Below are 71388 nucleotides of genomic sequence, written 5' to 3' on the forward strand. Positions count from 1 at the left end.
CCCATAAAAAAGGGAAATAGTATCTAGTCTCTGTTCGATGATTTTCATCATTCTCCAACTTCCTACTCAGAAATGTAGAATGTTGCTTTAAAATGTATTAAAAGTTTATTGCTGATTTTTACTTTGTTTTGAATGATTGTTTTTAACTGTTTTCACTGGTAATTTTGTTTTATTCTCTTTGTAAACCGTTTGAGGTTTTTGTTTTACAATCGAGCAGTGTATAAATTTTATTCAATAAATTCACAGCTAGCATCATTGCCCCACTTCTGGAAAAGACAGTCCTGGAGTCTGCCACATCCCTTCTCAATTACACCGCTGGGCCTTAAAAGTTCTACAGAGAATGCATTGCCTGGTAAAATCTCAGATATAAACTGAAATAAAAGACGGCTGAGTAAATTGAGGGCAGGACTTTTGTGCCCTTCAGAGTTCCTTGTGTCTCACTAAAGGACTTTATGGAAATGCTGGTGGTCAACAAAAGAGGTTTAAAGACTCTCAAGTCAAGGCAAATCTTTAAAAAATGTAGTATAAACACCAACAACTTGGAAACTCTGGCCTGCAAGCGCTCCAATTGGAGAACAGCCTTTACCATGGGCTTTGAAGACACTCGAACTCAGGACGAAAGGGAGAAACGTTCTAAGAGGAAGACACATTTGGCAAACCCTCACCGTGATCAACTCCTGCCCAGAAACCCATGTCCCCACTGTGGAAGGACGTGTGGATCCAGAATTGACCTCCACAGTCACTTACAGGCACTGTTAAGACTGTTCATGGAAGACAATCTTGCTCGGCTACGAGTGATCACCAAAGAAGAAAAGCAAAAGCAAAATTGATGTTAACCGGTTACCTTTATTGTATAGTTTGAGCCTTTCTGTACACTGCTTAGAGAATAGGGTGTTAAATGGTATACAGCGGTACCTCAGGTTACAGATGCTTTAGGTTACAGACTCCGCTAACCCAGAAATATTACCTCGGGTTAAGAACTTTGCTTCAGGATGAGAACAGAAATCGCGCAGCGGGAGGCCCCATTAGCTAAAGTGGTGCTTCAGGTTAAGAACAGTTTCAGGTTAAGAACGGAGTTCCGGAACGAATTAAGTACTTAACCTGAGGTACCACTGTATAGTTACAGGTAGGTAGCCATGTTGGTCTGCCATAGTCGAAACAAAATAAAAAAAAATCCTTCCAGTAGCACCTTAGAGACCAACTAAGTTTGTTATTGGTATGAGCTTTTGCGTACATGCACACTTCTTCAGATAAATGGTATATAAATTGTTGAAATAAATGAGTGAACGCTTGTGGGAACAGCAGGAGTGGATTCAGGACTTGGTTCTGGTACTGATCAGATTCCCAAGCTGAGCATCTGTTCAATGGCATCCTTTTTCTCAGCTCTTAGGATCCGGCCATCTGGCAGAGCCACCATTTTGTAACCAGCTCTGGCTAATGGACCTTAGGGGTCTAGTAAAAAATAAATTAAAAAATTCGCAAGATCTCTCAAGTATGAAGTTGTGGCAGAGACAATACGAATAGGCCTGACCCGGTATGAGGCAGCTATTTTCCTAGGTCTTGGCCTAGACTTTTTAGGCTTTGCCCTCGGGTGGGAAGAGCATTGCGCCCGGGACAGGGAAATGGGAGTCAAACAGACACTCAAGGAATAATTTCAGAGAAAGAGCTTTATTTCCACCATCCGGGCTGGTAGAAGGAGCAAGCGTGATAACTCACAAGCTTAGCACAAGTTCACAGCCATTTGCACAGAGCATATATTCCCCTCCAGTTCCCTCCCCTTTCTCCTCCTCCCCAGGAGCCCTGCCCCATGATGAGTTTCCTGAGCATGAACAGAAAGCTCCTGTCTTTGGGACTCTTGGCGCCCTTCCCAGGAAAGGGGGATGAGAAGCCAAGGGGGTGGACGAGCCTTGCGGTTGAGCGTGTCCAAGATGTGTTGCAACTGGATAAGACCCAGTTCCCAGGCTTGCTGGATAAGACCCAGTTCCCAGGCTGGCATTGACAGAGCCTATTCATTAGCCTTTTTGAAGCTCTCTCGTACTGATAAAAGTTACATTTTGCCTGTGCAAAAGAAAGCAGAGAAGAGCTGAAGCTGCTGTGGATTTTTAGAAGAGAGAAAGGGAATTTTGGACAGTTTTGAGGCCTGAGGTGATTTCGGGGTGACTTCACAGACAGGATTTTGGTATCCTGTCCCTTCACCACTACGGAAGATTAATTGCATTTTTAAGAAGGCATCTGGTGCAGTCCAAAACCATCAGAAGGGCAGCTCCGTTGACATCATCTGGCCCAGGAATCTTCTGGAAAGACTTCTCATCGAATGCTACCTGCAAAAAGAGTTAGGATGGAATTGCTCATGACTTGCTTACAAGCCTTTTCCTGGGAAAAGCAGAAATCCAACCGGACGAAAAATTCAGAGAAGAACATTTCTTTGCAACTGCCTCCTCGGGAAGAATTCCAAAAGCACGCAGAGAGAAGGAGACACTCTTATTTATTTTATTAACAAAAAGTCTTAGTAGAACAAAAGACCTCTAAGCAATTTAACAAGGCAGGCTAAAATATTCATTTAAAATGCCAACAGAAAAGGAATCATTAAAAAGAAGCAACATAAAAAACAAATACAAAATAAAATCAGTGATTAAAAGAAAACACCAATTATACCTACTAAAATGTCAAGCCTGGGTAGGCATCCTAGAATAGGCTTTTAGCAGACATTAAAAGCAGTACGGTGAAGGCACTTGCCTAATATCAATGGGCGGGGAGTTCCAAAGGGTAGGCTCTGCCACACCGAAGGACCGATTTCTTGCCTGCAAGAAACTAATCTTATGTAGCACTCATAGAAGTGGCAGTTCTGCAGATCTAAGCAGTCAAGCGGGCACATATTCTGCTGCAAGCTAGAATCGAGGCCCTGAATGACAGGGCCACGCCAGCGTCCCATATTTCAGTTTGGTATTGCGAGAGGTATTTTGTGTTTTTCATTTTGTGCTTTCGTGCTGCAAACCGCCCTGTGCTCTTTGGATGAAGGGCAATAAGTTTAATAAATAATAATTGTTAAGTTGTGGGTGAACATACCAGACGACACAGCTGTTCTTCAGACAGCTCTTGTTTATTCACAGGCCAGGCCAGAACCGAACTGAAGGGTTCAGCCAACCTGCTTATATAGAGCTCAACTACAAGCAACAGTAACAACTTTCTGTAACTATCCAATCACTGAACGTCATTTTCAATTCCTTATTTGCATATGTGGACCTGAGTGAAAACTATCTACAGTATCCCCCTGCTGGCCCAGGGTGAGAAGTTCAGTACATAATAATAATGGGACTCCCCTCGGCCCCAGAAGGCTTGATAAGATTTCCAGATCAGGATGGCCCCTCCATCTCAAACTGCACCCTTGCTTTCTTCAGTTCAGTAAATACTGAATTTCCCCAATTTGGACATATGCATCCTGGGGCCCTGTCCATTGCTGGTGGTGGTGGGCTGTGTGTGGAATGCATCAGTGCACCAAGATGGGGTCACGAAGCTGCCAAAAAAAGCTTTCAGCTAATTTTTGTTTTTTTAAATTACCATGAGCAAGTGGAACAAACAGCATTTAAACGAACAAGTGGGAGAGGGGGCCAGTAAGAGGAATGGTGGTGGTATCTGGCTGCCTTGGGAGACGACAGAAGAATGCTCCTTTAGCGGTGAAGTCAAACCGCAGGAGAGTTGCAGCGCCTGCGTTTGCTGCCGATATGGGAGAGGACAGATGAAGGCGTCCGGTTGTGCTGCTTCAGGTGCACCAGGGGGGATGGCGAGGCAGGATTTTTAAAAATGGTACAGTCATACCTCATGTTAAGTTTGCTTCATGTTACGTTTTTTCAGGTTGCGTCCCGCGGCCACCCGGAAGTACCAGAAAGGGTTATTTCCGGGTTTCGCCGCTCGCACAAAAGCACTAAATCGCACTCTGCGCATGTGCACAAGCGCCAAATCACGCTGTGCACCTGCACAGATACAGCGCTTCAGGTTGCGGGCTTTTCGTGTTGTGAACGGGCCTCCGGAACAGATCCCATTTGCAACCAGAGGTACCACTGTACAATCTATTTTTTCGTAGAAAAGAAAAAGGCAGGCCTGATAAATAAGAAAGAATAGGCCGTTTCTAGGAAGGGGGAAAGAGTGCAGTTGTGGCAACCATTTTGAAAAAAATATTCAAAGTGCTGCTGTTAGCTTACTTTGCCCAATTATGTGCCCACTGCTCCACTTTGATCTGTGGAACGGGAATTTTTATGAGTGCCACGGGTTCGTCCCATACTTTTAGCCTTTTAGTACGGCAGCACCTTCCTTCTGTACCTCCCTGCCTATTAATGTCGGCAGGTGCCTTCACTGTACACACACACAAACTGTATTATTTGTTACTATTATTGAATGCTTTATACCATTTTTTACAAACTGCTTTAGAGTAGGGCTGGGCGGTATCCGGTTTCCAACATCGTGATATATCATTAGCTAAAAGCTGTGATACACCAATATACCACAATGTCCGAAATAAGGATGGAGCTACGTAGAGGCATTGGCTGGTTTCACAGTCTCTCCCACATTGTGATTTTGGGATAGCAAACGTACAGCTAGACATCATGATTCGCAAAATATTGCCAGGTCAAAAATTATGAAACCACCAGAAGGCGGAAAATGTGAAAACAACGAGAAGAGGCAGGACTGAAGATTTGGAGATATGCTTCAGAGGTCCAGACTGTGGGGAGCCCGGAAAAATTAATAATTATAATTTGGGTTACAATTTGGTCTTTTTAAAATTTTAGTTTCTTGTTTTTAATTGGATTATGATGTGGATATGTTGATTGGTTGTTTTTATTGGAAAATCAATAAAAATGATTTTTTAAAAAATGAAACCAATAGCGTGGTATGGACTTGAAACCAGGTTTGGATGATATTATCAATGCATCGCCCAGTCCTACTTCAGAGGATTTTTTAATCAAGCGGTACATTAATTATTGCAAGATAAAAAATGCATTATGGCTGCCTCGCTTCTTCTCACTGATTTTGCTTGCTGCTCTGCAGAGTCAGAGCATAGCCACCCTGGCTAGTGGCCATCAATGGCCCTCTCCCCCTTCATGAATTTGCCAACTACTCTTGTAAGGTAAAGGGTAAAGGGAACCCTGACCATCAGGTCCAGTCGTGGCCAACTCTGCGGTTGTGGCTCTCATTTCGCTTTATTGGCCAAGGGAGCTGGCGTACAGCTTCCGGGTCATGTGGCCAGCATGACTAAGCCACTTTTGGCGAACCAGAGCACTGCACAGAAACGCCATTTACCTTCCCGCCAGAGTGGTACCTATTTATCTACTTGCACTTTGACGTGCTTTCGAACTGCTAGGTTGGCAGGAGCAGGGACCGAGCAACGGGAGCTCACCCCGTCGCAGGGATACGAACCACTGACCTTCTGATCGGCAAGTCCTAGGCTCTGTGGTTTAACCCACAGCGCCACCCAACTACTCTTGTAAAGCCACCCATATCAGGGGCCACCACTGGGAGAAGGTTACACGTGCTCCATCAAGAGAAGCCCTATTCTCTTAAGAGGTATGCCAGGGCAGAGCAGAGGAAGCGTGCAGGAAGGCAACTGGTGAACGGCGAATAATTGCCGTGAGCATCGCGCGACGCCCGTGGGGGAAGTAGATTCAAACAGAAGCAAAACTCTGCGTGGGAGTGTGTTTGCATAGAATGCAAGGGGAGGGGCGACCTGTCGGGGGTAGAACCATCCCCCAAATTGGGTCACACCTGTTGCTCTGTCTCTTGCCTTTGTACAGTAGGTAACAGAGCCACTCGCAAGGCGGAGATATCTATTCACACGCAGACCTTCCCCCATCAATTCTCGATCCAAAGGCATTATTATTCCAGTTCAAGGAGACATTCCAGACATGAAAGAGCATTCAACGAGGGTACAGAAGAGGGTCAACAGTCTTTATGGGTCACATAAAGAGGTCCTGGGGGTCGTATTTGGCCTAGGAGTCAACTCTTGATATAGAGGCACTGAGTGAGGAGGGATGACGATCTTAACGCTTGCCCGGGAACAAATCGATCTATTTGGATGGCCAGGAATTCTTCTACTTTTCTCGCCTCCCCCCCCCCCCGATTCCTATTTCTTCTTGTAAAGTGCAAAAACCACCACTGCCACTACCACGGCACACCCTGCGAGGAGCCACGGATAACTGCGTGAAGTCAATGGTGCATCGCCTCTTTCGCTGCGGGGGGAATCCCTCGCACTTTCGGAGCGGGGCCTGGTGCTTTTGACCGGCCGCTGCCTGTCCTCCGAGTCGGGCGAGGCACCCGGGGATCGTTCGCCAGGGCTGCCCGGCAAACCAGGGGCTCCTTCAAGATCCACGCTAGGGCTCTCCTCCATTTTGAAGGTGAAGGTTCGGATGGAACCATCGCCGTCCTGGTGGTTGCCGCGTGAAAGCAGACAGGAAGCGTCGCGGGCTCTATCACTGCCCGGAACAGCGACGTCGGCTGGACCAGAACGTCTGTCTTCGGATGAGCTGGGATTGCTGATCATCAAAGGGTCGCTGCCCTCAGAGGAATCGCTAATGCAAAGCCTGTCTGACCTCCCTGAATACGCAGGATTTGTCTCTTTTTCACTCAGCAGCTGATCAGGCGATCCTGCTGCATTTACACTCTGTACTGAATGCAGAACGCCCGGTTTGCAGGGTTCGTCGTCGTCGTGATTGGTAGAAAAGACATCGTGATCTCTGGGACGGTGAAAGACTTTGTTCGTACTCGGCCTTGAATCTCCACTCACAGCAGAGGGCTGGGTCACCTGCAGGAGAGCAGACAATAGGTAAGAAAAACCCACCTACGCACTTCTTTGCCTGCCTTCCTCCCTCCCTCCAACCCCCCTCCCCCAACAATTCACCCTTCAGTACTTATCCCACAAGAGTTTTGGGATTCCATAATTCCTGCATTGCAGGGGTTCGGAGTAGAGGGCTCCAGCCCAGGTCCCTTGCAACTCTCTGATTCCATGCATTCAGATGCGGAGCACAGGATTTGTAGCACATGGCTGGGACAGTTCAATCAGATTAATAATAATACAGTGGTACCTCGGGTTAAGAACTTAATTCATTCCGGAGGTCCGTTCTTAACCTGAAACTGTTCTTAACCTGAGGTACCAGAGGCCTCCCACTGCCGCTGCCGCCACGTGATTTGTGTTCTCACTCTGAAGCAAAGTTCTTAACCTGAGGTACTATTTCTGGGTTAGCAGAGTCTGAAGTGTCTATAACCCAAGGTACCACTGTAACAACAATAATAATAATGTGCAATCCCTGGCTTATTATTATTAGAGAACAACAACAACCAGACTTTTAGAAGACATCTGAAGGCAGCCCTCTTTAGGGAAGCTTTCAATGTTTGATGCATTACTGTATTTTAATATTCTGTTGGAAGCCGCCCAGAGTGGCTGGGGAAGCCCAGCCAGATGGGTGGGGTATAAATAATTTTGTTGTTGTTGTTGTTGTTCAGTGGAAGCATCTGAGATAGCAGGGCCTCTAGAGCAGCGGGAGTCAACAGGATGCCCTCCAGGTATTTTTTGAAGCTGCCACTAGTGCAGAACACCAGGGCCAGACGGCATGCGGGAGCAGATTACTGGCAACATGTTACTCTGCTGCTAGGAGAGCTGTACTGGTTGCAAATTTGCTAGTGGGCCAGGTTCAAGGCGAATCCACAAATTCACAAACAACCCAGGCCCCAAAGTGCCTTCAGGACTGTCCGATTCCTTATGCTCCACCTACCTACACCAGGGGTAGGCAACCTAAGGCCCGGGGGCCAGATGCGGCTCAATCGCCTTCTAAATCTGGCCTGCACACGGTCCAGCAATCAGCGTGTTTTTACATGAGTAGAATTTGTCCTTTTGTTTAAAACCCATCTCTGGGTTATATGTGGGGCATAGGATTCCGTTCATTTTTATTTTTATTTTTCAAAGTATAGTCTGGCCCACCACTTGGTCTGAGCGACGGTGGACCGGCCCCCTGCTGAAAAAGGTTGCTGACCCCTGACCTACACCACCGAGCTCCTCTGATGGGGTGTGATGGCCTGGGAGTCTGATTCAGAGGCTGAACCGGAGGAATCCCAGCCTGCACAGGAGTCCCCACTTCCAAGGCTGGCTGAGCTGGGGCAGGGGCTTGAGCCTGAAGGGTCCTCACCTGTGCTGGATCCTCAGGAGCAGACACCAGATGAATCCACTCTTGCTCCGGAGGTGATCAAGGACCCATTGCCTGCAGTGCTCATCTCCCAGCCCTGTCAGGGGAAGGTGAGGTTGCCTCTGGGTCCAGTAACCCTCCAGCCTCTCCTGAGCTGCAGAGGCTCAGGGCAGAGAGACGGAGGGAACTAAGTGCTCTCAGGAGGAGTGCTCACCTTAAGGCCAGGAGAGGAGAGTCGCCTGTGGGCCGGGACCGCCCTAGGCCTCAGAGGAGATAAAGGCCAGTCAGCCCAGCCCCAGGTTGCGGGAGCAACATCGTTGGTTACCTGTTCCTAGCGGCACCCTGTCCTGATTTCTGCCAGAGTTCCTGACCTCACTCCCTACCTTGGACCCCGCTTCAGCCTCGGACCACGCCGCACGGTAACCTCCCGGGACCAGCACATGGGGTGCTTTTGGTGGCTCCCTACGCCCCTGAGATCTGCTTGGCCTTCCCTAGGGGATCAGGTGCCCAGTGATGAGGACAGGTTGTTGACAGGTGAGCTGCTGTTGGTCAGAGCAGACTAGGTGCTCAAATGGGGCGATAGGCTCCTCATTTCCCAATTTCCTCAGCCTTTCCCTTTTTGTTCCCCGTGACCGGCTGCAACGCCGCCGCAAGCTCCGCACCCCCAGAAACGTGGACCAGCTTACCTCCTCTGGTGCCACCTTGTAGGCGGCTGTGTCAGTCAAACCCCCACTATGATTGGGAGTTTTAGACGCATCGCTTGGAGCGGCCGAACGCCAGGGAGGCGAGTTAGGTGGGATCACGTCGGTGAAGGAGGAACCGTCGAAGTTGGAAGGCGGAGGTCGACTTTGCCGTAAAGGTGTAGTGCTGGGCGTGGAGTGAGTCTGTCCTCTGTTTGAAGGGCTACTGAGGAACTGGGAGCTGCCAGACGGAGGGCTGTCAAGAAATTCTGCATTTGAAGGGAGGGCGGCAGCAACCTTCACAGGAATGCGGGGACCTGCATGGGAACAACGCATGCAATTATTCATCAGCACATGGGATGGTGCCCATCAGGGTGGATAAAAACCAATGATTTTTTTTAAAATAAAAAATTTAAAAAATCAGATTTTTGGGGTTTAAATTGGATTTTTAAAATAACATGCTTTGGGAGGAAAAATCTTTCTATAGATGGTTTTCTATTTAAATTACATTGCAGTTGGAAGGAAATAAGGATTTGTTTTATGTTTTTCATGTGTGCTAAAACTCAGTCTGTTTAAAACAAACAAAAAACACAAAAAACCCCTCCGTTTAACCAAGTCAGTTAACAAACATGGATACATATGCTATTGTTTTAGTTAAATTGTTTAAATTGTTATTAAGGAAATGATTATTTTCCTCCTTCCAATAAAGTACAGCAGAAAGTTGTCCAAATATAAAAAGTTAACTTATGAAACCTCACTATAATTTCATAATTATCAGTCTATGTATTTCTAATAGTATAACCAAATCAGTAATTTTTGATATAACTGTAAAAACTACTCTGAAAATTTATTATTCCAAAAATGAAACCTTCATCTGGTTGTAAATATTAAGATTATACCAGCAAGAATGAGTCTTTCAGTAAAAAAATAATGATGTAAATAAAATCTCACTGTCTAGTGATTTAAATCGATTTGATTGAAATCAAATCCACCATGGTGCACATGCTATGTTTTATATGCGCAGGAAGAGCAAGTAGCCATGTGGCTTTAGACACAGAATTTGGCTCCCGGGCACCTGTGCTTTCATTGAGGAGAAGCACGCACCAAACCTCCTGTCAAGTTTATAGTCCTCATGGTTGGGAAGACAGGACTGAGAGTGCGGCTGAAATCCTAGAATCGATGCTGATCGAGGTGGTTTCGAACAGTCAAGACAGCAGAGCTTAAGAACTTTAAAACACTGGTTCCCCCACCCAACAACTAGGGAAAAGAACAGAAAACCATGCAAAAAAGGAGGCTGTGTAAATTGTCCTGGACGCGGGTGGCGCTGTGGTGTAAATCCACCCCCATCGTCTAGCCCCGACACTGAGGTCCAGCGCCAAGGGCTTCTGGCAGTTCCCTCACTACGAGAAGCAAAGCTACAGGGAACCAGGCAGAGGGCCTTCTCAGTGGTGGCACCCGCCCTGTGGAACGCCCTTCCATCAGATGTCAAAGAAATAAACAACTATCTGACATTTAGAAAACATCTGAAGACAGCCCTGTTTAGGGAAGTTTTTAATGACTGATGTTTTAATGTATTTTTAATATTCGGTTGGAAGCTGCCCACAGTGGCTGGGGAAACCCAGCCAGATGGGCAGGGTATGTATGTATGTATGTATGTATGTATGTATAGATAATTATTATTATTATTATTATTGCCACATGGGACTCAGACCTGTTGAATGGTTTCTTTCAATTTTAGGTTTCATTATTGTTTCACAAGATGTGTATCTCTTTAAAGGGCCAGAGCAAATAACATGACCTAGTTTTACAGCTGTGAAGCAGTATAGTAGCTGCTGTTATGTTAATTAACCTGTTGGGTATAGTATATACCCAGAGCAGCATGTAGCTCTCTCAGTACCCTGGCGGATGGGTCACGCTTATTGATATATTGTAATTTAGTGTAAAAGGAGTTTTTGCTTTTGTTACTGAAATCTAGCAAAAGTTATTTTGCGTTCCTTGAACGTGGGGTCTCCCCAGCATGCTTTCTGCAGCGCAACTGATCTGCAAAATAACCAACAAAACCGGGCCACGTCCTTACCTCTTCCCGGGCCATTTCCAGGCAGGCGGTCTGTTGGGCTCGCTCCAAACCCCACTGGGGCAGAGGGGGCGCGTCCATCTCCTTTCTCCTGGCGCCCCAGGCCTACTCCCTGCTCTGCATCGAACTGCCTTTGCAGGAGGAGAGGGCTGCCTACGTCCTCTGGACCGTCCAGCACATCCTCGTTGTGATAGCCCCGCAAGGCCTGGATGTTCTGCTCCCGCAGGGATGCCTTGCCTTCATGCCCCGAAGCCAGCGGGGAGCTGCTGTCAGGAGAGGAGTAGTAATCTTCCACTGGCTGGTTCCCAGGTGTTCCGGGATCAGGAGAGGCAGCCAGCCCTGGCAAAACAGCACTGTCGATGGGATGGTTCCTGTTCCCAAAATAGCCGTTCTTCACGCAAACAGGGCGGGGCTGGCGGCCGTCCCACTTCTGCACCGAAGGACCCGCGTCTGGCCTTGAGGATGCTAGTGTGTTGCTTGGCAAAACCTCCCCAGGCGCCTCTCCAAGGCAGCCTCGGCTCGGAATGGCCTGGGCATCCTCAGCAGGAGCAGCTACAACATTGCCTCTGGTCTGAAAAGAACAAATCATAGACTCATGGAATTGTACAGTTAGAAGGGAACCCCAAAGGTCTTCTAGCCCGGCCCCTCGCAATGGAGGGATCTGTTGGGATACTGCCAGGAGACGGGGGCATTTGGCAGGCCCCCCAAGCTTGCTCCAGCCACTGGCCGGCAGCCGGACGATCTCCGGTACAGCATCAATCAGCGACTTGAGCCTCAGTAGCCTTCTGAAGCTACCGAGCACGCTAATTAGAATGAGTAAATCTCCACAACAGAAGTGGCGGACAGAGATGTGTGTAAGCATAAGCGTTTATTCAGCATAGTTCAGGAACAAAGGATAAAACACGTCTGCTTCCCTTCATGTCCAGCAAAACAGCAGGAACACAAAAGCTACCATAGTTTTCGCTCTATTAGACACACCGGACGATTGGACGCACCTAGTTTTTAGGGGAGGAAAACAAGAAATAAGAAAGGGAATAAGAGGGAGCACTCCTCCATCTTCGCTCACGAGGCTTTGCAGGGCTAACCCTGAAGCCAGAAGAGCAAGCAGGATCGGTGCAAGCCTACTGGCTTTCCTCCCGCAAGAGCCGCATGCTCTTCAAAGGGAGCATGGCTCCTGGGGGCTTTTCCCGCAAAAGCCAGGGATAGCCGCATGACGCCTCCGCAGGGGAGCGGGATGAAGGCTCCCCGCTCCCCTGCGGAGACTTCATCCCGTACAGCTTCCGAGTCATGTGGCCAGCATGAGTAAGGCGCTTCTGGTGAACCAGAGCCGTGCACAGAAATGCCGTTTACCTTCCCGCCGGAGTGGGTTAAACCAAAGAGCCTAGCACTTGCCGATCAGAAGGTCGGCGGTTCGAACCCCCGCAACGGGGTGAGCTCCCATTGCTCGGTCCCTGCTCCTGCCAACCTAGCAGTTTGAAAGCACGTCAAAGTACAAGTAGATAAATAGGTACCACTCCAGCAGGAAGGTAAACGGCATTTCCATGTGCTGCTCTGGTTTGCCAGAAGCGGCTTAGTCATGCTGGCCACATAACCTGTACGCTGTACACCGGCTCCCTCGGCCAATAAAGCAAGATGAGCGCCACAACGCCCAGAGTTGGTCATGACTGGACCTAATGGTCAGGGGTCCCTTTACCTTTACCTTTAAAGGACAGTTGTAAAAACTTAAAAACACTAGCAGGTCTGAAGTAACTCCTACAGTGTAGATAAGATGTGAGAAGATAAAATACGCGAGTGGGTTTAATAAAGGATACCATCTGAAGTCACAAGCTTGGCAGAGCAAAAAGATGTACCGTATTTTTCGCTCTATAAGACACACTTTTCCCTCCTAAAAGGAAGGGGAAATGTGTGTGCGTCTTACGGAGCGAATGCAGGCTGTGCAGCTATCCCAGAAGCCAGAACAACAAGAGGGATCGCTGCTTTCACTGCGCTGCGATCCCTCTTGCTGTTCTGGCTTCTGAGGTTCAGAATATTTTTTTTCTTGTTTTCCTCCTCCAGAAACTAGGTGTCTTATGGTCTGGTGCGTCTTATAGAGCGAAAAATACGGTGTATGTTGTTTAAAGTATGAGAAGAAAGAATATGTAAAGAAAATAATAAAAAATTATGGGGTGGGGAAGACAGTGGTGGTGGTCTCTCCTTCTTTGGAAGTTTTTGAGCAGAGGTTGGATGGCCATCTGCCAGGGATGCTATAGTTGAGATTCCTGCACTGCAGGGGTTGGACTAGATGACCTTTGGGTCCCTTCTAACTCTACGATTCTATGAAAGGCAAGGGAAGAGCAACCAATCTTAGGCTTTACCTCAGGGCTCCGAGGGAGACGTTCAGTTTCTTGAACAGGAGTGCTGTAATCAGGCATGTCTTCAGAGGCTGCATTAGTGGCGAAGTGGGATGGGTCTGAGACGCCTGTGGGCAACGGGGGCTGGACTCCACCACAGACTGGCAGGGGCACGTCAGAAGAGGGTGGGCTGGGCTTCACGGCTGGCACCTGGCAGCTATTCACCACAGCTGGTGAGGCAGCAACTGCCGGCACATTCCTTCGAGGGGCTGGAGAAGGAAGACACACCAGCAGCACAGAGGTTAATTTCTTTTTCCTTTCTTTCCAAATAGCGATTACTGAATTTTAATAGCAAACAGGATTTTAAAATAAAATAGAAAGAAAGAAAGAAGAGAAAAGTTGTCACAGTTGCCAATAAGGAATTACAGTGAAGAAGAAGAAGAAGAAGAAGAAGAAGAAGAAGAAGAGGAGGAGGAGTTTGGATTTGATATCCCGCCTTTCACTCCCCTTCAGGAGTCTCAAAGTGGCTAACAATCTCCTTTCCCTTCCTCCCCCACAACACTCTGTGAGGTGAGTGGGGCTGAGAGACTTCACAGAAGTGTGACTGGCCCAAGGTCACCCAGCAGCTGCATGTGGAGGAGCGGGGAAGCAAACCCAGTTCACCAGATTACGAGACTACCGCTCTTAACCACTACACCACACTGGCTCTCAGTGGTACCTCAGGTTAAGAACTTAATTCATTCCGGAGGTCCATTCTTAACCTGAGGTACCACTTTAGCTAATGGGGCCTCCCGCTGCCGCCACACGATTTCTGTTCTCATCCTGAAGCAAAGTTCTTAACCCAAGGTACTATTTCTGGGTTAGCGGAGTCTGTAACCTGAAGCGTCTGTAACCTGAAGCGTTTGTAACCCAAGGTACCACTGTATAGGGTACAGCTATGTGATTTACAGAGTCAATAATAAAACTGAAAACTGATTCATGCCCCCACCCAACTCATGTTTATGAGGAAAAGGATGTGTGGTTTATTATTACACGGGGTTCTATGGTCTAGACTCTAAATCAAAACAACTGCAATTTTTTTGCCCCCGAAAAAGAAGACCACTGGTTTACACATTCATTCATTTGGATTATATACTGCCCTTTTGCAAAGCTGACAACCTCCATTATTGCTCTTAAGAAGCAAAATAATAATAATAATAATAATAATAATAAATTAAATGCAAAAGGCGGAAGGGCAACTTACGGAGCCGCCAACGATCGTAAACTTCTCTGATTTCATTTGCCAGCTCGCTTTGGTTCTGGTCCTCGAGAGCGTTGATGAGGAGCGTCACCCAGCCCCTCCTCGTCCGGAGGTGCTGAAACAGTTCCCACACAGTCAGGTCATTCCCTCGCATTAAGCATTCACTTTTAATTTCTTGCTGCGGAAATGGGGACATGAAAATGCAAAGCTCAGGAATGAGGGGGTGGGGGGAGAAAGAGAGACAGAACAGCATCACCGAAGCCTTGGGAAGGTTTAAAATTGGGATTCCCATGGCAACATGCTAGCAAGTCCCCAGCTTGGTCTCCAGCCAGCATCTCCAGACCAGAGCTCTCAACGTGGAGTTGGATGGATGCATGTGAGAAGTGCTGTTCTGGATCCGGCCAAAGGCCCATACAGCCCAGTATCCTGTTCTCACAGTGGCCAGGCGGATGCCTTTGGAAAGCCCAAACGTCAGACCCGAGGGCGACAGCAACCGGTATCCAGGAGGCAAATTGCTTCCGACACAGTCGCTATTGCTAGCTTCCTCCTCCATGAATCTGTCTAAGCCTCTTTGAAAGCCGTCCAAGTTGTGGCCGTCGCTATGTCTCAGAAAGCCACAGGAATGGTTTAGACATGCCTGTCCCACGGTTAAGAAAAACCCTCCCACAATTAACTGTCAAATAGCTACGGTAATAATGAGAATCACGGGTTTGCAACGTAATTTGGGTGCCTGCATAAGCACAGACACACCTGCTACCTTGCAATACCTAGAACAACTTTCCAACTGCTTGGAAACAAGTCTGTGCTGCTGATGGGGAAGCCTGAGCTGAACAGAATGAAAAGGTAATGTATCAATACATCACACGGGACTGGTTTGAGGGCTAGAGCACGATGGCGCCTTCACCCAGTGGCATATCGCAAGTGGAGGGTGAAACCTCCACCACTCATGAGTTTCTCTGCCACCAGTGCCCAGCTGTGGAGACAGAGTGTTGCCGTCATGGGTTACAAGCCCAGGTATGTATTTTAGGGCACTGTCCTGTGAAGTATTCTCTACATTTCCCCCATGCTTTTTAAAACTCTTGTCTAGTGTGATCTCTAATTGCCTCTGTTAATCTAGCCAGTTCAATATACTCTAAAAGTTTATCTTGCCATTTCTTTTTGGTTGGCAGTTCCTTTTTTCCAGTTTTTAGCAATTAGGATCCTTGCTGCTCCTGTGGCATAGAGGAATATTTTCTGATCCTCTCTTGCTATACCTGTGCCCGTTTTTTTTAAATATTTTTTATTGCTTTTTAGAAATACAGAAATACAGAAAAAAGAATAAAGAGTGGTTATAAGAAGGTAAAGTAGAAAAATAACAAATTTCCATATTCTTTTCCCATCTAATCTATAGGACTTCCCCACATCCTCCGAACCCTGCGTTCTCTGTCTTATAAAGCATCAGCAATTTGTTAACTTATTTCAAAACTTATTGTAACTTCCATTTTATCATGTTCCCTATTTTCAATTTTACTGTAACTCAATTCTTATATGTTTTATATTAAACACAATAAAGTTGTTTCATTATTTTACCTCTGAATTCTTGTGTCTTAATTTTCATTTCATTAACTTACATTTGCTGAAGCTAGAATTTCCTGAAAGGTGCATTTTTTAACATTCATACAGCTTATAGTGTTTTTTCAAATAGTCCTTAAACTTTTCCCAGTCCTCCTCAATTGTTTCTTCTCCCGCGTCTCGGATTCTGCCAGTCATTTCAGCCAATTCCATATAGTCCATCAACTGCGATTGCCATTCCTCCAGCGTGGGTAAATCTTGTGTCTTCCAATATTTTGCAATCAGGATCCTTGCTGCTGTGGTAGCATACATGAAAAAGGTTCTGTCCTTCTTAAGCACTCTCTGGTCCACCATGCCCAGAAGGAAGGCCTCTGGTTTCTTAGGTAAGGTAAATCTCAGTACCTTTTTTAGTTCATTATGGATCATTTCCCAGAAGGCCTTCACTTTCGGGCAGGTCCACCAAAGATGAAAGAATGTCCCTTCCGCCTCTCTACATTTCCAACATTTATTGTCAGACAGATGGTATATCTTAGCTAGCTTGACTGGGGTCATGTACCACCGGTATACCATTTTCATAATATTTTCCTTCAGGGCAGTGCATGCCGTAAATTTCAAACCGGTGTTCCATAACCTTTCCCAGTCTACAAACATAATGTTGTGCCCCACATCCTGCGCCCATTTTATCATGGCGGATTTGACTGTCTCATCCTGTGTATTCCACTTAAGCAGCAAATTATACATTCTCGAAAGTAGTTTACTTTTTGGCTCTAACAATTCAGTCTCTAGTTTCGATTTTTCCACCTGGAATCCAACTTTTTTATCTATTTTAAATACCTCTTGAATTTGCGCATAGTGCAGCCAGTCTCGTACCTTAGTTTTCAATTTCTCCAAACTTAACAACCTCCAATTGTCTCCAATTTTTTCAATTATTTCCCAATATTTAGGCCAATGGGCCTCCATGTTAAGTCTCTTACGTGCCTTGGCCTCCACCGGTGAGAGCCACCTCGGAGTCTTACTCTCCAATAAGTCTTTGTATTTTATCCAGACCCTCCAAATTGCTCTTCTGACAATATGGTTTTTAAACAATTTGTGCACTTTAACCTTGTCATACCACAAATATGCATGCCACCCAAACGCATTGTCAAACCCTTCCAGATCTAGGACGTCAGTGTTCTCCAATAAAATCCAATCATTCAACCAGCAGAAGGCTGCAGATTCGTAATATAGCCTCAAGTCTGGCAGGGCAAATCCCCCTCTTTCTTTCGCATCAGTTAATATTTTAAACTTTATTCGGGGCTTTTTGCCCTGCCAAACAAACTTAGAAATATCCTTCTGCCACTTTCCAAAACATTCCACCTTGTCCACGATCTGTAGAGCCTGAAACAAAAATAACATTTTCGGCAATACATTCATCTTTACAGCGGCTATTCGGCCTAACAAGGAAAGTTTCAATCTTGACCATATTTCCAAGTCTCTTTTGATTTCTGACCAGCATTTCTCATAGTTATCTTTAAACAAATTCAAATTTTTGGAGGTCAAGTACACCCCTAGGTATTTTACTTTTTTAACCACATTCAGCTCCGTTTCTTTGGAGAACTCATCTGTTTCTGTAACTGTCAAATTTTTTGCTAAAACCTTGGTTTTTTGCTTGTTTAACTTAAACCCCGCCACCCGACCAAAATCAGAAATTAATTCTAACACTCTTTTAGTGCTGGAGACTGGTTCCTGAAGTGTTAATACCAAGTCATCTGCAAATGCTTTCAATTTGTATTGTTTCACTCCGACCTCGATTCCCTGAACCAACCGGTCCTTTCTAATCATATTTAGCAACACCTCCAGAACTGAGATGAACAATAGGGGGGATAGAGGGCACCCCTGACGTGTCCCTTTTTCAATTTTAAACTCCTCTGTCACCACATTGTTTACTATCAATTTAGCTTTTTGTTCTGTATAGATTGCTTCTATACCATTTTCGAACCCCCGCCCCACTCCCATCCCTTCCAAATTTTTCTTCATAAACATCCAAGAAATATTATCAAAGGCCTTCTCTGCATCAACAAAAATCAAAACCGCTCTGGTATTCAGATTTGTTTGTAGAAGTTCCAAAATGTCAATAATGTTTCTTGTGTTATCAAACAAATGCCTACCAGGGAGAAAGCCGGCCTGGTCCTTGTGAATCACTTCATTTAGTACTTTTTTAAGTCTATTTGCCAAAATATCAGCAAAAATTTTATAATCCACATTTAGGAGTGAAATGGGGCGGTAATTCTTAAGTTGGGTCTTTTCAGTCTCTAATTTAGGTATCAATGTGATGAAAGCTTCTTTCCACGTTTCCGGTGCCCTCCTTCCCTCCATTATCTGGTTGCAAACCTCCATCAAAGGTTGTATCAAATAGTCCTTTAAAACTTTATAGTATTTGGAGGTTAGGCCGTCCGGGCCTGGGGACTTGCCAAGTTGAAGATTTTGAATGGCACTTTCAATTTCTTGCTGTGTAATGTTACAGTTCAGGTTTGTTCTCATTTCCAGGGGTATTTTTTGTAATCCATTAGTTTTAAGAAATTGATCCACCTCTGAGGCTTTTTGCGGCCCTTGTGAATAAAGTTCTTTGAAGTACCTCTGGAAGCACTTTCTGATTTCCTCGGGTTTCTGAACCATTCTCCCTTCAATCTCTAGATTTGTAACCGTATTAAGCTTTTGTCTCTTTTTCAACTGCCAGGCTAGCAGTTTCCCACACTTATTCGCCGATTCGAAGGATCTTTGTTTCATTTGTTTAATTTTCCATTCCACCTCTTGATTTATCAATTTTGAATATTGCGCCTGGAAAAATTTCACTTCTCTTAACACATCCTTCGACTTAGGCCTAGATCTTAATTTTTTCTCTCCTTCTCTTATTTTCTCCAATATCTTCTCCTTCTTTTCATTCCAGAGCCTTTTCTTAATCGTGTTTTGTTGTATTAGAAACCCTCTCATGACTGCCTTACTTGCGTCCCAGATTGTTCTTTTTTCCACGGTAGTATTCAAATTTATCTCAAAATAGTCCTTTAAAGTTTTTTGGGCCTTCTTCACAATCTCCTGATCTCTTAATAAAGTGTCATTCATTTTCCATCTAAAGGAACCGGTTGTATTAAGTCTCAATTCCACTTTCAAAGCACTATGGTCGGAGCAGGTTTTTGGGCAGATTTCCACTTTTCTAGTCTTAGGTGCCAGTCCTCTAGTTGTCCAGATTTGGTCGATTCGTGTCCATGTCAGATGAGCTTCAGAAAAGAAAGTCCCTTCTTTCCCTAGAGGGTTCTTAACCCTCCAAATGTCAACTAAGTCCATATTGTCTGTCATTTCAAAAAAAGTTTTAGGTAGTCTGCCGTCTTTCGATATGTTGGCACTTTGTGACTTATCCATATTTACAGACACAACCCCATTCATATCACCCAGCATAATGATGTTACTATAGTCCAAATAATCCAGCATAGTCTCATGCAGCTTCCTGAAAAATTCCGACTTTCCCTCATTTGGAGCATATATTCCTAATATCAAAAAATTTTCTCCTTGTGTCTGTATTTCAATCGCCAAAATTCGGCCATATTCATCTTTGAATAAAAGTTTCGGTGACAGGCTCTCCTTTGCGTAAATCACCACTCCTCTCTTCTTGACTTTGTCCGAAGAAATAAATTCTTGGCCTAGTCTTTTGTTAATTAACACTTTTCTATGGAGCCTTGTCACATGTGTTTCCTGTAGGCAAATAACGTCCAGTTGTTCCTTTTTCAAAATGTGAAAGACTTTTCTTCTTTTTTCCGGGGAGTTTCCGCCATTTATGTTCCAACTAAGAAGCTGCAGAGACATCCTGAATCAATTGACGGGTTCTACAATGGGGTATCTAAGCTTCCGCCCGATCCCGGGGGAGGTAATGCTGGTCCTGATCCAGGTGGTATAACTCTTGGAGGTGGTCCCGGTGGTGGTGGAGGCCAAGAAGCTGCAGCTCCTTTTTGCAGGTCCTCCTCGTGGTCGTGTAGGAACTTCTGCTGGTCTTCAGGTGATTTAATCTTTATTTTCCTTCCTTTGTAAGTAAATGAAAGTCCTTGTGGAAACTCCCACCTATAAGGAATTCCGTTGTGTTTCAACAGTTTGGTCAAATCTATATAGGTAGTCCTAAGTTCCAAGAGATATTTGGGTATATCTCTGTAAATTTCGGCCCTTTTGCCTTCTATCTCCAAAGATTTCTTAAAATGTAGGCCTAATATCTTATCCCTTTCTTCTCTTGATCTCAGAGCAACCAAACAGTCTCTGGGCTTGTCTTTCTTTACTGATTTTCCCAGTCTAAAGGCTGTCACAATTTTAAAGTCCTTTTCTTCCTCAATTCCCCAGAATTTGGAGAACAAAAGTGTCAAAAATCCCTCTAAATTATTTTGCTCCAGTTCCGGGATAGCCCTTATCCTGAGATTGCTATCTTTACTTTTCAATTCGACCAATGCCAGGTAGGCTTGTTGTTCCCCTACCTGCCTTCTCAGAGGTCTTACCTCTCCTTTAACTTCATCAACCTTTAAATTCGCCTGTTCTGCTTTTTGGTTGGCTTCCACAGCTAATTTGTAGTTTTCTGCCGTAGCTCCTTGCAATTTCTCAATTGCCTGAGTGTGCTGCGAAACCTGTTCAGTTAATTTGCCAATAGAGGATGTAGCTTGGTCAATCTTTGATGTTTGATTGTCCACTTTTTGGTTTAAAACTGCCAATTGTTCCAAAATTTGTTTTAAAACTGTTTCAGATCCTCCAGTTGCCATATCTTCTGCAGCAGGCTGCACTAGTTCCACCTCCTGTGCTGTCAGCACAGTTGGGACAGATGATCTGCGGTGATGAGTTAAAGTTGTTTGCAAAAGTTGCCCAGATTTTTTCTCTTTTTCTTTATCTTTGGCTTTAGCTGCTCTTGTTCTCCCTGTGCCGCTCATTCCACACCTGCCTCTGTTCAAGGTCAGATGGTCTTTTGTCCCATGGGAAAAACAAGTCCCAAATATAAACAAATAAAACCACAAAAGGTTTCAATAAAGCTCAATTCCCATGCCACTATATTTCCACAGTCCTATAGGGGGAGTATTTCAAAGTTTCAAAGAAGAAAGGAACTATTTTCCGCCACTGAAGTTCCTCAATTCCCCATGTTGAGTTTTGTAATTCCCAAACACAAAAGGAAGGTTTCCAAAACTTCTGATCTCTTAAAATCCAGCCACAAGGTATCAATATAGGTCCATGCGACAATGTTTAATGTTAATATCTCAGTCTATGCAACAATTTCAATCTCTGCAACAATGTCGTCAGTTTGACAGCAGTTTGACAGTTCTTTTTCTATGCACTGGCAGCCCGATGACGGGGTTATCTCTTTCAACCCCGTTTAGCCCAGAAATAGGAGGATAGTTCCAAAGAATAAAAGTCTATAAATCACACAGTTCTTTCCTTTTTATCTTCAAAATACAGAGTCTATCAATGCACCCTTTCTTCCACTTTTACAATCCCTTTTTAGATACTTCAGCTCGTTTCCGAGCCCTTGCTTTGATCTAATTAGCAGAGTCGGGAGGCGGACTTCCTGTTACTCGCCTCCCGTTTTCAGCCGAATTTCTTCAATTTAAGTTAAAAAATTTAGGTCCCTTACTCACGGGTATGTTGCTCCAATTCCGATAATTTCAAGAAGAAAGGTCAGCGCTCATCAGCAGCAGCAGCGCGGCTTTGCTTCCACGAAAAGAGCGATGAACTCACAGCGCCGCTCCCCCTTTCACGTTCCGGAGCCTCTTACGAGGCTCCTTCCCCGCTTCTGGGGGGGCTCCAGGCGCCCGCCGAGTCCCACGGCCGCAGGCTCGCTCTGCCTGCGGTTTTTCTTAATGGGTCTCCGCTTTGCCGCAGCGGACGACCCTTTTTCGCGGAGCCCCTCTTCACAGCGCGAAGAGGACCGCCATTGCTGTTTCGCGCCGCCTCCGGAAGTGCCCGTTATCCCTAGTAGAAAAGCTTCTGTATTTTTCATAAAGTTATACGGAAAACATTTTTTTAATACACTCGTCATACACTGTGTTCCACTGTGTTTGGAAGTCCTCCCCGACAGTGAACACAGACGGGGAAGACTTCCTGTCATACCTGCTCTGGAGCATCTTACCACTGTGTGTGACCAGGTAGAAGGGCGTGACCCTAGCAGACCCTATAAAGGCTCTAGTCATGCACCCATCTGCCTCTCTTGCTCTTTTGGCCCTTTGGCTCTTGCACCTGCTCTTTTGCCATCTTCCTTCTGCTGGTTCTTAGCCAGCAGCACATGGCTCATCCTTACAGAGGATGGAAGCCATAAGGTGGAAAGTCTGAGGCCTAGCTCAGACTTCTTTTCTCTACACATGTACCTTTAACTACAAGATAAAGGCTGCCTTCAGGACAATACTGTGAACTGAATGTAAGTAAACGTCACCATTCCTTTTAAAAGAAGACTGTCGTGTCATTATTGTTTTTAAGAGGGAACTATCCAATCTGGACAAGCCAGACTGGATTGCTCAACTCAAATGATTCTAAAGAATCAATCAATCAACTTGTTTCCAGCAATGTGCAAAGGGAATGTGCTCTGCTACTAGCTCACAAGCATAAGTGAGGAAGGATACAGCTCGGCTTCTAATACCATCCTTCCAGACATTCTTATCAAAAAGCTGATGGAACTACCGTATTTTTCGCTCTATAGGACGCACTCCTTCCCCTCCAAAAATGAAGGGGAAATGTGGGTGCGTCCTATGGGGCAAATACAGGCTTTCGCTGAAGCCTGGAGAGCGAGAGGCTCTCACTCTCCAGGCTTCAGGAAGCTCTGCGCAACCCTCCCGAGCCCGGCACCAAGCCGCGCCGGCCTCCGGAGGGTTACGCAGAGCTGCCTGCATTAGGAAGCCTCAGCGCGCCCGGGCTTCACACAGCTGTCCGCAAGCCTGGGGAGACTGGCGTGGCTCCCACGGCTTGCTGATAGCAGCCTCTTCTGGGGGCTGGGGTCAGGGGAAGCTCGGGCTTCCCCCGCGCCAGGGGGGGGAAAATATTTTTTTTTTCTTTATTCCCCCCCCCAAAAAAAACTAGGTGCGTCCTATAGGGCGAAAAATACGGTAGACCTTTCTTCTACCATGTGTGACTGGATTAAAGACTTTCTGAGGGATCAGACACAAAAAGTGAGGATTGGGCCTGTTACATCTACCTCCCTGAAGCTCAGCACTGACACCCCACAGGGATGTGTGATGAGTCCCTACCTGTACTCATTGTATACATATGGCTGTATTTCATCTGCTCCATCTACTGCAATTATTAAGTTTGCAGATGATACTACCATAATGGGTCTAATTACAGGTGGAGATGAATCAGCGTACAGAGGGGAGGTTCAAAAAGTATCTACATGGTGCCTAGAGAATAACTTGCACCTAAATATTAGCAGGGACGCAGGTGGCGCTGTGGGTAAAACCTCAGTACCTAGGAATTGCTGATTGTAAGGTCGGCGGTTCGAATCCCTGCGGCGGGGTGAGCTCCCTTCGTTCGGTCCCAGCTCCTGCCCACCTAGCAGTTCGAAAGCACCCCTAAGTGCAAGTAGATAAATAGGTACCGCTGTATAGCGGGAAGGTAAACGGCGTTTCCGTGTGCGGTGCTGGCTCGCCAGAGCAGCTTCGTCACGCTGGCCACGTGACCCAGAAGTGTCTTCGGACGGTGACGGCACCTGGCTTCTTGAGCGAGATGAGCACGCAACCCTAGAGTCGGACACGACTGGCCCATACGGGCAGGGGTACCTTTACCTTTACCTTTAAATATTAGCAAGACAAATGAGATGGTGTTGGACTTGCAGAAGAAGAGAGGGGAACTAGCCCCATTGTATATCGGGGGGGGGGTGTGGAGAGCGTCTCTTCCTTTAAATTCCTGGGAGTTTACCTTAGTGAAGACCTCACTTGGAAAAACAATATAACTCAGGTGGTTAAGAAGGCCCAACATAGACTCCATTTACTCAGGGTCTTGCGAAAGAACAATGTTAAACAACAATTGATGACCTCCTTCTACCGGTCCACAACAGAAAGTGTCCTCTCATATTGTATCACAGTGTGGTACGTTGGCTTGACAGCCACGGACAGAAAGTCTTTACAGAGGGTGGTAAACAAGCACATGATATCATGGGCTGTCCCCTGAGCCCGCTAGATGACATCGCAAGGAATCGATGTCTTAGGAGAGCGAGAAAAATTCTCAGGGACAATTCACACCCCGGCCGGTACCTCTTTAATCTTCTACCCTCGGGCAGGAGATATAGAAGTATAAACAGTCATACCAGCAGGCTAAAACCAGTTTCTGTCCGTGAGCTGTTAGGCTGTTGAACAGAAAATAATATAGTGCAACTGACTTTCAGGGTTGGTGTGTTGTGCGACAAGCACACAGAGTGCAATGAGATTGAGTGTTTGTGAGGAGGGGAGGCTCGGTTCATTTCATTGTACTGTACATTGACAATAAATGTGTTATTATTATATATTTAATCAACATATCCTTGTCAGCATCGCCCTTGTGCCAGTGCCACCAACTGGACTCATACACTTCAGCCCCGACTGGGCTAGGTGAGCTGGGTAGCACTTCCAGAGACCACCTTCTGGACCAGGAACAGGTCAAAGTGCTGTGGACTCACAGCTTAGAGTTGTGAGCACCGGATTCACTTCCACAAGAAGACAGTCGTCGCACAGCAGAGTATAGCAGAGCATAAACGACTCGGAGAGCAGCTCTGTAGAATATCTTCTTTATTCTATCTACAACTATAATACACAACTATATACAGAGCTAAATGAGGTCTAAACAAAAAATGCTGAACTGCACTGAGTGTCTGCAGCTGCTCTTAGCAGCAACCTTATCTATACGCACGATCTCTCTCTAACACTCAGTCTCTCTCTCTCCCCCCGACACTTTGATATGAGGCTGGAGCGGAATAAGTAGAGAGCAGAAACCGCCCCATCCTCTCTGGAGAATCAGCAGAGAACATCAGCAGATTCTTGGATATGGGAGGGGTCAAATCTCCTCAATCCTCTCCTATTATCCACAACATTCCCACAGCCTAAAGACACTACCCTGGACATACTCTCAAGGGGCAGCTCCCCAGTCCAAACACTGGCACCAACAAGAGCAGGGAAATCAGGGGGAACGTTACCTTGTCTATTTCAGTGAGGCAGCTGAGATAGTCCAGCATCTGAAGGACACGGATGCATCGGAAGTTGCGCTGGTGGGCCCTGATATATTCCTCCACTTTATCCTCAGCAAACCCCATGTTCAGTCAGCACCTAGAACCAGGAGAATCACAGACAGAACTGTAGAGTTGGGAAAGGCCACAATACGATATGATAATGATACGATAATCTTTATTGTCATTGTCCCATACAGAACAACGAAATTGAAAAAAATCTACATCAGACATTCAAAAACCAACATGCCTGCCATGCCAGCCTGGTTAACCCCCTAAAAACTCTGATACCCTATAAGTAAATACAATATACTCCCATAGAAACTACCCTAAAAGGTAAAGGGACCCCTGACCATTAGGTCCAGTCGTGACCGACTCTGGGGTTGCAACGCTCATCTCGCTTTATTAGCCCAGGGAGCCGGCGTACAGCTTCTGGGTCATGTGGCCAGCATGACTCAGCCGCTTCTGGCAAACCAGAGCAGTGCACGGAAACGCCGTTTAACTTCCCGCCGGAGTGGTACCTATTTCTCTACTTGCACTTTGACGTGCTTTTGAACTGCTTAGAGATACTGCTTTGAGACTCTTACACCGCGTTTAATACCAAAATCGCATCTGGATAGAAACTGTTTCTCAGGCAGCTAGTCCTAGTCTTTATAACCCTGTACCTTCTTTCCAGAAGGCAGAAGCTGAAAGAGATCATTTCCGGGGTGTCATCTAGTCCAACCCCCCACTTTGTCCAATGTGAGATTCAAATCCAGAACTCTGGGATTGAGAGTCTTGTGCTCCACCAACTGAGCTATCTGTGAAAGAAGCTGCTCATATCTAACAAAGGGGCTCCGGATTGCAGTGGGAGATGGGCAGGGGCTGTCCAAAAGGCAGCATTAGAAACTCAGATATACAAGCTAGGTGCCAAATGGCTCCTTAAACCAAGGCTGCAGTCGCCAAAACGGAATGTCTAGTCGCCATTTTCGGACAAGACGGATCTCAAGTCTTCTTTTTAAAAATGATGGACCGGTTGTGATTTGCTTCTCAGTTAAACATCTGGCTAGTTCAAATGACAACCTTGAGCTAAGTTAAGAACTTTGATCTTCACTCCTGGGGCAAGTTCTGGGACCTCTGGAACTTCTCACCACTGGGTGGAGCAGGGGCACGTAACAGTTTATTTGCAATGCTAGAAAAGAAATCATCCGGAAAGCTTCACAAATTCTGCCCCCACCTCCAGGAAGTGGAAGGAAAGAGAAATGCAATTCCCAGCAGTTTGGGGGTTTGTTTGTTTTTTAAAGAACAGTTAGTTAGACCCAAAATAAGTACAGTTCAAGCAGACAGAGAAAATCGAGGTTTTTCTTATGCACTGACTTAAATTTGAGACATTCAGATGGAGCCTGTGCTTGCTGGCATTCTGGTTAGAACGTCCCAGTTACGGTACTGGGAATAACCACTTCCTGCACACGCAATCAGGAATACCTTTCTGCCCATTTATCTGCAAGCAATATATACACCCGCCGCTTTATGCAAGATAGGTAAAGGCACATCCCCGTTGCTTCCCAGTGCAGCGCGAACTTACTCAGAAGTAAGTCTACCGAGTCCTACGGCACTTGCTCCCAGGTTCGGGTTGCATCCTGAGCCACGCTTTGAGTTGAATGCGGGTGAGGTGAGAGGTAGAGGTCAGCCAGGACCCTGGGAGGGGTTAATGACCCGCGGTCGCCCGAACAGGCCTCTTATCTATTCCCACGCCCCCGTCTCTCTGGAAATCCCCGCTGGAAATTCCCAATGTCGAAAAACGCAAACAGCCTCCTTGCATTACCCCCCACTGCAGCGCACTGCATATCCACAGCGGGAAGTGGCGATGCATGACGGGGCAGGAAACCCCCGCTCTCTTGTCTTAGGCCCTGCCTGGCAAAGTGAGCCCGGAAGAGGGGAAAGCGGGAGTTTCTATATGGCGGGGCCAAAAAAATAAAAATAAATCCGAAAACTCTCCAAGTCGAGGAAAGAGTTGCATGCAGAGGAAGGCGGCTCGGCACGCCTCTTTTCTTACCTGGTCTCCACGCGCTTCCAGAGGAAGAATCCGGATTCAGAAGAAAGGAAGTGCAGGCGCTGGGAAGTAATCAGCAGGCGACTCAGCAAGAACAGCTGCCTTAGGCCGGCCCTCGGCGGCGCGCGCAGATTCCCGGGGATCGTTCTAAGCCCGCCCCGCGCCTGCCTCCGATTGGTCGCTCGGCTTCCGCTCTGCGCTGCTTGTCAAATCCGTTTGGAATGTTATTATTTAGTCGTTTAGTCGTGTCCAACTGTTCGTGACCCCCTGGACCAGAGCACGCCAGGCACTTCTGTCTTCCACTGCCTCCCGCAGTTTGGTCAAACTCATGCTGGTAGCTTCCAGAACACCATCCAACCATGTCGTCCCCTTCTCCTCGTGCCCTCTATCTTTCCCAACATCAGGGTCTTTTCCAGGGAGTCTTCTCTTCTCCTGAGGTGGCCAAAGTATTGGAGCCTCAGCTTCAGGATCTGTCCTTCCAGTGAGCAATCAGGGCTGTTTTCCTTAAGAATGGATCGGTTTGATCTTCTTGCAGTCCATGGGACTCTCAAAAGTCTCCAGCACCATAATTCAAAATTCAAAGCATCAATTCATCAGCCTTCTTTATGGTCCAGCTCTCACTTCCATACATCACTACTGGGAAAACCATAGCTTTAACTATACTGACCTTTGTTGGCAAGGCGATGTCTCTGCTTTTTAAGATGCTGTCTAGGTTTGTCATTGCTTTTCTCCCAAGAAGCAGGCGTCTTTTAATTTCGTGGCTGCTGTCACCATCTGCAGTGATCATGGAGCCCAAGAAAGTAAAATCTCTCGCTGTCTCCATTTCTTCCCCTTCTATTTGCCAGGAGGTGATGGGACCAGTGGCCATGATCTTCCTTTTTTTGATGCTGAGCTTCAAACCATATTTTGCGCTCTCCTCTTTCACCCTCATTAAAAGGTTCTTTAATTCCTCCTCACTTTCTGCCATCAATGTTGTGTCATCTGCATATCTGAGGTTGCAGTTGCTGATTTCGCGATTTCGGAACGGAGCAGGGTGGGGGTGGTTAAACAAACAGAAAGACAGACAGAAAAACAGACACACCACCACGTGGGTGGCCCCTGGGAGTGCGCACTGGCCGGAGGCTGGCTGGAGACATTCTCAAACTTACAATAACTTATAACAAGTCTAAACCTTAACACTAAGCGTACTATGTACAGAACACCACACCAGAAGGAAGAGAGATTGAAAGAGGAAGTGAAACCTCGGCTCCTTCTGGCCTATTACAGTGGTGCCTCTAGTTGCGGGCTTAATCCATTTTGGTCTGCAACTAGAGCACCTCTTCTGCGCATGTGCACAGTGCGGTTGAGCACTTCTGCGCATGTGCAAAGTGACAGATCGCTTCTGCGCATGCGCAGGCAGCGAACCCGAAAGTAAACACTTCCAGGTTTGCTGCATTCGTAAGCTGAAAGTCCATCACAAGAGCGGAACGCAACACAAGGTATGACTGTATAGTCAGCATGACCTTGACAGATAACAGAACCAGTTTAAGCCAGCTGTACTCAGCTTCTCTGAAGAGATAACCCAAACATCATGAAGTTTCTACTTGTTTCTTTCACACAGAGAAGCTTCCAGAACCCTCTTGAATTAATTAGGACAGGGAAGAGCTCTACACATCAGATCAATACTTTCTGTACTAAGAAATGCAAACTGATGTTACTCAGAATTTTTATTTATTTATTTAAGCGATCCCCTGCTCACTTTTCTTGGGAGAAAACAAGGGGCTGAAGAAGAGGAAGCATGCACAGGATCAGGGCCAGATTTAGATGGAGACCCTAGGCTGCTCCACTTGTGAGGCCCCTCCCAATCCCCTACCCTCACGACTAGAAGAAAATGGAAGAGGGTTATAAACAAAATTGAATGAGGATGGGTATTTAAAATTCTGCAATTCACAATTTCTCCTCTAAAGGACATCACAAAACTTCATCAAAATTTGTTTGTCTAAGTTTGTCACTTTCAATGTACAGGATGCTCAGTGTGGGCAACCTCTCTTGAGACATTGTGGCCCTTAATTCACTTTTAATTCTTTTGAGTCTTGAAAAACTCCTCTCTTCCGAGCAGTTAGTGACCATAAAGCTAAGAAATAGCCGCAAAATTGCCTCCACATTAGGAAAGGCCATATGATTTTTTTCCTTGTATATAATTTGATAAAGGTCTGCATGAGACAGAGAGTGCTCTGCCGTGAGCCTATGGCTTTGTCTCACGTACAGGTGAAAGTGCAAAAGTTCATCAATAAGATTCAGGTCAATATTTTTTGGGTATGCTTCCATCAACAGTTCAACACCGTGCTGAATTTCTTGCTTAGATGCTATTAGCAAGAATGGAAAAAAACAATTGTGTAACATTACGGTATACAGTACTTCTTTTTAAATTGGCTTCAAGTGCATCTAATATAGGAATACAGTAAAGGATTTTATCCTAAACTTAACTCTCAAATAAAGTATATCTAAGGCATCAGGTGAACTTCTGTCATTTCTTTGCCATTCCCAACCTCTTTGTCTCCTTATTTTGTAGTTAACATTTGGCAAGGTGGCTTTTGCTTGTTTCTCAAGCGCATCAAAATCCTCTCTTTAAAAAATCCAGAAGTGAACTGTACAAACTTGCACAAGAACTCAATAACAGGCCTGATTTCTGAAGGGCTTTGCTGACCCTGTGAAAATGACCTAGCACACAGATTTTTATCTCTAAGATTCTGCAGACTTTGGCTGTGAACTAGGTCCCCACAAAAATTTTTCAAATTGCGCCCTAGAGTTTCAAATTGGGACCCACTAGGATTAAAATGCCCTCGCATGAAGTCTTGGGTTTGCAATTTTGGGAGAGGAGAGACTGCCCCCTGGGGGGGGGGCAGATGGGCTGCAGAGGCCCCCTAGATTTAGAGGACCTACCTAGGCTTCAGCCTATACAGTCTATAAAGCCTATACCGAACACTTAGCCTATACAGTCAGATCTCATGTTGCATTAGGTTCATGTTGCATCTATTCGACTTGCGAATGTGGCAAACCTGGAAGTGTATATTTCCGGGTTTTGCCGCACGCACAGAAGCATTCTGCGCACTTCGCGCATGTGCAGAAGTGTTCTATTGCGCTCTGTGATTGCGCAGAAGCGCCGCTCTAGTTGCAGACTTTTCGGGGTGCGAGCGGCACCCCAAAATGGATTGTGTCCACAACTACAGGTACCACTGTACACACGGGCAGAGGAAGAGGAGTGCGGGGAGAGCGCACTGCTCCTGGCAGTGCAATCCCGGTGGGGTGCCATCGCGGCTGCCCTCCTGCCCGTGCTGGGCACCACCCCGTCTGGAGCATCAAGCTCTGCCACTGACAGTACATAAATCGGGCATTGCACGGGGGTCGAGCCGCAGCCCACAAAGAAAGTTCCTCTGTGCGCAGTGTGGGCAAGTTTGCTCGTGGGAAAGGGTTTGCAGGAGTCATTTTCCGTCCATAGCAGGGCAGCTCGGTACTGGGCTGCTTATACATCGCTCACTCCCTCCCCCCCACAATGGGACTGCTATTTGCATGCGACGGACAGCTGCTAATTTATATGCATCAGTATAAACTTAGAAATCAGGACTAGAAATGCAATGCAATGTGTATCAGCATAGAAGGGAAGGTTGTGACTGGGTGGCCCCTTTGTCTGATGCCCTAGAAATGGCTGTGTGTTGGCAGCATCAAAGCTCTACCTCCTTGCGATTTCCTTTCTCCAACAGAGGACTGTCCTCCTCAAGAGAGAGCAGGCGGTCACACTAATGGATTTTGCTAACCTAGCTTTAAAAAAAATAAAAATCTTCCTCCTCCTCAATTTCTAAATCAGGCCAAGCTGGGTAGAATTATAAAAATTGCTGGGAAATGATATATAATGAATTGAAAAGGATGTTCAAAATAATCTTTGTAAAAGAAGCTTTTCTTTTGGGAATTATAGGGACAGAACTTCCTAAACTGTATAGATATTTATTTATTTATGTTTGCTACTACAGCAGCAAGAATGTTACTTGCCCAAAAATGGAAAGAAGCAGAAGTCCCAGCAAAGGAAGAATGGATACAAAAACTTATGGAATATGCAGAAATGGTGAAACTTACCGGAAGAATAAGAAATCAAGATAGCAAACTTTTTACAAAAAAAAAGGATGGAAATGGTTTATTGAATATTTACAAACAAACTGTAAACAGAAAAGAACTCTGGCAGGATTACTGTAATAACTTTCAGTTTTATAAGAATATATATTTAAAGTAGATGAATAAATGAGTAAGTAAAGTTAATTTGGAATATGCAGAAAATATAAAAAATAAATCTAAGGAACCGCAGAAAGAGGGGGAAGGAAGTCAAATTTTGAAATGTTTAAATGATTGTAAAATTAATGAAATGTATAAATTTGAAAAGTATAAATAAAAACTTTAATAGTAATAATAATAATTTTAAAAGTTGCCCCTGAGAAGTTATTAGTAACAACTCAGTACTTTAGCAGGATTAACATAGAATGAACAGTGAAGATATAAATGAAAGGGAACTTTAAAAGGAAAAAATAAATAAATACTGTAAGGTAATAATTAGAATATGCAGTAATAAAGACAAAACGTAAGAAACCAGAGGGGGTGGGAGGGAAGCCGATTTGATGGGTTGACTTTATTGAATTTGTATAATTTTGTAAAACTGAAAATTTAATTTATTTATTTTTTAAAAAAAAGAATTATAAAAGTTGTTGGAGCAGAAGAATGCAGAAACCTCTAGGGAGATCAAACTACTGGGGACTTACTATTAGACATGACTTCCATGAGAATCAATTCAGTCTGGGCTTAATGTATTTTATTTACTTACAATATTTATAGCCAGCTTGTCCTTGAATATTTTTAATCACAGAGCAGGGAACAAAATAATAAAAGTAAACAGAAAAATAATATACAAATAAAAAAATCAACGTACAAAATTTGCAAAATCATATGAAGCCCAATATACAGGACCGTATCATCAACAACAAAATTACAACACTAAAATCCAGCACAGAAGGCCTTCTGGCGGTTCCCTCACTGCGAGAAGTGAGGTTACAGGGATCAAGGCAAAGGGCCTTCTCGGTAGTGGCACCCGCCCTGTGGAACGTCCTCTCTTCAGATGTCAAGGAAATAAACAACTATATGACTTTTAAAAGACATCTGAAGGCAGCCGTGTTTAGGGAAGTTTTTAATGTTTGATGTCTCAGTGTGTTTTTATATTTGGCTGGAAGCTGCCCAGAGTGGCTGGGGCAATGCAGTCAGATTGGTGGCATATAATAATAATAATAATAATAATAATAGGCAGAAGGGTGGGGGAAGGAGGGTACAAAAATGTAAACTTACAACCCTGTGAGGTAGGCTGAGCTCACCCTGTGTCAGAAAGTGAGAAAGAGGGAAGGGAGAGCCTTCCTGCTGCTTTGAATTTTGAATTATGGTGCTGGAGGAGACTCTTGAGAGTCCCATGGACTGCAAGAAGATCCAACCTATCCATTCTGAAGGAAATCAGCCCTGTGCTCACTGGAAGGGCAGATCCTGAAGCTGAGGCTCCAAGACTTTGGCCACCTCATGAGAAGAGAAGACTCCCTGGAAAAGACCCTGATGTTGGGAAAGATGGAGGGCACAAGGAGAAGGGGACGACAGAGGACGAGATGGTTGGACAGTGTTCTCGAAGCTACCAGCATGAGTTTGACCAAACTGCGGGAGGCAGTGGAAGACAGGAGTGCCTGGCGTGCTTTGGTCCATGGGGTCACGAAGAGTCGGACACGACTGAACAACAACATAGTAGTAGTATGAAAACGGAAAAGCGAATCGAGCTATCACAGCCCTTCTGTGGTTTTCGGACTTTGGCTGTGTACGCATTACTGGCTTAAAATGCACTAAGGTCCTTTCCCCTCTCCACATTTCAAATTGAGGGGTGGGGGAAAGCATCAGAACACAGTATTTCTATAAAAAACAACAACCAGGATTGAAATGGATTGTGCCTCCTGTTGTGTCCACATGGCTTCAGAAACCATCAATGGGAGCTCACTGGATGCAGAGTAAACAGACATAGCTTTTGTCTTCTTCTGGGAGGACCTGTTTTCAAGCACTGTGAAAATGTGGCGCCTTCCCAGTTTCCACTGAAAGCTGTGTGTGCCTGGGTGCTCTCTTGGGCTGTTCTTTTTCATTCAGCTCTGGGGAGTCCTCAGAAATCGCAAGTGCACCAAGCTACCCGTTGAAGGACGCAGATGTCACCCGAGGATCATTTTTGCATATGCACAGTAGCAAAGTCTACTTTTAATTCAAGGTGTGGCAGTGACAGCCGGGCTTTTGAGGAAGAGCCGCTAAGAATATTCAAAAAAGTGGGAAAACAGCTGTAAGATGCTTTGCATTTTAAGAACCTTCCTACATCAGCTTTTGCTAACCAGAGGCCCTCCAAATGTTTTAGACTGCAGCTCCAGAACATCTGGGGACCCTCAGGATGTCAAAGGGTGTCCTACATTTTGGAACGTTGTTCTTTACTCCAGAATTTTACAGTTCCACATAATGGATGGCTCCTTATTTGAGAAACACAATGACCCCTTTGAACTCTTTAGATCAGAAAACAACAACATGCTGTACTGCTGCAGTGTTGTGTTTTTGATATTTCGATCTGGCAATCCTAGCAAAGAGACCTGCAGTTCAGCAAACTGCTAATTACCTCTGCAAACAAGCTACTAATTACCTTTCCCCCTCCAGCCTGTGGTCCGAGGTTCAGTTTGTCTTGGAAATGCATCCAGAGTTTGTTCTTGAGTGGTGGCTGAGTTTGTTCTGATGATCTGAGTGAAATGCAAACTCCTCATGGAAGAATGTGGCAGATCAGATAGAGGAAAGGTTTTTTGAGCCTTTTTTTTAAAAAAACAAACAAACCAATGCATGTTAAGCCATTGGCTCCTTTGCGTGCAATGCTAATTCAGGCTCTGTGGTTTATCTTGGTTTACTGAGGAGCAGTGTGCTTGTGCACACTGCCCAAACAACAGCCCCCTTAGTGCAAGCACAACTGCGAGCCAACCTGGTTTGTTGCTGCCTTGCTGATCTTGTCTTTGACAGGAAGCAACAAACCTTGGTCCCTGGTTCAGACATAAGGGGAAGCCAAGGCTTCCTGGTATGTTTATCTCCCCTGCTCCCAGGGGAAGGAATGAAGCAAGAGTGATCAGGCATCAAATCTTACCTCTGCCATGAACTTACTGGCTGGCCTTAGGCGACATACCCACCAACATTTCTCCGATGAAAATAGGGATGTCCTATTCCATAATAATACCCTTCCAACATATATAAAAACATAACATTAAAAAGATGAATTAAAATTGGCTAACAAGAGATAAAACACCGGTGACATCTATTTGGTTTTTTATTTAACAATGTTCTTATTCACTCATTCTGTTTTTGGCTGAAAGATGCTGTATCTGGCATCCACGAAATTATCCCCTCCGAGAGTATGTGACTGTTTAGCATGTTCTTAAATATATATGTTTTGAAATCCTATCTTTAATTGTACTGTTGCATCACTTCAGTGTTTGTCGTGTTGGGTCTCCACTGGTAGGAAAGGTGGGGTTTTATATACTGTACAAATTCTACATGCATTCATGCAATTCTCTGTCCTGACACTAGGTGGCAGAAGGGGCCAAGAGGTTTCCACTTTAATTCCAGAGGATGGGAGGGATTCATATGCCAGTGAAAAGTTGGGTCGTCCCCCCCCCTCATAAAATCATGTCGATTTTACAGACTGGGTTCTTTGTGGTATCATTGGTTTGACGGTAGCGGGTTCACCTTTCCCATTAATATGATGCAATATATCTTCATGCAGCCGTAAGAATGACGTCACAAACTGGAGAGATGTGGGGGAAAGTTACAGTCAGGAACATGTGTTGCTCTGTTCTGCTCCTGGATCTGACTGGGACAGGGGAGGTATTTCTGGGGAGGGCAAGACAGACAGAGCCACCGCTGACATCAGTGAGCAGCTGCGAGTTTTCTAGAAAACCAGAATCTGCATAGACTGTGCTTGAGTTATATCTGTCTGGATGATTTGTGATTGAGCTTCCTTTTCTTATGTACATAAACACCATAAGTGTGCTGGGTCAAGCCAGTGGCCTGTTCTCCTGTTCTCACAGTGGCTAACCAGATTCCTATGGGGGAAATGGTATATTGTATTGCATAAAAATATTCATACTGCACATTTTGAGAAGAAGAAGAAGAAGAGTTTGGATTTGATATCCCGCCTTTCACTCCCCTTCAGGAGTCTCAAAGCGGCTAACATTCTCCTTTCCCTTCCTCCCCCACAACAAACACTCTGTGAGGTGAGTGGGGCTGAGAGACTTCAAAGAAGTGTGACTGGCCCAAGGTCACCCAGCAGCTGCAGGTGGAGAAGCGGGGAATCGAACCTGGTTCACCAGATTACGAGACTACCGCTCTTAACCACTACACCAGGAAGTTAAACCTGATCTTAAAAAAAAAAATTCACTCATTCCAAAAATGATTTTTTAAAAATATTCAAATAATAATAATTATCTTTCCCCACTCTGAAGGCTTTCACATCTCTACATCCAGATAAATTCCACTGGACTCATGTAAGGTGGTTTTTTGTTGTTTTGTTTTTTGGAAAGTCCAAGCTGATTTTCTGTATCGACGTTTTTAGATTACGGTACTTTGGGCAATGAATTTCTGTGTTGGTGATGCCTCAGTTACTAGAAGAAAAGAGACAGCGTTATTATTATTTTAATGCAGTTCTCTTCCAGAAACCGCATAAGCCATCACTGGTAACTTTTATAAATATGTATATACACAAGCTCAGTTCTTAAGCTGCTTCCAGAAATGTTTTAATCATTTAATAGCTCTGGGACTTTGACACTGATGCACTCCTCTGTTACGAACAAATGAAGAGTCCTGCCCCATCAGACCAGAGGCCCATCTAGTCCAGTATTCTGTACTCATAGTGGCCAAGCAGATGCAACTGATATTTTTTTTGGACACAGCGTATGAATATTAACACTTCCGTTAATTTTATCTGCCTTTTATTTAGTTGGAAATTATAATAACCTTCCGTTGAGGCAATGCCACATGGTCTGCAAGCCTGCTGTGTATGCTGTTTTTGTATGCACTGTCTTTGTTCAATAGCGTGTTGCTTCTGTTGCAATTCCACCATGAGAGCATAGGCCAGTTTCATAATTTTGAAAAATAAACTATTGTAAATACTAATGCACCCCCGACTTTGCATGGGATTAAAATGATGCATACAAGTATTTCTGCTTATGGGCAAAGACAGGTGGAGGTGGGAGTAATGTTTTGTCCTAGAACCTTCAATAGAGAGACAGCTGAGTGCCGTATTAGCACCTCAGTAAAGGCTGAATAGCAGAGGAGGGTGGTGAGTTTTGATGTATAACATTGCAATAGTTAGGCCAAAATGCTGAGCTCCACATATTATTTTTGAAAGAGGAGAAAACCTTAATGGAAATATTTTCCACACCAGATGCACTCTGCGCCGTCTGCTATTATTCTGTTTGCAGACTACTTCCACTAACTAGTTTCATATACTGCATTGCATTTGCGTTTATCTCCCACCCTTTTCTCCACGGAGCTCAAGGTGGCTTATGTGGTTCTCCCTCATTTAATCCCCGCAACAACCCCGTGAGGTAGGTTAGCTTGAGAGTGAGTGACTGGCCCAAACTCATGGTGAGTGAGTGAGTGACTGGCCCAAACTCAGGACCTGTTCTGACACTCCGACTGCTACACCACCACTGGTGAAATGTGCAAATTTCACAGGGTCATTTTGAGCCCCAAACTTTGCAATCAGGGGGGAAATTTATAGTAACAAATTACCAAAATGTTGGAGTTTCCCAAACCGATTTTAGGCCTGTGGCTTTAAATGTGCCCTGACCAAAACAAAAGTATGGAAATTTTAATGAGAATCTTTGTAACCGAAGGTCAGGTGGACTATCAGTCACATGATTCCACAGATGGGATGCAACTGCTCCCTTCATCCCTGGCCACTGGCCATGCTTGCTTGGGCTGATGCGAGCCGGAGTTCAAAACTTCTGGTGGGCACCAGCTTGGGGAAGGCTCGCCTGATGACCTCTAACAGCTTTAGGCAACCACTGAAGCGCAGAAGAACATTGACCTTTAGTCCCTTCCCCTTCGCAAAATTGGCAGTGCAAGATACCCTCCGGGGCTGCCTTTATCACATGCTGCCACTTCTGCTTTTGTGGCTGGTCATCACATGGTGTTGCAAGGCGATAATGCCGCAGCAACATCAGCAGGTTTCCGGGGGGTGAGCTCGAGTCTGCTGTCAGGGTTACAGACGTATCATGTGGATTTGTATCTGGATTCTAAGAGCGGAGTGGCAAAAAAACGGGTGGCCAAACTAGGCATGATGGGAATCATGTGAGTGGTTCTCTTCTGTTGTTTTTTTAACCATATAGCAGCTGTGGTGGGTGGGTGTTAATCTTGATCAGCACCAGCAGATGTGCAAGAGGGGATTTAACCCTTTGCTCCCCACTGTTCCTATGTTAGTAGAGGATGGGGTGAGGAGGCGAAGTTTGCAAAGACCAATGTGACTGGTGTCAGAGCTACTTTGGCCATGAGGTGTCTGAGAGCTGGTGTCAGGGACTGAGTGGACACTGAGCAGTGGTGGGTGGATTCTGATGAGGGGGCACTGGGAGAAAGGGGGTTGGGCCTGACTTGGAAGAAGGGAACAATGATCTGGGGGAGCCTGTAAGAGCCAAGAGTCAGAGGAAAGAGAAGCTGCAGGACTGGAGAGTGAAGAACAGGTACAGGAGGAGAGAGAGAGGTCAGCTTCCATGCCTCCACCTCCTGCTGCACCTCTCCTACTCCACTGGCTCCGAGGACCAGTCGAGGAATGAAGAGGGAGGAGCAGAAGCTTTGGGATGCAAGTCTCATCAGCCCCAGTCAACACAGCTGTGGTTCAGGTACAGATGGTATGGGAACCAAGCAGGTCCTGGCAGATGAAGAATCTTCAGTGAGGGTTGCATGATATACGATATATGATATCTTTATTGTCATTGTCCCATACAGAACAATGAAATTGAAAAACTACATAAAACATTCAACCCCCCCCCCGAAAAACTCTGAAACACCATTTTAAAATACAATATACTATAGAGACTCCTTATGCTGCGTTTAGAACCAGAATTGCATTTGCGTAGAAACTGTTTCTCAGGCGGCTAGTCCTGGCCTTTATAACCTTCTTCCAGAAGGCAGAAGCTGAAGGAGATCATTTCCGGAGTGTGCACTATCCTGCACTATCTCTGCAGCTTTCTTATGGCACCTGACAGCATAGATTCGATCTAAGGTGGGAAGAGTGCACCCAATTATTCTCTCTCCAGTCTTTACAACCCTGGACAGCATTGTTTTCTCCCTGGCCGTGCAGGTCCCAAACCACACACACAGACCATAAGTTAAGACACTCTCCACAGTGCAATGGTAAAATGCCATCAACAGGTCCTTTGAGAGATTGTTTTTCCGGAGGATTCTCAGAAAATATTGATGAAGGAATCTTATTGATGAAGGAAAGTTTCGTGCATGCACAGGGCATGTCGTACAACACTGATGGCTTCCAGAGAGTGTACATTCTGCTCTGGCATGTCTCATTAGTGGGTGGGGGTTGCAGTCATGCAGCTGAAATTCATTTCCTAGTGGGTGGGTGAGGGGTGAGAGACTAACAAGCAAGAGTCCATGCGCTGAAAGAGGCCAGCGTTACACACAGCCCACAGTTCTGTCCAGATACATTTGGGGAACTCTAAAGCAGGCCGGATGTTGTGCTTGCAAACGACGCTCTCCAGGAGCAACAGTTTCCTTTATGTTTGTCACCTGAACTCTGTATGGCTTGTAGAGAAGGAGCTCTGTTGCGTATGGAACATCGGAAGTATGGCTGCCTCCAGCTGTAACTATGACAGAATTAGTGAATCTAGACAGACCGAGAGCTAGGTAAAACAGGGATAATCTGGCTGCATAGCTTGCAACCTGAAGCTTCCTTACTAGCAAGAAATCCTTCATTAAAACAATGCAGTAATAATATAATAAAAATAACAAGCCCCCATCGTACTGCTGCTGATGCAGAAAAATAAACCAAAAAAAGTGGGCATTGCGCAATGCTGTGATTCCTACAAAGGGTGTGTGTGATAATATTAATAACATTTAGTAGTATCAACATATTAAATAATTATATAATGCTATAAGAAGAAAAATGAGCCCAATTCGGCTGCTTCTGCAAGAAAGTGGGCCTTGTGCAATACTGCGATTCCGACGTAGGGGGTTGCGTGATCATAATATCAGTATTAATAACAATACTATTTAGTAATAATAATATCTTATATAACGTTAGAGAAAGAATAATACTGCAAGAGCAGAAAAATAAACGAATAAAATGGATAAAAGGCTGCGATTCTTGCAAAGGGGCTGCGCGTAACATTAACGGTAATATAATAATCATGACAATAATAGTAATCACAATGAGCCCCCGTCGTGGCGCGGCAGCAGTGGCCGAACCTAGGCCCGCCGAACCCGAGGTGGGAAGTGGGAGGAGCCACCTTGGCGCGCCGCAGCCAACCAGCGCCGTCCTCTCGGCCGCCCAATCAGCGGGCTCCTTCCAAGCGTCGGTCCGTGGGCGGGCCTTGGCGGGGGGCGGCGCCGCCGCGGCCTCCTCCGCCTCCTGTGAGGGAAGGAAAGGCGGGCAAAGCGAGCGAGCGGGCGAGGCGAGGGAGCCGAGCGAGGAGGGAGCTGGCGCGGCCGTGAGAGGAAGAGGAGAGAGGGGACCCGGAGGATTGCCGTCCGCTGAAGCCGCCGTCCCGCCGCCGGGAATTTACCTCAGGCTGGGCTAGTCGCCTTCGCCGCCGCCGTCGTGCATGGAGCGGCACCGCGGTGGCGAGGGCGGCGGGCAGGCTCGGGAGCCGCCGCTCAGGAAGGGGAGGAGCCCGCCCGCCTCGGGGCTCTGAGGGAGAGGGAGAGAGCGCGACACCCCCAGCCCCCGCCCGACGGCCTCCGTCGCTTGGCAACCGTAAGTCTTCCTCCCTCTGAGTCATCCCGCCGCCTGCTCCGCCCCCCAACGCCCGCTGGCCACGCCCACAGACAGGGCGCGCGAGAGCGATACCAGAGGGCCGACTTGGGATAAAATACTGGGGGCGGGGCCAGGCAAGCCCCGCCCCACATAATCACATGACGAGGGGGCACACACTACTGTATTTGAGTGATAGTGCCCAGCAACTAGGGGAAGGGCGATGGCCCCCTCAATTATTATTTTTTTTTGGGGGGGGGGGCGGTTGCTGAAGGCACTTTGGCCCCTATGATGTGAGCATGTATGTGTGTGTAGATACATAGATGTATATGTGTATATATATATATATATATTTATGTGGGTGTCTGAAGGAAAGTTAAGTTGGTTATTAGCCAATGCTTTCCCCTCCCCTTCAGTCATTTTTCGGGAATCGGCTGTCGCCCCCACCACACCACCTAATAAGCTATAATTCTCAGATCGCCCCCACCCCATAAAATAATATCCCCAAATTGCCCCTCCAATGAGCTATAATTCCCAAATTGCTCCTCCAATGTGTTGTACCAGTTTGCCCTCACCCCAGTGAGCTATTACTGTACCCCCCTAGATTGCCCCTCCAATGAACTATAATCCCCAAATTGCTCCCACCCAAATGAGATTGCCAGCTTTCTTTTAATAATAATAATACTTCCATCCTAGTAACTTTTTACTCAGAATACAGTAGACCCATCTGAAATGCATGGGCATGGCGAACCTTACAGTGAAGGTATCTTCAGATACACTTACACTGTGTATCTGAAGAAGTGTGCATGCACACGAAAGCTCATACCAAGAACTAACTTAGTTGGTCTTTAAGGTGCTACTGGAAGGAAATTTTTTATTTTGTTCTGACTATGGCAGACCAACACGGCTACCTATCTGTAACTTACAGTGAAGTGAAATTATTCATTCCTATGCATTTCAAATGGGCCTGTTCTGAGTATGGCTAGCACTGGGTACAACCCACAGGTTTTTTTTAAGGTTGTATTCAACTAACTTTTTACTTAGAGTAGACCCATTGAAATGCATGAGCATGACTAACTTAGTGAACCTAAGTTATGCCCATGCAGTTCAAGTGGGTCTGTTGTGAGTGTGGCTAGCATTGGGTACAGCTCACAGTTTCTAGCATTTGTGGAAGCTGAGATATGAGGTAAAACATGCAGGCAATATACAGGCCTCTCTTTTTGAGAGTCGAAAGCTGGCCTGCCCTTTCTCCTCCTCCTCCCCCTTTCTGGGTCCCCCCCCCCTCACCCAGCCACTGGAAAAAAGATTCCTGTGGATGGATGCCCAGGCTCCTCCCCCTCTTTCTATCTTAATTGTGGAATAGGGTTTGAGAGTTTGCTTGCTTGGGAAAAAGTCTCTCTGGTGCTTACTCCTAGGAAAGTGTGCATAGGGCTACAGGTTTAACCTCCTCTTGCTTTTTATTTATGCAGCTTATTTTTTCCATATGTGATAAATGAGAAATTATGTTTAGCTTATTAATTGGTTTCATGCACAATGTTATGCTCTGAACACTTCAGGAGAAGAATACCCTCTTCATGTTACTTGCTTCAGCAGTTATTCTTCCTCACTCTGTCTCCATTTGCTTGAATCAATAAATGCATATTGATCTCTGTTTAAGGGCTGAGTTTAATGGAGGAGAGTCTTTAATGCCTGTGTCCCTCTCCTCATCCCCTTCTACAATGTCATCTTCCCCCCAATACACTGTGGTTGATATATTGGCATAACACTTCTCTATTTGGGTGATAGTGGTGGAACTGGGTTTAGAAAATGCCCCTTGCTGTGGCTTTTGTTCTGCTTTCTGAGGTCATTATTAGACTAGATATTCTGTTCTTCCTCCACATGCTTGAAGAAGTACCCTTCAGGTTTACAGGCCCTTTCTTGTCTCCTTGTTGGAACGTAGGATTGTACCAGCACAGGCTATTTGAGTATTGTCTACTCCATGGGTAGGCAAACTAAGGCCCGGGGGCCGGATCTAGCCCAACTGCCTTCTCAATCCGGCCCGCGATGGTCTGGGAATTAGTGTGTTTTTACATGAGTAGAATGTGTCCTTTTATTTAAAATGCACCTCTGGGTTATTTGTGGGGCATAGGAATTTGTTCATCCCCCCCCCCGAAAAATATAGTCTGGCCCCCCACAAGGTTTGAGGAACAGTGGACTGGCCCCCTGCTGAAAAAGTTTGCTGACCCCTGGTCTACTCATATGGGCACCAGCTTTTCAGGGTCTCCAGCAGATAACATGGTACTTTTGCTGGAGATTTCCAGGGATCAGTCCTGGGACCTTGTGCATGCAATAAATGCTATTGAGCCCTGGTCCCTTCACATTAGGAGGTGACCTTCAGCCTCATAGACACTGTGTACAACAAGCACCTTGCGGTGCTCCTCTCCAAGTAGATAATACATCACAGCTGTGGAATGTATATTCGGTCCCAGAGAACTTTATGTTGTAGGACAGCATGCAAATGTCATAAGATGAATACACAGGGGTGGGGAAGTCTCCTGACTGAAGAGCCACTGCCTTTCAGTATAGAGACGATAGATGGACTAATGCCTCTCTGTAGATCAATGGCTTTTCAGAATGGGTTGTGAAATACAGTGTTTCAAGATATTGTTATGAGTTACATTGTTAACTTGTTACTCTGTTAAAAGGCTTTAGCTCCAGGATGGAAAGAGAATAATTTTAGTGGGAAATAGCAGTGCTACTTTGTATGCTTGGATGACTTAAAAACAAAAAAACGAACAAACTAGGAGCCTTTCAAGCATATTGTTTCTGCAACATGGTGGCAAGGGACAATACAGCCTCAAGCTCCTAGACTCACTTGCTCTTATTCACCATTATTTGAAATAAACTTCCAGTGTGTAAAAGCAGAAAAACTTCTCAATCCATGTAGACCTTCTGCTTTCTGAATTTTGTGAAATTGCAGAATGGAAAGCTGTGAAGCTTTAGGGTCAAAATAAACTTTGAGTTATTCTGGACTTTTCAAGGAACTACTGTTTATGAGGACATGAATGAAATAAAAATGGGTTTGGGATAGCTAACTTTGATGCTAACTGTAACACTTACACCCTGCTTCTGTACATGCTTTATTCAAAGTGAGTAGAAGCAGAATCTGCAACAAATGTTTGGTATATAACTCACCAATAGAAGCACTTTCAGAAAGGCATACTATCCTATATGATGCTATGAACTGCAAAGGGCTCAAGCATCACAATTCACATTGCCTTCTCCCCACTCTTCCCTTTGTGCTTTGCTTTTTGATTGTTTCTCCCATCTGACACAAAACATTCTTGGGCTTGGGGGCTACTGAGCATGCTCAGTCCACGTTGGCCCGGTTTGGAGTTGTTGTTGTTTTTAATGAAGGTGTTGTACTTTTGCATATCCTGCTTCACCCAGACAAAACTTAAATTTTCCTCTTGCCAGAACCCAGCCACCTGAGTTTGCTGTTAGAAGGCATAATGAGCCTTCAGCTCAACTTCCTTGTAGAAAAATGTTGTGCTAATATTACCATTCAATTACATTGCCTTTTGGACTTTCTCCAAAATTAAGGGTTTCTTATGATGATGTATGATAGTGAAAAAACCTGAATTACTGTTTCTAAAACCTGATGATTAAACTTGGTTCACTAAAATATTGCTTTCATTTTCTACCTGTTCACTTTATTTGCCTAGCTAGCTAAAACTAAAATACACCTACATCCTTAGGGTGCAGCAGCTTGTATCTCCATTTTATGTAATTATATTCATAATTGTTTTATAATTATTGTTTGAATAGATGTAAGGTGTGTACGCACCTAAATTTCACAAGTAAACCAATTGGCACAATTTTAGAGGCTAAAGTAGCACATGCAGCGGTTGGCACTGATTGCTGAGTAAACCATCTTTTGGATTGGAGCATGTTCTCATTATATCACGGATTGCTGGGATAAATGTGCACAGAGATTTCTTTGTGCTAGGTAAGAACATAGGAAGCTGCTTTATGATACGTCGGACCTCTGGTCTTTCTGACTCAGGATTGGCATCAGTTCTCCAGGGTTTCAGGCCAGGATCTCGTGCAGCTCTAGCTGGAGATCCTAGGGATTGAACCTTCTGCATGCAAGGCAGATGTTCTACCATTGGGCTGTGTGTTACACATTATAGCATAGGTGATGGTCATATGTGATGGTCATATGGCAAGTTGTAGCTATAATTGTTCAAAGTTCAGACAGAACAAATTTCGTGGTATGTAGTCAGATGCATGGGCTAATATACCGTATTTTTCGCTCTATAAGACACACCAAACCATAAGACGCACCTAGTTTTTGGAGCAGGAAAACAAGAAAAAAAATATTCTGAATCTCAGAAGCCAGAACAACAAGAGGGATCGCTGTGCAGCGAAAGCAGCAATCCCTCTTGCTGTTCTGGCTTCTGGGATAGCTGCGCAGCCTGCATTCGCTCCATAAGACGCACACACATTTCCCCTTACTTTTTAGGAGGGGAAAAGTGAGTCTTATAGAGCAAAAAATACGGTAGTTAGTATAATGCACAACCCTGGGCACAGCTCACTGTGGAAAGGCAGCATAGAAGTAAATTAAATAAACGACTTCAAAATCCAGCATTAATTATCTCAGTCTTGCCTGAGTTACTTGCCTGCTAGCCAGCAGCAAATAGTTAAGCTGCTGTACTTTGGAGAGCTGGCCTATTTTGCTTCTAGGCCTGCTGACCTGCGACACATAATCTAAGTGCGTATGGACAGGTGGGCTGCAAATGTTATTTTAACTGGATTACTGGTTATATGGTGAAATGTAAAGGAGGAAAAATTATTCCGGTTTAGCCATTCAGCCTAAAATTGGGAGGCCATACCTGTTTTCGTAATACAAAGTGGGGAGATTCGGCTGTGCTTTGTAAAATGCTCATATTTAACAACATGCCCTCAGTTTGTTCTCAGATGGATCTACAGGAATGTGGGAGAAAAGGGAAGGGAATGTGCTTGTATCTGAGAAACAGGCAGAAATGTACTAATAATGCAATATACAATTAGAATTACCGTACCTTTTTCACTGAGGGGTGTTTTCACTGAGTGGATATAAAGATATTTGTTTTCCTCGCCTCATATTAAATTAATTCCTTAAAGGGAGTATTTATAGTATGGGCTAAGGCATAGCTTAAGAGAATGCGGCCCCTCCTGATCCGCAAAGTAGCTGTTCGGGCAGGCTGTATTTCATAGCAGGATGAAATCTGGCTTATTCTCTCCGAAGCTGATGTTCCGGAAAAGATCTAGGCCCCGGAGACATATTGCAGATCCAAGGTGGTGACATATGAGCTGTCGTGTCTTCTGACTTCATTAAAGGCCCTGTCTTTTCCGGAAACGTCTTGGTTCTGAGTGTGCTTAGTTGATGTGGCTTAACCAGCGCTTTATATCTACAGGGCTTCACGAACAGCTGTAATGGTTTTCAGCAAAATGCCTTTCTGATTGCAAGAGATTGTGACACAAATGCTCACTCTGTCAGGATTGTGGAACTTGGGGTAGTTCTTGCTTGTATGAATGAGAAAAAACGGTTGCACTGCTTCTGTAGTCTATCAGTTTTAAGCAGTGAAAAACTCTTGTGTATCAAATACAGTTGTTGCTGATCTCTCTTCACATCCTGGCAAACCGGATGTCGCCTTTCACATTTTATCCACAGTCTGATTAGTTCATAGTTGCTTTGCGAATAAATAAATCAAACGTTACCATCTCAAAAAAAAATTTAATGGCTAACATATGCAGGCTAATGGTACACTGATGGATTGATGATGGGGGGGGGGGAGGAGAACCCAGCTTCCAGTTTAAAAGGGACTTCCCTATCTGTTTATCTGGAGGCACCTCTGGACTCAGCACTGGTGACCAACAAAGTAGCTCTTACAAGCCAGGTTTCATAGCATTCAATAAACATGTTCACTTGTCCTCAAAAGTATAGGGCAATAGTTTCTGATCTGGCCAACAGGCTAGATCATTATCTCCTCCACCTCTCATGGGTCACGTCTGACAGGTGTAGGAGTCTCCACTCACCTGCCAATTACCTGATGTCAGTGTGATGTTAGAATGACATCAGGTGACCTCTTTTTTTTTTGCATGCAAGGGCCTTCATAAGCCCCTTTCAAATCACTGGACAAGATAGCACTTTAGAAGCCCCTTTGAACCAGCTAATGAGAACAGTGCTCTTCAACTTTAGTTTCCAGATATTGTTGGACTCTCATCATCCTAGAAAAGGTTACCTGATGGTCAGGGGTGATGGGAGCTGTAGCCTAATATCTGGGGATGCTAGATTAAAGAACACTGGGTTGTTTTCCATCTCCCAAAGCATAAGAACTGGATGGGCTGGTTTGCTGTGCTTTATGTGTGTTCTAAGGCACCTATCATGATTTTCTAAGGCACATACCATAGTAAGGTTTCCTGACGTAGACATTTCTAAAATGTGGCTTGCCAAATTACACTCTCACTATTGCCCTGGCATCAAAATCTCATCCTGTCTTCCAGCTTTCTGTGTGCCTCAACTCTGCATGCAATGTTTGTGTTTTCATGTTGACACCATTCTCCCAAGCCTTAGGGACAGGGTGGCTTAGAAATGGAAACGTCTCTCTTTTTTTGCTAAGTGTAATTCCTCCAGCCTAGTATGATCCCTTAGGGGAAAGGTGATTTGGCATCTTTAGAAAAGTCTTGCCTTTCCCATACTGCCCTATTGAACACATGCAACTGCCTTTTATTGAGTCAGACTACATAGTGCAAGAATAGGGTTCAGAGAAAAAGATCAATTCTGCACCTGTTGCTATATGGAAGAATCACAAAGGCAGAGCGCCTAATGGGGTAGACTCATATAGTCCTGGGCAAGATTATAGTGTAATGATTCCCATCACCCTTCCCCTCTGGATTTTCCCTTCATGTAATCTGCTCTCCCCCCCCCCCCCCGAACATAGGGTAGCCAACATGGTGCCCTCCAAATGTTGAATGACTAACTGCTAAAGATTCCATCACCTCTACCCACTGGCCAAGCTAACTGAGGCTGATGGAATTTGAAATCCAACAACATCTGGAGGGACATCAGTTCCCTGCCTGAAACCCTGCAGGGAACCTAAACATTAGGAAGAACTTCCTGACAGTAAGAGCTGTTCGACAGTGGAATTTGCTGCCAAGGAGTGTGGTGGAGTCTCCTTCTTTGGAGGTCTTTAAGCAGAGGCTTGACAACCATATGTCAGGAGTGCTCTGATGGTGTTTCCTGCTTGGCAGGGGGTTGGACTCGATGGCCCTTGTGGTCTCTTCCAACTCTATGATTCTATGGCTCTATGATTCTATGATATAGGCAACAGCCATATGATTAGTACTGTGGTACCTTGGTTCTCAATTGTAATCCGTTCTGGAAGTCCGTTTGACTCCTGAAACCATTCGAAAACCAAGGCACAGCTTCCGATTGGCTGCAGAAGCTTCCTGTTCTCAAGCGGAAGCCACGGCAGATGTTTGGCTTCCAAAAAACGTTTGCAAACCGGAACACTTACTTTCGTGTTTGTGGTGTTCGGGAGCCGATTTATTCGGCAACTAAGCCGTTCGAGAACCAAGGTATCGTAGCACAGAAGCCTACAAAAACTACTATTCTACAAAAATTACTAGCATGCCTGAATATACACATTATTTATGTAGCCTTCTGAAAGTAATTCTTACTCCCAGCAAGTGAGTAGTAGTTACTTAAGGTTCGTTTACCTGTTTCATATATTTAGATGCTACTTAATACCAGAACAGTCTCTTAAGTGGTTTAGAACAACAACAATGACAAAGGCACCCTATGTACAACAAACAAACTTTTTAAAAATATAAGCGCCTCTTTGCCCTTGGCTTTTGATGCTTGAGATGCATATTTTAGCACCCACCATATTTCTGTGATTGTAAGTTGTTTTAAACTGCTTTCAATTTTGTGTTTTAGTTGTTGTCACCCACCCTGGCACCTTAGGATGGAGGGCAGGTAATAACAATATAATACCAGAAGAAACAATCAAATCCCAGAAAAGCAGAAACATAGCAGCACACTTCAAAAACAGAGTCAGGGAAATGACTCAATAGCTTGCCCACCCAATAACTGCAATGTGGATGGAGGATTAGGGAGAGGTATGGTCAGCAGCCATCTGGGCCCCACCCATCTCCAACTATATCTCTTTCTCCCTGCCATTACTTACCATAATCTCTCCTACCCATAACCAGGAATAGGAGCATCATTCCTTCTCCTTTTGCCCTATCTCTTGCCGAGGCACATCCTGATTTATGTACGGCACTCACCACACTAACATGTACACAGGACACCCATCTTCCAGTCAATTTACCTTCTCGAAGCATTCACAAAGCTTGTATTTATGTGGTTCCCAGTGGCTCCAGAATGGTTAATATGACCTTATTGGACTAACTACTTATAACACACACCAATTCCATGCTATTTTGAAAGCTGCTGAAATGGACTATCATTTGTTATTCATCCAAACCACCACCTTTAAAGTGAAACTTGGTTGAGAACAAGCCTTAGCTTTATAAAGGAAACAATGACCTCGCTTGTGGAAATGCGTAAGGGGTTTTCCTCTTGTGTTGCTTTTTATTACAGTTAATTGTGGAGGTTGCCTTGAAATTCCTGGAAGGGTCCTATCATTGTATGACCAATATACATGGTACCTATGCATAGGTATGGAAATGAAAGACACAATAGGCAATAGAAACAAAACATGCACTACAAACTAAGTTTTGGAATTACTGGATTCTTTTGGTGGTTGAGAACACTACCTTTTTGCAATATACCGTATTTTTTGCTCTATAAGACTCACTTTTTCCCTCCTAAAAAGTAAGGGGAAATGTGTGTGCGTCTTATGGAGCGAATGCAGGCTGCGCAGCTATCCCAGAAGCCAGAACAGCAAGAGGGATTGCTGCTTTCACTGTGCAGTGATCCCCTCTTGTTGTTCTGGCTTCTGGTCTGGTGCGTCTTATAGACCGAAAAATACGGTAATGGCATTGGACCAAGGGCAAAACGGCATAAGTGTGTAAGAGTGATGGGCTAGGAATCTAGTTGGTCACAGAAGTGACAAAACTAGATTTAGTTATGGCTTCGCATTTTCCATCATTCTTTTTGGCACACAAGCAGCTGCCTTATGCTGAGTCAGACTGTTGGGTCCATCTAGTTTGGTAGGTGCTACACAGACTGGCAGCAGCTCTCCAAGATTTCGAGCAGGGAATCTCTGCCAGTCCAAAAGATGATGCTGAGATTTGAACCTGGGGCCTTCTACATACAGTCAGATGTTCTGCTCTTGAGCTATGGCCCTTCCCCACATCTCAGCTGTTGCCCTCCACAACTCCCTCATCATATCTTTCTCTTCATCTTGGATCAAGTTTTCACTCATAAGCAAAACCTGTTGAGGGGTGAGGACAGTCTTCTGGTTCTCGCTGTGTGTGCACATACACATGTGCTGATGTACTCCCATGTACTGTTCCTTCCAGACATTTGTAGAGAAGCCTGCTCCACTTCCAGTTAGTAGTGCTTGACTGGGCGGAGCAAAAGTCCAGTTCAGATGTAATTGACTTATTTTTTTTTATATTCTGGGGTGTCATCCAGGGATGGAAAAAATGACAGGAAGGAAGGGAGTGATTCTTTTCTCTCTTTCTCATGCTAAATATAGAATGCCATTAAAACCTGGGAGCAGCAGATATTGGCGTGAAAGGAATTCTGGCCCATTTTAATGTTGTCTATTTCCATACTTGATTTGTTATGAGGTGCTGACTTTTTGTTGTAAACTGAATTGGTCTGGCCCTGCCAGGGGCCTCTGGGGCTAAACTATGCTGCATGCAGTGTTCTTCCAATGCTTGAATTTCTGTGTTAGGTTAGGAATTGGTAACCACTTTTCTCTCTCCCTCCAGCTCTGGGAAAGTTTGAGAATGTACCGGATGCTGTGAAAATGCTTGTGGGTTTTCTTTTCTGTTTTTTGTCTGGGGATTTCTAGAAGAGAGAGGCATAATGGGAAGGGAGCGGATGGCGTGCATGGATCACTAGAACCTGCCATGCTTAGTGCTACAAAACAAACGGCAGGAATTGTTGGGGGGTTTATTTATTTTTTGCTTTTGTGGAAAAAAAGCTTCAGGTCAGTCTTTCTAGAGGGAAAGTATTTGAAATTTGCTAGCAAAAATAATCTGTCTTAAATTTCTGAACGTGAATAGGAGTTACAGTTTCAGCTGCGTCAAAGATAAATGGGTTTAAGAATTAAATGTGCATACACCTCTAGTTCATAGTGCAGCTAGTGTCCAGCTTCCAGTGGATTTCCTGTTGGCAAAAAGAGCAGCCGGGTTCATTGGGCTCCATTTCTGATCCTGATCAGAATGCACAGGAAATGCATGTGCATTCTGCGTATTGACTGATTTAACTTTTTTATTTGTCATGAAAGCCAGGCAGTTGAAACTGTGTGTGCCTTAAGACTGGGCACCAGGAGTGCTTATTGTTAGCCATTTAATAAGCTTACCCTTTAATAAGCTTATGCCATTTTTATGCAGCTGTGTAATACTTGCCAGTTCTGTTCAGGCCAGACTGAGGCAATGTGTTTTGTTTTCCAGTCATATTATGGACTTTTAGGTTGTTTCTGTTGTGGTTGCTGCATAGGTACATATTCTGCACTTGGAGTGGGGGGCATTGTTGACCAGTGTGGAGTTCTGGGGTTCATGGTCCACCCTCTGTGAAGTTCACACTGCCTCTGTAGTTTGCAGGATTGCTTGCAAACCAGACCAGCGTATTGTTGACAAATTTTAAAATACCTTCTGCTATATAGGCTTTTATCATTGTAAGTTGCTTTGAGACATTTTGTTACAAGTGATGAATAAATCCAATTAATACTGTGACTGCTACCACCAATAGGCAAGCGGAAATGTTGTTTCTGAATCAGCAGTCTATCTCATTTCACAGATAATACTCTTTGGGGTGTAGTTCTGACCTTTTGTAGCTAATGTGAACTTTTCTACTGGAATAAATTCCATTCTACCTCCAAAGATAGCATATGTGGCTCTTTTACTTCTCTACATATCTTTACAGCAAACCTGTGGTAGGTTAGGCTGAGAGATAGAGGACTGGCTCAAATTCACCCCAGTGTCATGTCTGAGCAGGGACTCTATTCCTAACTAGCATTGGGATGATGAAAAAGTCTTATACTGCTGTTCATTATAATGGATTTCAGCATAGTGTCATCAGTACACACATATGCATAAGAAATCCCAGTACTTTAGATGTGTTTGGCAAATTGGATTTTATCTGCAGTACCACAAAATCACTTATTAAAACAAGTGCCAGTAAATTAGATAGCATTACAGGAATATGAAAGTGACTTCTGCTTGCCAACAGAATGAAAGAGCAGACATGATCTTTTTAGTCTCAACCACCTTGAGGTTTTTTGTCCACATTGGAGAAAGGCTGCCTAGATTTGTCTGTAGGACATACCTAAAGGCAAAAATGCCTGCTCTTCTTCTACTGATGCAAGTTAGTATTAAAAGGTACAGAACAGGAGCACACAGAGGTGTGGCCTTTTCCCTGCTTTGCTGATGCTTAACAACCATATACTGTCTGTTTTTGACAGTCATGGGATCCTCCCTTGGCCTAAATGTCCTGTAGGGTAGCTGCGGGTTCTCTTTTGTTTTCAACTCTGAGGACATTCTATGAATGGGATCTTTATAAAGCAGATTATGGTGCAGGTCACATGCAGGTCCAGTTTGGCATCTCCTTATAATTGCGACTTCACATTGGTATTCTGGTAATTTAATAAATCTTAAGGAAACTTTGCTAGTCCATGCAAGGGGAGCAGTTCTTGTGTTCACTGCTGCTTGAGTATATGCAAGTATGTGTAGCAGACGAGTGTCCGTTCTTATCAGCATACATCCTCACCTGTGTACAAAGGGCTTCTCCATTTAAATGCTATTAAACGTCTTGAACAAGGAGGGAAGGATTAATTTTTTTAAAAGGGAGAGGTTTTGAAAATAATTTCACATTAACTCTCGCCTCCTTCTGGACCAACCTGGTGTATCTCATCGGTTTGACAAGCAAACGTGCAGAGCTTTTTTTTTTTATGTGCATGCATAACTGCCAACTGGGGGAAAGGAATATTAAATGCTTTTATGGGAGACTGCACCCCCCCCCCCGAGATGGAGTGATCATCCCCCCAGGAACAGCTGGTGATTCCCACAGTCCAGGTATTCATAACCGCCTCCTATTTCAGGAGTTCTGTGCCCCACCTGGGAGAACTGTACAACTTTGACAGTGGGTTGTGGCTGACACCTATCCATCACCTGATATCTATGTGCCATTGGCTAGTTCAGAGGTCAAGCCGGGGTGCAAAGAAAGAATCTTCTTTTGCATATGTGGGTGTGGTTAGACCAAAATGTGCTGGCAGCCAACCTCTGAATCCTGAAGGGCCTAATTGCTCCACCCCCTCATTGACCTAGTTCTGCCCAAGATGCTCAACGTGCTCAGGCCACGGGTGGGAACCTCTGGCCTGTGGATCATTAATCTGCTCACCCTGCTTGCAAGTGGTACTACCAAAGGAGGAATTGGCTGCCTCATGACCAAAAGTGCATGTTATATAGCAGGGGTCAGAAACTTTTTCAGCAGCAGGCCCGTCCACTGTCCCTCAGACCTTGTGGGAGGCCGGACTATATCTTTTTTTTAGGGGGGGGGAATAAACGAATTCCTATGCCCCACAAATAACCCAGAGATGCATTTTAAATTAAAGGACACATTCTACTCATGTAAAAACATGCTGACTCCCGGACCGTCCACAGACTGGATTTAGAAGGCGATTGGGCTGGATCCGGCTCCTAGGCCTTAGTATGCCTACCCATGTTATATAAGATTGCTTGTGATAAATTTCATGTGTGTGTGTAAGGAAATGCAGGCGTATGTGTGGGTTTTTATTTAAAAAGGAAATGCAGATGGGCGGCTGCCTATTTTGTTCGGAGCAGAGAAGGAAAGTGTGTGCAATGCTTTCTGTTGCATGATTTTATCAGTTAGAAGTCCCCCTAGAGTGATATTTGCTCCGAGGAGGCCTATATTTTTTCTCTAGGAGGCAAGCAGCATCTTGGGGGTTAAATACAATTCCCTCCTCCTGTTGCTGTTATGAAGAAGTAGGCAGCCTCCCATAGCTGCCTCTGCCTTTCTTTCCCTCCTAATGTTTAGTTTGGCCCTTAGAACTATGCCTTGGAAATGCATCTGTCCTGCTATGCTCAGTGCAATGTGGCTCACAGTTTGTCCTTAGGATTGCAGCCACAGAAGGGGTTTGTTGTTGGTTAAGGGGGAAAATAGTGAAATGTTGCATTCATCTCTTAAGCTTCGATGACTCTTATGGAATTCCTGTGTGTGAGGTTTTGTTTTGAGTGGAGAGCTCAACAGGAAGGCCTCTCGGGGAAGGGTGTGTATGGGTTGGGGGAAGGTAGAGTGTTTTGAAACAAGGGAAAACATGTAAGTTGATACAACCATCAGAAAGCTCTAGGATAACCCCCCCAAGGGGTGATGTCTGCTGTGCATTCACTACGGGCAATTACACTGCATTGTGGTGGTGTTTTTAAAGGGGAATCGTAATGCACATCTGTTTTCCAAAAGAGAACTCTGCTATCTCATAGGGACAGTGTTATTTTTCAAAGTATTGATTCAGTGTTTCTGATTTCTGTGTTTGCTGGTTAATGGTAGGGCACTATAAAGTGATTTCTCCCATTCCGATTCTGACCCCCGCCTCCCCACCGTTTTTCCAAACTAGGCCTGAGGTGGTAAGTTGGTCACTGTACAGCAACTTGGAAGTGGAAGGATCCAGTGGGTCCTTTTAATGGCTCGTTTAGTTTGGTATCCAATGGAGCTGCAGCCAACAAAACAAGTTGGTTAATAGTGTTGCAAGTATCAATTATGTATGCCCTAGATTTTGCAAAATAGCCTACATTTCAGCTCCAGAAGGGAATGAAGAGTTTCAGGACACATATTGTGGAGATGCATGTTTACCCATGCTCTCATGGGTATAACTCTCTATACACAGGAAAATGGCATGACCAGAACATAGAACACTGACATGCTATTTTTATATGGAGGGAGGATTTTTTATTTAGACAGTAGGGTGCATGTTTCTGGCAGGGGGCAGACATAATCTGATATATAGTACGTACCTGTCACAACCTCTTGGGATCTTGCTTCCAAATTTTCTGTGTTTAAGGAACCCATTCTACTGTGATTTGTGTTTATTTAAAATAATTCTTTAAAGAGTTATGGGCAACATATTCAGGTGAATAGAGGGTCCTGGACCTTTCTTGTAGGACTTCATTCACTTTCATTCTGCAGACCGCCAGCGGTCTGCAAGTTTCATTCAGGTGTTCTACAGCAGGTCCACCTTAAATATTTATATTGTTTTTTAATTGTATTTTTAAGGCTTCTTTTTTATTACATTGTATTTTATTGTATTGCAATTTTAATTCTATGGACTACCAACTGTAATGCAAAGATAAAAGAAGTATAGAAATGCAATTAAAATTCATGCAGCGTCTAGCACAATGTATTGCAGTTGCTCCAACAGGCAGAAAATACTTTAGGCAGCCCACCAAAACTCTAAGCAATTTTTAAGTGATCTATGCAAAAAGTTATGGAGCCACTGTCCTAGAATGTTGCTGTGGCTGCAGAAGTGGAAGTGTGGTGGTGAGCAAGCTGCCTTTCAGGAAAGCATGACCCCCAGTGCTGTTATTTTCAGTAGATAAATCATGATGAGCTCCTGAGGAACCCTAGTATTCCCTGGAACACAATTTGAAAATCAGTGCTTTGAAGCTTAGATCACCAAAGCTGTTTCTGGAAACTTATCCTTTGTAAGTATTATTTTTCTTGCTCCATATACCAACTCCATCCTTAGTGACTTCAGCTTAACCATCTTCTTTATCCTGCTTAACCACCGTTGCTATCCATATGAAATATAATGCATTAAACTGGAAGCCACAGATAAATTCTCAAGAGTCTCCCAGGAGGAACTTTTCAGAGGATTCAGCAATACATATCTATTCAGTATTTCAAAATGTCTTCATGTTTGTGTTCATCTAGGTCAGAAAAAAACCATGGAATTAATCACTCAGTGGCACAGATATGATAGCAGATCTGGTTTCGACCAAAGCCTTGCAGATATACAGCTATAATGTCTGGACACTCTGTAGATTAGGTAGGTTTGATTATATTGGAGAATATACCTGGCAGTTGGCTGGAGGAGATTAACTCTTTACAGCTGCATGGATGGATTGTATATTGCTGTATGTTTAATTTCCCAGAGCAGATTTTTCTCCAGGACCGAGGAGAGAAATTGATATGACATCTGTGGCAAAACAAGCAGGATTTTTACTTGTGAGGATTTTGTCTGGATTTAATTTTATTGTGAGATTCTGCTAAGCTTTTTACAACCTTCCCCACTTTTCTCATATAAGTGCATGAGAACCAGGCTTTAATTTTCAATAATAATTTAGTATTGCCTTGTTATACTAACTCCACCCCCCCCCCAAAAAAAAAGAAATACCCTTCAGTAGGCTTGAGGATCCTAAAACTTTAAAAGCAAGGAATTTGGGCTGTTTTGTTTCTGAAGCTTTAACAGAAGCACCATTACATTTTTGAGTCTTATCTCCCCCAACATGTGGCAGCTTAAGACTTGATTCTCTTCGATGCAAGATACTCTGATTGTGTTGTCTTCATAATGTATGCCAATGGAATTTTTTTGGTAGGTTTTCTTTCCCACATTAAAAAAAAAGGTATGGAGAAAATGGGTGCCTCAGATGATTGACTTGCATGATGATCACCCTACCCTTTAAATTAATTAAAAGTGTTAATTTATTGGACCAGATTTATTGGTGGCACTGACCTTCAAGTCATTCAGAGCATTTCATCAAGAAGAAAATGTCATGCCAGTTCAAAGGGCAAGTGCAATAGACTGGTCTCAGTAGTAATCCTCTGTCCTCCACACTTGTATTCTATACTGCTGAGATGACCACTTTTGTGACCTCATATTTCTGCCTAAACCACCGATGGGGAACCTATAGCCCTCTGGATGTTGTTGGATTCCATTCCTCATTAGCTCTGGCCAGCATGGCCAGGGGTTGGGAATGATGTGAGTTGTAATCTAACATCTGGTGTGGAGGGCCACATGTTCCTCATCTCTAAATCTTTGGAGTTGTGTTCCTTTTCAGAAAGCTAGCAAGGAAGGCTGTGTTGTGGAGCTTAACTAGGAAGATGAAAGGGCAAAACAAGCTTTTTAGGGAGAGTTAGGTTGTGGTTCTAAAAGTTTGTGTGCAGATGGGTGGTCCTGAAGTCTGGAAAGCAAGATTTCCTACCACTGCTATTAGATAGAATCCTAGAGTTGAAAGGGACCCCAAGGATCATCCATTCCAACCCCCTGCAATGCAGGAATCTCAACTGAATAATACATGACAAATGGCCATCCAACTTCTGTGGGAGTCTGTTCTACTGTTGAACAGCTGTTATCACCAAAAAGTTCTTCCTGATGAGTCGGATTCTGATATCTTGTAACTTGAAGCCATTGGTTCAGATCCTAGCATTCGGAGCAGGAGAAAAGAAGCTTACTCCATCCTCCATGGGGCAGCCGTTCAGATATTTGAAGATTACTCCATGATATAATAAAATAAGATAACGTTTACACATGGATGTTCTTAAGCATTCTGTGTGAAGAACTGCAGGTATTTGAAGGTGTAGCTATTTGAAGGTGCTATATAAATGCTAAGTATTAAATACAGTAATAGGATTAGTTGGCCATATTTGGCTGTCAGATGACTGGCATCCTTGCCCTACCTGGCAGTGAGCTGGCTCGGTGCCTTTTTAATTGTAATATGCAAAAACTCAACAGTTGGTAGGAAAGTTGGTTCCTTCTGCTGTGGTGAACTTTCAAAGGAGCCATCTACCCAATCTGTGAGTTGTCCCTGCTAATTATTCATTTTGAAAATGAACCTCTCGGATGTGTGAGAGTCATTGTAGGTCTGACACTGCAAGGATTTACATGCTGCCTGTATTGGGTAATTATACAGCATCAGAAGCTTTCCTGTTTGAAACCCTCTATTTTCATTTCTTCCTCCTCCTGCCCCCAAACAGTGAGAACAAACCAGATACACCCAAGCTTAACTTGAAAGTCAGAAATATCCCAATTCTTTTATTTAAAAAACCGAATTTTTGGGGGGCTATAGCAAACCAAAGAGAAGAACTTTACTAGTAGAAATTAGTGAGAGCGTGTAGAGTTCCTTGGGCAGAGGCCAGGTTCCCTTTCCTGGAATATATGGAGATTCTCAATATGGTTTACTCTAAACCATGAGGTGTCACGAGCCTTTTGATGTGGTTCTGATCTGTGTTGCATATGACTTGATCTCAAGGTAAAGAAGGGTTTTAAGGGATTATTGTTTGTTAAAGTATTTCTTAAGAATGTTTTCTCCTTTCTCATCTTTCTACCTGTTTGATAGTGTCATGACATGCTATACTAAGCCAAGCAACGGCTTACTACACATATGCGGGCTCTTGGAGGGGAGATGGCAGCAGTTTTGCTTCTGTGCTGTACTAAGCTTAAGTCATAGTTTGCGTAGCATGTTGTCCGAACTTGGGCTTGTGGTTTAGCTTTCTCCAGATTCTCCACAAGCTGTAACCAAGCCATAGTTAGATTGACATGTGAACTAGGACAGTGACTGGTCTTTCTACAATTTTGGGTCTTGTGTTAGTATTTTAAGGCTCAACAGTGCTCATGATCTGTACAAGTTTCTATCACACAGTTAATATTCATGCTTTTCCTGAAGTCTATTTTGAAAGGAGAAGAGTGTTCTGTCTTGCTCCTGGCACATGTTATTGTGTGCTAGTAATAACCATGGTAGGGACGCGGGTGGCGCTGTGGGTTAAACCACAGAGCCTAGGACTTGCCTATCAGAAGGTCGGCGGTTCGAATCCCCGTGACGGGGTGAGCTCCCGTTGCTCGGTCCCTGCTCCTGCCAACCTAGCAGTTTGAAAGTACATGAAAGTGCAAGTAGATAAATAGGAACCGCTCTGGCGGGAAGGTAAACGGCGTTTCCATGCGCTGCTCTGGTTCGCCAGAAGCGGCTTAGTCATGCTGGCCACATGACCCGGAAGCTGTCTGCGGACAAACGCCGGTTCCCTCGGCCCATAGAGCAAGATGAGCGCCGCAACCCCAGAGTTCGGTCACAACTGGACCTAATGGTCAGGGGTACCTTTACCTTTACCTTAATAACCATGGTGGTAAAAGTGTATGGCAGACCTGGGAATTGCATTACAAATTCCTTCTTTTTGCTCCATCTATCAGTGACATCCACTGCTTGTTGTGTGATTGTGCATATATGTGGATTTCATACCTCCGTTTTATACTGGCTTGGTTTTCCTTTTAGAGTACTGGTGGTTACCAGAAAGTGCTATTGAATATGACCGATAATGAAGTGTATGGTTTCTGTATTTATGCTTTGCTTTTTTAAAATGTGAAAACCATCTTGCTGCTGCTTGAATTTAAAACTAAATATTCCCCACCCCCACCCTGGGATTCTTGCTGCTTGGCTCATATATTAAAGGAATTTGAGGCTCACCTATGCACTTGGCAAGTGTAACCTCTGTGCTGAAAAGGACCATGAGGTTGCTTATATTTGATTCAGAACTTCCTGGAATTTTTTTGTGGGCAGTGTTGCCAAAGTGGAAAAATGAAAACCTGGTAGGACTGCATAACTTTTAGTTTGACCAGCAGGCTGAACCTTCTGGGCTGTTACCGCAACTCTCAAACAATGATATTGTGGTAGATGGGCAACAACTTCCTAATGTATGTTTCTGCTTTGTAATATGGGTTCCTATGGTGTTAAAACTAGCATTTTACAAGGAATTAATGTGGCCTTTGCACTAGAATTGCTGCTATTGCAGTAGATGTATTACAAACAACAGTTTAAAGAATGAGGAGAATTGTTTAATGCTTTAACAAACTTAATTAAGTATGTGAATAGAAATATTTAGCTAGAAAAGCAAGAAGAAAGCTCTTCTTTCTCTCTTCCCTCCTCCTACACAATGGGCCTTATGCACAGAGCAACAATTTCCGGAGAAGTACCTGTGTACTGCAGCAGAAACAATGGAGTATTATGGCACCTTAATGGCATAAGCTTTTATGGACAAGAGCCCACCTCATTTGATGAAGTGGGTTCTACTCCACAGAAGCTTATGCCATAGTATCTGCTAATCTCAAGATACTTGCAAGACTTTGTGTGTATGCATAGATATCAGGTAGCTTCTAGGCTCAATTCAAAGTGCTGGTTAAGCAGCTCATAACTCCAATACAGTGGTACCTCGGGTTACATACGCTTCACGTTACAGACTCCGCTAACCCAGAAATATTACCTCGGGTTAAGAACTTTGCTTCAGGATGAGAACAGAAATCGTGCTCTGGCGGCACGGCAGCAGCGGGAGCCCCATTAGCTAAAGATGTGCTTCAGGTTAAGAACAGTTTCACATTAAGAACGGACCTCCGGAACGAATTAAGTACTTAACCCGAGGTACCACTGTACTTCCAAGGACCACCACGTTCCACATGAACCGACCTGGACCCTGCATTCGCCTCTGAGGGAGGTGTGGAGGATGACAACCTGAGAACAGGCTTTCTCAGTGGTGGCTGCCTGCTAGTTTCATGCGCCCCTCCGCCAAGAGGCACACTTGGGGCCAAAACGATCAACCATCCACTTAAGAATCTTCTCTAAGAAGGGGAGATTGGCAACTGGCTGGAAATTAGTTAGATTTTCTGAATCCAGAGAGGGTTTATTGGGGAGGTGTTTTAACACTGCCACCTTTAAGCAGGCAGGGACCACCACCTCTCACAAAGAGGCATTAATCACCTCCCTGGCCCAGCCAGCCACCCTCTCCCTGCAGGTGTATATTTTCAACACTCCAAGTACCCCTTACATCAGAACACACAGCTGTCTGGGCCATGTGGGTTGTGTGGTCTTCACAGTTAGACTTTAACCATGATTGGGATGTCATGAAAATAGTTCCCTCTCTCTTGGACACTTCCCACAGTCACAGTTGCGCTGCACAACACCCCAGCAGAGAGCATGTGGAGCTACCTTCTGGTAATCCTCTAAGTGCAAATGATATAGGAATGAAAAAGCTGAAGCTGGTGTAGAACACAGTTCTGGAAATAGTCATATGGAACCAGTGACGGTGAAATATTCTATATTTTGCCTTGGCAGCTTGCTGCTTTAGAGCTGAAACTCATGTCAGCCTGAAGGAAGCAGTTGCTAGGGAAGGTTTAAAGCTTTTTCAGCCATCCCCAGCCCTGTTAATGTTTATCTTGATATGGGCTTTTACCTCTCCTGTATTGATATCAGTGGAACCTGTGGATGTCCTATTGGCTATCTGGTAAAATAATTCCTATATACAGGTGTTTTCCCCATGGAGTTGTTTTTTTAGATTCCTAGATAATAATAATAATAATTTATTATTTGTACCCCGCCCATCTGGTTGGGTTTCCCCAGCCACTCTGGGCGGCTTCCAACAAAGATGAAAGATACACTAAAATGTCACATATTAAAAACTTCCCTGAACAGGGCTGCCTTCAGATGTCCTCTGAATGTCAGGTAGATGTTTATCGCTTTGACCTCTGATGGGAGGGCGTTCCACAGGGCGGGCGCCACTACTGAGAAGGCCCTCTGCCTGGTTCCCTGTAACTTGGCCTCTCGCAGTGAGGGAACCGCCAGAAGTCCCTCGGAGCTGGACCTCAGTGTCCAGGCAGAACGATGGGGGAGGAGACGCTCCTTCAGATATACTGGACCGAGGCCGTAGATGGGGAGTACACTCTGCCATTTTAAGTCATGTGTTGTGTTTTTGCTATGTTAACACAGTTTGCTTCACTATTTAAGCAATCCTTCACACATTATTTGGCCCCGCCCATGGGCATATGGGATCTATGTCCCATTCTATCTGAATTGTGGTTCACCCAGCTTGCCAGAACATATACTCCCCTTCTAAAAAGCAGTACAGAGGTGAATTCTGGAATATTCTCTCATGACATAACTGAATATGACCCAGAGGGGAGAAATGTTCACCTGCTGAAGCACTTTTTGCACATTTATTTTCTCTTGACCCCACAGGGGCTGTTTTTCTTGGTTATATTCTGATTCAGAGGCCAATGTGTATGGCTAGCATTCCACCAACACTGTACTACATTTGAGCTTATCTGCAGTACACCATTAAGAAGAGCTGGTTTTAGGAAGTCTTGAGGTTGCTGGAGCTTAGTCTGTAGACTACAATAAAGTTGTCTCTCGTTTTAAAAATACCTTCTCCTAAACCAAACATATGCTGTACTGGAAAACACTCTTGTCAGTTCAGGGCTCAGAAACTTAGAGTATAAATTGGCTAAGCAGGGTCCTACCCCTGTGATGGGTATTTGAGAGGGGAAGGCTGCAGTGTTTTTAAAAATTCTGAGGTGTGTGTTGCATCCTGTGTTCTGAGATGAGAAAATTTTTTGAGTAACCAGGAAATTACTTCTTTCCAGCAGAGCTCTGCAGCTCTGCTCTGCAGTAGATTGTACAGTCTGTTCTCTGAGGGTTACCACATTTGACCGTTGTGGCCTTACTGTGGTTGTCGTTTGTCTTTTATTCTTTTATTGGATATGATGGGTTAGCATAGCATCCTTCCCAAGGCCATGATACGGAGCCTCACCAAATTGAGGAATATCTGAATTCTTTCTCCCATTCACTCCTCACCTCCAAATAAGTAACAAGTGTTGGGGAAGTAGTTTTCTGGCCGAGACCCAGGAAGGCATCTGTCCTCCAGAGTGGACCAGGGGTGGGCAACTGTGCCCTTCTCCAATATTGTTGTACTTCCATCACCCATCAACCCCAGCCAGCATGACCAGTGATCGGGAACAATGAGAATTGTTGTTTCATTGGGAGTCAACCAAGCTGGGTTAGAGATACAGTCTGACATATAAGGCAGCTTCCTGGGTTCCAAATGCACAACAAATTGTTGTTGTTGTTGTTTACTCGTTTAGTCGTGTCTGACTCTTTGTGACCCCATGGACCAGAGCACACCAGGCACTTCTGTCTTCCACTGCCTCCTGCAGTTTGGTCAAACTCATGCAGGTAGCTTCGAGAACACTATCCAACCATCTCGACCTCTGTCGTCCCCTTCTCCTTGGGCCCTTTCCCAACATCAGGGTCTTTTCCAGGGAGTCTTCTCTTCTCATGAGGTGGCCAAAGTATTGGAGCCTCAGCTTCAGGATCTGTCCTTCACGATCTTTTTTTCACAACAAATACAGTTCCCTTAATGGCACTCACTCTTGGACCCTGCCCAGAGCAGTGGTGGCTGCTTAAGAACAGTGTTCAGAAGTAGCTGGGCACGTTTTCCACCTGGTGTTTGTCCACTTATGACCAGCAGTCACTATTGAGAAAAAGAGGTCAGAGTAGGCCAATATATATGTGGACTGTCTCTGGATCAAGTAACTCTTCTTCTTTAAGTTCTCAGAGCTCTTAACCTGGGTCAAGGTTGTCATCTGAACTAGTCAAATGTTTAACTGAGAATCAATCACAGTTAGTCCATCATTTGAAAAATAAGACTTTAGAGCCGCCTTGCCCCCAAATGGCAACTAGACATTCCATTTTGGCAACTGCATCCTTGGTTTAAGGAGCCATTTGGTGCCTAGCTTATATATCTTAGTCTCTAACACTGCTTAAGAAGACAGAGTGAGAACAGGGCCATGTGATTGCACTGAAATTCTCCTGAGAAATTCTTTCTTCTTTCAAGACATGAAAACTACATTAACTATGTTTTCTAAGACCGAATAAAGCTTCCTTCATAGTTTGCCACAATGTTCATCATTTCCATTTTCAACTTTTATTCTTTTCCTCTTTTTTTTGCTAAGTGCCCAAAAAGGCATGCTAGGCTAAAAATAATCCATTCATTAATATTTTTAATGAGGCTTTGCATGTTTTTGAAGTGTCTAGGAAGTATAAAGTTGGAAAAGAAATCATTTCTGAGGTGTGTGAATTCTGAAATGTTATACAGTATTGAAATTTACTTTGGGGTGGGTGAGGAATATGCAACTCTGCCACTGACTTTAGGTTTGAACTTTCCTTTCCTGAGAGGAAACTGCTAACTCCATTCTAACCAATAGGACTTCTTGAGGATTAGAAAGCACCCTTTTCCAAATCTGGAGCAGGATGTGTCGTTTGCAAGAACCCCACATTGTATTTACAATATTGAGGAGAGTTTTCAAGGGTTTTTCCACATGTCAAGACTTTATGGTATATTGAATATTGAGGACTGAGACATTTTTTGTTTAAACTTTCCAGCCCTGTGTGAAAAACTAAATGTTCCCACCCCGACCCTTCCATTGATCTTATAATTCCAGGACTGAAAGTACAAGCTTATGGGGCTTATAACACTTGCCTCATAAAGTGGTCCCTGAATATTTTTGTCTGCCTCCTCTCAATGTAGTGGTGCCACTAGAATCCCTTATACCCATTACAGAAAAACTTCAACTTTATCTGGGTTTCATATTAGTCTGGTGCATGTGCATTATGTATGGGAGAAGACAGACAGTGATTGAATATACCAATTTTACAGTTCATTCCTTGTCTATAATGAGGAGAAGCCAGCATGCAGTTGGGAGAAAGTGAATGAGACATGTCAGCCCTGTTCCTGTATATGAACCAATATTGTTTGTTATGCCCCCTCTCCAGCAGAATTAATATGTTCCCATTGCAGCCAAGGGCCACAAGAGGCCTGCACGGAAATGAATGGATCCTGACACCTTGGGGTTCTTGCAAATACATTTGCCACATTGCTGTTGTAGAAGTGGCGGCCACTGGAAGGACATATTCTTATTCCCTTGTAGAGTGGCACTGACTTTAAAATGCTCTGTAGGCAAATTCTTGAACCAAAAGGGACCTGGAGGGTTGACCCAAGAGCACACCTGCAATATAGCCTTTATGTCGGCTTATTTGGCCTGACATTCCTGAAAGTACTCTGAGGATCAGAGTTTTTGTAAGTGCTGAAGACTTTGGTTTCAGGACAGCTGTTTTCAGACCGCCTTGATTTGCGAATCTTGACAAATGAACATGTTCAAGTGTGCTGTGTAGGCAAAGCTGTATCTTCTTCTTCATCATCATTTATTTATAAAGCACCATCAATGTACATGGCTCTGTGCACAATTAAAATAGTAAATTCTACCCCAAAGGGCGTACAATCTAAAACCTGATAGGCTTTTGGATTCCTTAGATTTGTTAGCCTTGAGAGCATAATTCAGAGTGTTGGTGCTGACCTTTAAAGCTCTAAACGACCTCGGCCCAGTATACCTGAAGGAGCGTCTCCATCCCCATCGCTCAGCCTGGACACGGAGGTCCACCTCCGAGGGCCTTCTGGTGGTTCCCTCACTGACAGATGCAAAGTTACAGGGAACCAGGCAGAGGGTCTTCTTGGTAGTGGCACCCTCCCTGTGGAATATTCTCCAGTCAGATGACAAGCAACTATCTGACTTTTAGAAGACATCTGGAGGCAGCCCTGTGCAGGGAGGTTTTTAATGTTTGAAGTTTTGCTGTGCTTTTAATATTTTGTGGGGAGCTGCCCAGAGTGGCTGGAGCAACTCCATCACTCCGTCGGATGGGTGGCATAATAATAATAATAATAATAATAATAATAATAATAATAATAACTTCATTGGATTTCACTAGTACCTGCTGTCACCTGAACTTTGCCACTGATGATGATGATGATGATGATGATGATCTTTTTCCATTCTTCCTGTGCTCAGAGACATACTTGGAAGGAGAGGACATGTTTGGTGAAAGGGCAATTGCCCTCTGTTCGGCTGTGACTTGCACATAGCTCATCAGGCTGGAGAGGCTTTCTTGGAAAGGGTTGCTTGCATTCATGGGCAGAAGCTTAGCTGAAGCCAAAGCAGATGGGGAACTGGGGGCGGAAAGCAAACTGGCTTATGTTCCATTTGTGCTTCACTGACTAGACATGCTATCAAAAGTCAACAAGTTCTTTCCTTCCTCTTTTCAGATCAATTCTTCCATGTCTCTGCTCATGATAATTCTCTAGAGATGGTAGTTGAGTTTTCTTGTGGCAAGTACGGTACTATCTGAGGCTTACTGCTGTTTTGCAAGCTTGTTACCCATCTTTGAGGAGGGAATGCTTAGTTGATTTAAAATTTTTGCACAAATTGGCCACCCATCCCCATATGTTGTCTGGGCAGCTTAACGAAAATAAAATACAATATTATGATACAATGCAATAATAATGTAATGAGCTTGGTTTTGCAGCACACAGTTTTCAAAGAACATTTAGAATTTCTAAAATGTGTCTTAAAATAAAACATTTGTAAGAAGGATTGAGACTTTGAACGCTGGAAAAACGTTGAGACATGGAAAAGAACTGAGAGCCAGTATTTTGGCATAGCTCAGTTAGATACAGCAGAGTCTCACCAAGCCTCTCATTGGATTCCAAGGGTCTATACAGTTTCACATATCCATAACAAGCCATGGTATAGCCGTACTGCAAATGTTCAATACAGCAGTGATTGAAAAATGGCATAATGTGGAGCAGGGAGCTTTTCAGGTTAGCCGGAATGTAATTACCCCAGTTGGGATGTAGCCAAGATACCAGTTCACAAATGGCATGCAGAACTTTGGCTGGGTGTGACCATTTCTTCTCCCTTCCACTTTTCCTAAAGGCCTGAGTGAAAAGGCAGCTCTGACTACTTCTGTGCTTATAAAGCACCCCCATTCTGTTCCTTTTCTTCAAAGTGCATCTCTTTCTCTCTTACATGGCGTATCCTCCTGTATCCTCCTGTGTGCGCATGGTGCTGGCCATTTCAATGGGATGCTAGTGCTTACATTAATTGGACCCCTTGGTGTGCCCAGCGCTTCCTGCTGCTTATTAGTCAGCTTCCTCTTCCTAGAACTGCGAGGGCCTTGGGGCTCAGGAATAAATACATTTCTCACTCAAAGAGGCTTCATGAGCTGGTTGCTTATTCTGAAGCCCTGGGGATTGACACGAGAGCAGGCGGGCTGCCTGTTGTGCTACTGATGATCACTTTGATACTAAACAAGTCTCTTAGGGAGCAGGAAACCTGTACAGCATATTTGGCATTTTGTTTCATATTTATGTGTCTACTCTACGACATTAAAGGAATTTGGTGGTGGCAGCAATCTGATTTTTTGCGCTTAAAAAACAACAACCCCAAATGTGTCCGCTAGAATAAATGATACATGTTTGGAAATGGTTTTCGTGGCTACTATTTCACCCATGAGGTTGGATACTTTGTCTGGGCTTTTGCTGTATTGAAAGGATTGCTAGCTATAAAACATGGTGGAGGGCAGTAATATGGTTGTAGGTGCAGTGAAGAAGACAAAAGAGCTATGGGAAATGCCAGAGACATTTACTGAATCTGGCCGCTAGATGCCCAGACTCTGTGCATGTGGCCACTGCTGTATTTCCAAAGTGGCATAGTAAAATTGTGTTTTAATCCATAGATTAGTCTGTAGGGTTCAGTTGGGGACCGAGAGAATGGCACTTGGGGTGTCTACGGTTGCCTTACCTCTGACCAGGATTTTGTCTTCTGCACATAAATAAGCACTGGGTACAGAATTCAGTACCCGGAGAATCCTATTTTATCTTGTAAACAGTATATATGAAGGTATATGGACACTGCTTAGTGAAAGCACAGAAGTAGAATTTGGAGGTTGTGTGCAGTAGGTCTAAAGTAGGATTTCTGATCGCTGCGGATGGGACTTTAGCATCCTGCATGGTTCCTTTGCCTAGCTAGACTAAACGATGCCACACAGATATTTGCAGGTGCAGAACTGGGTTGCTTTGGGCAGCCTATACTGTACATAGAACTGTGCTGCACACTCAAGCCATGACATTTCCCCTGTAGGTTGCTAGTAATTCATGGTCTGTGTTAATTTGCTCAATAACGCTATGCACTGTGGCAGCAGAGTGGGATAAGGTCCAGAATGTATGCTAATCCTATGACAAATGTGCTGCAAATTCAGATTTAGGGGGTGTACCTGAGGGCTCACACTTCTGCTTGCCCCGTGATTTCTAGGCATGGTTCCAAGAGGTTTATCTTTTGCCCACGGCTTTCCCCAGGAAAACCCACTGTCCACCGCTGAATTGGAGCAAATGTCAATTGGGCCTTCTGTGGATTGATGTTTGTTCCAGTTCAGCGGTAGGCAGTGAGTTTTCCAGGAGCAAGCGGCTGGGCAAACAGAAGTGTGGATGAGCCCTGAGTCATTTGTGTGAATGTAACTGATTCAGATTACACATGTGGTGCTTGAGTTTACCCAGTGCAGAATTAGGATTTTTGCTGTTTTGGCTTAGTGCATGATCTGGCCCAGTTATATGGCTCCAGATGCAGTGTTGCACAGTGACACAAGTCAGCTCTATGTAGCTGCATTTATCTTTGCTGCTGCTTGCCTTATTAATTAGGTGTGACACTTGGCAATCATCCTGCTAGGGTGCTGTTAACTCTTTCCTGATTTCCTTCTGCTCATAGAGTTTCCCCAAAGAGTTCTGGCTTGTGCCTTTCAGTCTGACAGTAGCTTGCTTGGTAATTAGGGTTGCCGTGTGTCCTCTTTTTCCAGGACATGTCCTCTTTTTCAGGAGTAAAATTTGAGACAAATTGCATTTATTTGCTTTGAATGGCTGTCACAGTGTCCTCTTTTTTTGCTCTTCAGAATACAGCATGCCTACTCTGTATTATTAAACAATTTAGGAACATTTTTGACAGGAAGTCTTTCCTCTGGTAGGACAGATCAGTAGATAACACCTTTTTTTTTTAAAGATGAAACTCTGTTAAAAGCATAATGCCTCAGAGCAAAACGGATGCTGAATTCCTAGTGATTAAATATTTAAAGTGCAAACGACATGAGCTCGGCTTTTCCAAGGAATTGGAGAATAATTTCACTTGTGCCTGGCACCTAAGGTAATTGGAGCTAGGGCAAAAGTTGCATGACTGGGAAGGAATGTGCAGGTGGCTTTTTAGGCCGACTTTAAAAATGTGTAGCAACTTATTTAGTAAAAATAATGGCCATTTGCCTGCTTATTTATCCATGTCAAAAATAAATTTATTTGTGCAGAATAAATCCAGAAAAAAATACAATTACTAGATAATGCTTCTGAAACTGGTTTCCATTCCACTACCAAGCAAGGTATTAATTTATGTACAAGAGTTTTGAGTATGCCAGGGAAATCTGTGTGTGCTGTAATACCTGCTTGAGGCTTGTGAGCGGCTTCTACTTCTTCACAATCAGAATGGCATACAAGAGATAGCCTTGGATGATGCATTTCCTTTCTCATAAAATGAGTTGCAAAGTCCAGGGACTCCTTGATCTGTAAGGTTTTTGTCCTCAAATGACTTTTTAATTTGATGGTGGCATGACACTCATGTTCTGGTAGTTTGACCTTACGGATAAAACAGGTTAGAATCAAAACTTAAAACAGTGAGTTCTGTTTGGAACGTTACTTTTTAAAATATTTTTCTTCTCTTGCTGCTCATATCTTTAAACTCAGACAATGCAAAGATGAATGCGCAAGCAGGAAGTGTTATTGGGTGTGATCGCTTCATAGAGGTTTGCATTTTATTTCGGCTTCAACCACAACAGCAGCTGAACAAATCTCTGGTTTGATTCGCTGTATGTATTATGAAGAACTTTGTGCTAATTTAATGTTTTTGGCAGCTCTTGCACTTCCAAACATCCTCTGAAATTTTCCTTTAGCTATGTAAAGTTCAACCTCCTAAGACGGCAACAGAAGTGACTTGCGTATGGTTCTTAGCCAGGAATACCAAGTGTAGAACATTCTGATGCCTGCCTGCAAAAAGGTCCATTTTTCTTCACAGCTGAACTTTCATTCACCGACTAATTTAGCTATAAACTGGAGTTTCTCATTTTATTATGTGGAAAGCAACCTGGGCTCCTTTTTTAAAAAGCAGCTTTTGAGAACCATGGGGAATTGCTCATTAGAAACTGATAACTACTTCTGTGTTTTGAGATCTGCTGGGGTATTCGAGGTCAGTTTTGTTAGATAACATTGGAAAGATCTACTTCTCACTAGAAAAGCATTTTCCAAAAATGAAAGAAAACAGAGTGAAACTTTGCTTCATCATTACTCTAAGTGAGAAGAATTTGGCAAAAGCACAGATTTTTAAAGTGACGTGCTACGTGGATTTAGGGACAGGGAATGTTTAGGAGAAAATAGTCATTTTCTAAGTGTGAGTAAAATAGTAGGCTAATGGAGCAACTTCCCCCTTGTTTGAAAATTTCTCTGCAGCTGTGTGGCTTTATCTTGAGAACACCCTGAACATGCTAGATTTCTTAGAAGGTTCCTATCAGGGACAGGAAGAGGACAGTGAAGGTCCAAGGCCTTAATTTAACACATATGCCCAAGTTTGCTGACAAGCATTAAGTTTAGCGGGCCCAATCCTGTGGAACTCCCTCCTGCTGAACTTCAGGCACTCAGGAAAGACTTTTCTATTTCAACAGACATGTTAATGTAGCTATCTGTGTCTATGATTAATTTTAATTGTTCTTTGTATGTTTTTTTAAAAAAAATTTAAATTGATGCACTCTGCTTAAAAGCTCTGAATATTAAGCAATTTATAAATACTTGAAATTAATAAAATGTGTTGCTCCGGATAGCCCTTTCACAGCATATACTAGAAATTGGAATTTCAATTCTACAGCTACAGCAATCTGGAGCTGATTATGTTTAAACATTAGGAAGGCTTTCACTGAGGTGCAACCCAGTCATTTATGGAAGATCAGTTTTATATCTGATGGAATTGTTTCCTTTTTTTAAAAAAAGAGTTTGCGCTGATGGTTTTAGAGTTTTTACAGTTTGTTGAATTGATTTCATCCCTTTTAGAGCCGAATCTGCTTTTTAACATGTACACTGCTCCGATGGCCTTATGCTGTGAAGTGGTCTAAGTGTATAATAGTAAATAATAATTAAAAAGTGTTAGTCTTTAAGTAGTGACAGGACTGTTCTGCTATAGGAGATTAGCATGACCCATCCCTCTGGAAACTCCCACCATATTCCTTTTGCATCTTTGTTGGCAACTGACAGTAGGGATGGGATATTTTTGGGACTTATTCAGATTCACAGCCATGAAGCATTTTTCATGCTAGGGTGAGCTGCGCTTGTCGTGAGTTAACGTCTGTGATCCGTTGGGTGGTAATGATCTTGATAAAGAAACTCCATTGTTTTTACTGATAAGAGTTTTTACATTGTTTACCTTACTCTAATAAGATTTTTGTAAAAACAAATCTCTGTGCTCTCCACCACTGTTGAGCGCTGGACCTTTTTGTCTAGCTTCTGGTGCAGATTGTAGGAAGGGACAATCCCATAGTTCCCATAGTCTTGCATGCATATGCTATCCTCCCACAGAGGTTGGTTTGGGTCCTGGTTTGAAATTGGCAGCCGACACAGACAGTGTTTACCGGACCACTAAAACAGTTTCATCCTCTCTTCCAGCACATTTCAAGTTCCGTAAATAACAGCTGGGATTGCAGCAGGAAACGGCTTCCCTCTGGTTGCCTTTTATATAGATATTTATAATGCAAGAAATGGGTTGTTGCCATTCTGTTTGGAAGCCTGGTTTGTTTTGCAATTCCTTTCCCCTTAATTGCACAATGAGCTAGCAGATTTTCTGAAGGAAAAGGGGGATTTTTGAGCAAGAGTGAAAATGAGTACACCTTGACTTGTGGCTGTAGGCATCCTCTGCCTCCTTAGCTCTTAGCTGCCTACAGTTGGAAGCAGAATCCTGGGTTAATTATTTTTTATAGTGCCATTGGTGTGTGTTGTTGTTGTGTAAAAGTGCATAAATGCAAAAGAGGCTTCTGCCCTGACGAGTTAGCAGTTTCCATACTTCAAGATTGGGGAAAATGACTAAATGAAAGGAGGAAGAGGAATGGATTTATGTATGGAAATATATGTGTGTACCTCGGGTTACATACGCTTCAGGTTGCATACGCTTCAGGTTACAGACTCTGCTAACCCAGAAAT

The 71388-nt window shown here is 44.3% G+C and overlaps 2 protein-coding genes and 1 long non-coding RNA gene across 8 annotated transcripts in view; 1 reads left to right on the forward strand and 2 right to left on the reverse strand.

Annotated features, from left to right (window-relative positions):
* Positions 1 to 1649: 1649 nt before the first annotated feature.
* MAVS (mitochondrial antiviral signaling protein) lies at positions 1650 to 27392 on the reverse strand. 2 transcript variants are annotated; one of them, XM_083756512.1, is made up of 7 exons: positions 27257 to 27392; positions 25192 to 25321; positions 14496 to 14670; positions 13277 to 13521; positions 10926 to 11493; positions 8855 to 9165; positions 1650 to 6793 (listed from the first exon to the last, which is right to left on the reverse strand). In XM_083756512.1, the coding sequence occupies exons 2-7, from the start codon at positions 25306 to 25308 to the stop codon at positions 6116 to 6118; spliced, it is 2094 nt and encodes a 697-aa protein (XP_083612638.1). In that variant the 5' UTR covers positions 25309 to 25321; positions 27257 to 27392; the 3' UTR covers positions 1650 to 6115. The 2 variants fall into 2 exon arrangements, with proteins under 2 accessions (XP_083612638.1, XP_083612639.1); XM_083756513.1 differs by lacking the exon at positions 27257 to 27392 and adding an exon at positions 26850 to 27080 and having other exon boundaries at positions 25192 to 25348.
* Positions 27393 to 32612: 5220 nt separating this feature from the next.
* On the reverse strand, positions 32613 to 40215 carry LOC310852900. 3 transcript variants are annotated; one of them, XR_014568405.1, is made up of 5 exons: positions 40108 to 40215; positions 35808 to 35973; positions 33975 to 34134; positions 33039 to 33594; positions 32672 to 32686 (listed from the first exon to the last, which is right to left on the reverse strand). It is a non-coding gene; the product is annotated as an uncharacterized lncRNA (long non-coding RNA). The 3 variants fall into 3 exon arrangements; XR_014568403.1 differs by having other exon boundaries at positions 32613 to 32686; positions 33039 to 34134; XR_014568404.1 differs by lacking the exon at positions 40108 to 40215 and adding an exon at positions 36326 to 37052 and having other exon boundaries at positions 32613 to 32686; positions 33039 to 34134.
* The window catches only part of PTPRA (protein tyrosine phosphatase receptor type A), a 140203-nt gene continuing 108670 nt past the window's right edge, over positions 39856 to 71388 (forward strand). For all 3 annotated transcript variants that reach the window (XM_083756476.1, XM_083756477.1, XM_083756478.1), the window contains exon 1: positions 39856 to 40298. The gene's annotated coding sequence lies outside the window, so the exon portion shown is untranslated. The remainder of the gene's footprint in view (positions 40299 to 71388) is intronic.

The sequence above is a fragment of the Podarcis gaigeae genome, assembly GCF_964106915.1.
Source record: "Podarcis gaigeae genome assembly, chromosome: 9".
Lineage (NCBI taxonomy): Eukaryota > Metazoa > Chordata > Lepidosauria > Squamata > Lacertidae > Podarcis > Podarcis gaigeae.

Bases quoted from the DNA above. Each gene is read 5' to 3' on its own strand.
- MAVS (XM_083756512.1), bottom strand. From the start codon at position 25,308: ATGGGGTTTGCTGAGGATAAAGTGGAGGAATATATCAGGGCCCACCAG. The intron at 11,494-13,276 runs GTAAAGCCTAAG...TGTTCTTTTCAG, and splicing joins GTCTCCCTCGGAGCCCTGAG to ACCAGAGGCAATGTTGTAGC. The intron at 9,166-10,925 runs GTAAGGACGTGG...GTTCCCATGCAG, and splicing joins TGGAAATGGCCCGGGAAGAG to GTCCCCGCATTCCTGTGAAG.